At 42.7% G+C, this 52,665-nt stretch overlaps 1 protein-coding gene across 1 annotated transcript; it reads left to right on the top strand.

Annotated features, from left to right (window-relative positions):
- The first annotated feature begins 954 nt into the window (after positions 1 to 954).
- Positions 955 to 31,261, top strand: LOC109476194. The gene is given in 26 exon segments (XM_019777080.1): positions 955 to 1,091; positions 11,599 to 11,719; positions 12,477 to 12,642; positions 12,644 to 12,711; positions 17,701 to 17,835; positions 18,068 to 18,178; positions 19,180 to 19,491; positions 20,040 to 20,155; positions 20,319 to 21,487; positions 21,654 to 21,718; positions 21,809 to 22,093; positions 22,240 to 22,676; positions 22,796 to 22,924; positions 23,158 to 23,256; positions 23,259 to 23,419; positions 23,538 to 24,127; positions 24,216 to 24,299; positions 24,454 to 24,531; positions 25,148 to 25,300; positions 25,423 to 25,488; positions 25,589 to 25,759; positions 26,188 to 26,262; positions 26,423 to 27,363; positions 27,606 to 27,624; positions 28,059 to 28,337; positions 30,379 to 31,261. Coding segments are annotated over 26 exon segments (5,943 nt in total). The 5' UTR covers positions 955 to 1,013; the 3' UTR covers positions 30,414 to 31,261.
- The last annotated feature ends 21,404 nt before the right edge of the window (positions 31,262 to 52,665 follow it).

Here is a 52,665-nt window from a genome sequence, read left to right as displayed (position 1 = left end):
CAAGCGCGGCTCTTTATGCATGCAGTGACCCGGTCCGCCAGGCCGCTCATAACTAAACCAAGATCTAACTTGTGGCTCAAAGCAGACAGCTTCGTTTCTTTTGGCAGTCGAATGTTTTTATATAGGAAGTTGTCAGATTATTTCTGGCGTTTTTTGGTGATTTGTGTGGCTGCATATCTCTGGTTGTGTGTTGCAACTTGACAACATTTTGCCGATACGAAGTGTGATAAACAATGGAAACGGCTTGTGTTTTCAGAAAATTATTATTCTTTGCATTTGGCAGGTTTTTACCCAAAACGTTTTGCAAACAACTGACATCAAACGCTCAGTAAAACTCTCTTTTCCAGTGTCTTTTCCCTTCCCAAAAATTATGAAAGTGAAGCTCTCAGTTTACAATGACCAGCGAGCCTGATTGGTCGAGCGGCGGAGTAGCTTTTAAAAATAATGTGCACACCCCCACTGGGGCCTGGCTGGAGGGTGAAAAAAATGCACAATTTGGCGGTCAATTTGGCGCCCAAAATGTGGCCATAGTGACAAGACGAAAGAAAATTATAAAAATAGACCCAAAAGACTACCATATCAGATAGAGTTCGTAGTATTTCTAAATATGCCTCAGCTATCCTTCTGGACCACCTTAAAAGAGTGCCATTTAGCACTATACGCACAAACTTAAAGCTAGCTTAAAAGTAACATTTAAGCACGCGTAAAGATTGGCTTAAATTTGCTTAAAGAGTGCCAAAACGGAACCTTTAAGCATGCTTTAAGACTGCTTAAATACCTGATTTCGTGCAGTGTTGGTTACAAGGGAAGTCTGAAGGCATGTGATCTATCTATGAATGTGCATGTCCAATGTCAGCCTACTGCAATGACTAGAAGCTAGTGTTTCAGAAAGAATTGTAGAACCGCCCTCATACCAAACAAAACTCACTTTCACGTGTGCGTGTTTACAGGAAGTCTCCACACGTAAGAAAGGCTACGATCCTGTACTCGTCCGGTTCTATGAAGAAAGCGGAATGACCGAGGTGAAGAAGGATTGTCCGTTGATAGAAGAAGCAGCTAAGCAGAGCGGGAAAACTGTAGACCAAGTGAAGGTGTGTCTTTGTGATGACTGATTGATCCCTTGAACTTAATCAATTGTATCTTAATAAAGGCTAAACGTTGTGTGCTGATAGAGATGAGGAGCTTTAGCTGGAATTGTCAGAGGTCATCGTCGGTGTTGAGACACCATCGTCGGTGGTGAGACACCTTCCGAAAACGCTCCGGCAATTTCGTCCCCAACGCGCAAGTATTTGCTTGTTTTGGCTTTATTTTCATTTCTGTTGGTTGCCCCAAGCATGTTTTTGTTTACGGACTGCGATATAAAAAAAGATAGTGAAAATTGACGGAAAATTAGACATTAAATGTAGGCGCAATACAGCGGCGCTACCTGAGGGGTGTCTACAAGCGAACCCGACAAATATTACCGACAAACCCTGCATAGTTTCTGAGCATATGTTAAGTCATTAGTTATGAAACTAATGGTCAGCAGTTGGATGAGGACGCAGTTGGATGAGGACATGGTAGCAACGTGTAAATAAGCCACTGTTTCATGTGAAATTGCGACTAAACTGTACTGCTGTATTAATTTTGGCGCTAAACACACGACGATAATCGCATCAATGTAAACACCGGTATTCATATGATAATAAGGCGCCCATTTATACGCACCTGCGTCTGGGCCAGCAGTAACTAGACGATAATCTGATTACCATCATACTGTAAGTCGCATATTTTTGTACTCAACTCCTGACTGAGACAAGAGATTCCTGGAGTCCTCAATCAACATGTCTTTCTTAGAAAAAATGCTTCGCAGTCTTGTTGGGCGTCGGCGTAATTTTTTTCTGTAAGCGACGCGAGTAATATGCGGCCGCAAGGGACGATTTGCTGCCGAGGGAGTTTTTGCCGGGAAGACGCCCAACAATACTGTGAAGGAGGCTAGTAATGATGCAGCTATTGGCATTAATTACAATAGCTGTACTACCTAAAGCCAGTCGTGCTCAAGAATTAAGTCGAGTGGAGTCGGCGGACAGATGTCAGATCGCACCACATCGAACATCATCCCTTGCTCTGTGTGGCATCTATACCGTCAACAAAATTGCTACTTCCTCGTGCAACACTGATGACAGGAAAAGCAGGCCTACAAATCAACATCTGAAAAGTGTATCCACCCTCCTGGCAACACTGGCCCTGCTACTGTCTGGTGACATTCAGACGAACCCTGGACCCATAGACTTTAGCACGTAAAGACTGCAAGTAGGCCACATCAGTATTAACAGCTTACGTAACAAGGTTCAAGATTTCTAATATCCTGAACACGAACAATCTACACATCCTTGCTTTGTCTGAGACACACCTAGACAATACTGTGTATGATGGAACACTTAATGTCGGTGATTACACTTTATTACGCAAGGACCGAAATAACAAAGGTGGGGATGTTGCTATATTCATAAAAAAACAACATTCCGTTCAAAAGGCGAGTTGACCTGGAAACCTCAGACATTGAACTCATTTGAGCGGAGATACGCATCCCATACACAAAACCAATCTTAGTAGGATGTCTATACCGGCCTCCAAGTGCCAAAATAGATTACCTACACAAAACGATACAGGTAGTTGATATGGCGACTAAAACCGATCACGAACTTCTGATACTAGGCGACTTTATAATATAAATTATAATCTGGACAAACAAGACCTGCCCCCTAAGAGATAGACTAGAATCAGAGTGGACAGCTCTGAATCTTGAACAAATTGTAAAGCTAGCAACTAGAACAGTGAAGACATCCAGAGGTCAAATAAACTCCTCCTGTGTAGACCTGATTTTTTCTAACAGACCTGACAAATTCTCATGCACAAAGTCCGTTCCTATTGGATGTTCAGACCATAATCTCGTACATACAACACGTAATACAAAGGTACCGAAGGGACAACCGAAAATCCTACTGAAACGCACCTACAGAAGATTTAGCAAAGACGAATTCCTACAAGAAATTGAGTCCGTACCGTGGCACTTGGTGCAAAATGAAGACAACGTAGAAGATGCATTAGAATGCTTCATGACTCTTTTTGCACATCATGATATGTGACAAGCATGCTCCTGTCAGGAAATGTTCTGTGAGGGCGACACCCACCCAGTGGGTGGATGGCGAACTCCGTGAACTCATGACACAGCGAGATCATGCAAAGAGTGAAGCTCAGGCATCTGGATTGGAGTCGGACCACAAGATCTACACTAAACTAAGAAACTTAGTAGTAAATGAAAACAGAAGAAGAGGGTCTTCTACAGAGAACAAATTCAATCATGCAGCAGGTCTAAAGACAGTAAACAAATGTGGAATGTTGTGAACGGAATGTTAGGCAAAAACACTTCAAGTACACCAAACTTCATTGAAGTGGACAGACAAATATTGATGAAACCATCTGAAATAGCGGAGTATTTCAATGACTATTTCATTAAAAAAATTGAAACTCTCACAAACGATCAACATCCTGACATAGAAAAGTCAATAACACCTATTGTTGAAAACATCTTGGCCCTTAAGGACTGTTCCTTCAAATTCCATGACATAACAGTCGAGCAGGTACATAAATTGTTGCCTCCAGGTAATGCTACTGGCCATGACAACATAGATAACACATTGTTGAGACTTTGTGCTGACCACATTGCCAGTCCACTATGTTACATCTTTAACAGTTCCATCGGGCAAGGCATCTTTCCTTCACAATGGAAGATAGCCAAGGTCCTACCACTAATAAAGAACAAATCCGCTCCGCTAAACGGACCAAACAGCCTGTTACCGACAATTAGCAAGGTAATGGAGAGGGTGTGCCAAAAACAAATACAAACTTACCTGATCTCCAACAACATCATCTCTAAAAACCAACATGCGTATAAAAAATCACATTCCACAGCTAGTGCGCTCATAAAAATGTCGGACCACTTGTTGGGAGAGATAGACAATGGGAAATTGGTGGGTGTCGTCATGCTAGATTTTAGCGCGGCATTCGATGTCATAGACCATGGCATCTGTTTGGCTAAACTACAAAGCTACGGTTTCGAACAATCAGCTATTAAATGGATACGTAGCTACCTTGGAAACAATCCGTATTTGTGAACGGTAGTTTTTCATCTTACAGAGAAACCAAGTGCGGTGTGCCCCAGGGCAGCTGCCTTGGTCCACTATTATTTTCCATATTTGCAAACGACTTACCCACAATAACAGAGCATAGCACGGTAGTCATGTATGCAGATGACTCCACTCCGTCAGCATCGGCCCCTACTGTGGCACAGTTACAAAACGAGCTGCAGTCAGACTTGGAGCGAATTTGGAATTGGGTGTAAACAAATCAACTTGTACTTAACATAGGGAAAACAAAAGCAATATTAATCGGCACACACCAAAAACTAAAGCAGAGTCCTCAAATGGAACTGAGCATTGAAGGGACAAACATCACGCAAGTTGATCACCCCGAACTTCTAGGCTTCAATATTGACCAACAGCTGACATGGGCCTTGCATGTTGGTAAAACAAAGTTGAAAATGGCTGGAATTCTTGCGACAATAAGAAGATATGGAAAATACTTCACCTCAACCACTACTTTCATCTGCACCGCAAACACACCTAGATAAACTACAAGTGATCCAAAATATGCAGCTCGTTTAGCCACAAACGCCATACTTAATGACCTACACACCCAGTTAAACTGGCAAAATGTCAACCAAAGACTTTTCACCAATACTCTTTATGCATTCCACAAAATTATAACTAAAGAGCAACCTAAATGTATCTTCAAACACTTGCAGAAAATAGAAACCGCACTGCTAGCCCACCACACATAGAAACCGTACAAGACTTGCACAAAGAGGGGCGTTTACACTAGACAAAACTAAAGCTAAAATCAGAACATTTGTATATTGAAGCATAAAAGTATACAACAATCTACCATCCGATATGACATCTGGAAGCGAACGCACATTTAAAGACAATATCAAAGTATGGAGTAACAAGTACAACCACATGCGTCTCGACACATGGTGGTAATACACATGGTGTAAATAGGGACCTCTGACCTCTCCACTGTATTTTAAATATGTAATTTCTTCTTCTTCTTCTTCTTTGATACTCTCTAACCACCCCTACTGGGGTATCACTGAGAGGGGGGGGTGCGACGGACTATGGCTGCGCGGCCAGAAGCCCGGCCTTGAAGGCCTCCACTGTCTGGGCTTTTACAAGCTGGCCCGGTAACTTGTTCCACTCATTTATCGTTCTTGGAAAAAAAGAAAATCTAAAACAGTCTGTTTTGGCAGGTATTGCTTGATACTTGTATTCATGACTTCCTCTGGTACGCCTATGGGCAGGTTTGAGGTATTGTTCCATTTGAATATTAATATGTCCATGAGCAATTTTATATAAAGATATCAAGCGAGCGGTTCTCCTTCTGTCAACAAGTAACGGCCACTGGAGGCGCTTTAGCATGTCAGAAACACTGCTGGTATAGTCATAATCACTAGCAGCCATTCGCGCCGCCCTTCGTTGGACTCGCTCCAACGCCTGGGAACCACCGATGGTGTGGGGATCCCATACAGTCGCACAGTACTCCAGGTGTGGGCGTACAAGTGTTCTGTAGCATGTAGATTTGACACGAAGAGGACAGTGCGAAAGGTTACGGCGGATGACTGCCAGTATCCTATTAGCTCTACCAGTGACATAATTTATATGTGTGTCCCATTTCATATCCTGTGATAGTTGGACTCCAAGATATGGATGGGTTTTAACACTAGTAAGATTTTCTGAACATAATCGGTATTGTGTAATAATCGGGTTACGCTTACGAGTAATATGAAGTGTGTGGCACTTTGAGGGGTTGAAGGACATTTGCCATGTGTCCTGCCACCGGGTCAGTGCATCGAGATCTTTTTGTAGATCAAGAGCATCTAAGGGTTTTTCAATAACCCGGTACAACAGGCAGTCATCGGCAAACAAACGCACACTAGAGGTCACAACACTCGGAAGATCGTTGATATAAAGGAGAAACAAAAGCGGACCCAAAACAGTGCCTTGCGGTACTCCAGACACTACCTTGGCGGGCTTAGAGGCCACACCATCAAGGACAACTGATTGGGTTCTTTGAGTGAGAAAAGCTTGTAGCCATGTTAGTAATTTGCCAGAAATGCCATAGTGCTGGAGCTTATTCAGTAAGGTAGCTTTAATTGTTGTACATATAAGCAAGTAGGCCTACGGGTAGATTGTGTTAAGATTGCTATTGTTATACTGTTATTTAAGCTGATGTTGTTGTAAATACATGTTGTAATTGTAGCTATTAAGTTAACTTTGTAATTGATTATACCTGCACACTCCCTATTTGGGTATATCATTTACCTTATGCAGTATTTCCTATGCTTATCGCTAGGTGGCGCACGTGTACAAAGCTTTAATCGCAAAGCATCACGGGATATCATGACGTAATGACAATGTTCGCCGCCATTTTCCTTGTGCGTTCGCAGAGGGGTGCACGTTCGTTTCCCTACTCCTTATTTTTTCGGATTTTCTTTCGGCGTTAGGCCCAAAAAGAAGGATAAAACGAAGTCTTCTGCCCACGAGGGCGATTCAGGTAGCCTTTCGGAGGACCAGACGGGTCGTAACGGCAAGAGAAGCGGCCTGTTTCCCAACGCTAGTCAGGGAAAAATTCCTGGCCGTGGAAAATACAGGCGTGCCTGCACATGTCTCCGGACAGGAGGAAGAGGAGTCGGGTGAACGAAAAGTCCCCGCTCCTACAGCTGGAGGTTCGGAGGAAAAAGAGAAGAACTCCAACCTCATTCCGCCGCTTGGGAGCGAAATGCCCCTTCGGCGTTGGCACCGGGAACATCCGCCGCTTGGGAGCGAAATGCCCCTTCGGCGTTGGCACCGGGAACATCAGTCAAGGAAGGAGACGGCGCGGAGCTGCCGCCGCCCCGGCCTAAATTTCCTCCGGACTCGGAGGAGTTGGGCTCCCCGACCATGCCGAAGCTTGGTGGGGAAAAGTCTCCTCCACCCCCACCTCCATCAGAAACACCCTTCCCGCCTGGATTCGACGCTGCCTCTTTTCTTCAGTGGATCAGTTCCAGCTTGGGACTTCCTCAGGCGTCCAGTTCATCCCGTCAACCTCGGGACGTTGACGGGGCGGTAGCGTCGACCAGCCGAGCCGGTGTAGTCGGTTCCGGCGAGAGCATCCAGGTTCTGAAGTGGAAGAGTGTTCGGAGGAGGGAAAAATCACCTTTTCTGACTCTGACGAAGGTAACTCCTTGTCGTTTGATAGTCCCTACGATAATAACTTCAAATAAGTATTTGGAGGAACCGGTGGGCAAATCGGTCTTGAAGACATGTTTCATATCTTGTTTCATGTCCTTGCCACGCATTTCACGTCTATACTGAGTCATAGTAGAGGAAGCTGATCCCAAAAAACACCAAAGACGATTCTATCGCTTTGCAAACAGCATCGGGTTTAGAGGATGGTCCGAACCCTTAGTGAAGAGAGGAAGGAAAACTTTTCCCACTCCACCTAATGTTGAATTAGCACTTCGGGCGCCGATTCTAGACCCAGTAGTGGCTAATATGATCAAGCGTGATACCGTAAACACTGATAATAGTGATTGCCAGGATAAGATGCTCATGGCTGCTAACCTTTTAGTAGAGTTGTTGGCAGCAGTTAAACTCCGAGTTTGTGAGTAAGTCCTCGCTCAAAAATGTAGCGACCTGCTCGGGAACTTCAGATTCTTCCCCTTCTTAATTTGGAGACACCTTTTTGGAGAAGGTTAATTCAGCCGATTAGGCTAGACGCACTTTGAGTAAGGCTTATAAGTCAGCCCCTTCGAGCACTTCTAAGTCCAACCGTTCAAAGTTTAACTATAGCTACAACAAGTACTCCTCAAACTAAAAGGGTTACATTTTTCGTCCCTACAACAACAAACCTGTAATTCTACCCTAGCCATCTAGCGGTTTTGGTCAAAACTGCAGTGTTTTTGCCCAAGTCTCACTGAATCTCGCGAGATATCGGGAGATTTGAAGAAAACAAGATGGCCGACCTCGTGCCGAGCGCTACACATTTCTATGTTCAAGGCCACGAAAACGTCCAAAACTCGTAAAAATGGATTGAATACAAGGTCACAACAAAGAAGAAATGTTCTTCTCTCTATGTTTAATTTGTTGGAGCACTGATTCCTCATTGAAGGGAAGATTTTCGTGAGTTATTTTTTCTTCCATGTTGCCGAATTTTGAAAGGGGATTTTCCACGTTACGATCGCCATATACTAGCCCCTAAAAATCTATTCTCTGACTGTTTGGGCTGTATTTCATGGAGAAATTAGCGTTGTTTACATGAAAATAGGATTTTCAAATGCCAGCAGGGTGTCAACATTTTACCAAACACATTGATTTTGTGTAGCAAAGTGGACTATTGTTATTCAAATAGCGCCTTTTTACAACTTTTGTCAGACAATACCGATGGGCATAGTGACGCCGCTTGGCCCCCAAATCAGCAAAATTTCACGAATTAGCCAAGCTAACACAAGCAAAAGTACGAAGAGAAGACCCTACATTTGAAAACTTTATGACAGGCGCTGAAAATTTTATGAGAGGCGCAGCGCCCTTGTTTCATTGCTTGGGGAGACCCCTGGATTACTAGTAGTAGTTTTCCTAGACGACTTACCGATCATTGCAAGGTCGAGGGAACAATGCTTAGAGCACATTGCTATAGGCAGAGAGCTTCTAGAGCAACTCGGTTTGTTCTCAACCTGGAGAAGTCGCAGTTGGTACCGTCTCAGGTAGCGACTTTCCTAGGCCTTGTTCTCGATTCTCGTACTTTGACAATTTACCTAACCGAAGACAAGTTAGACAAGGTAGTGAGTTCTTGCCTATCACTTCTAGAACAGGAGGTGATAGGAATCAGACAGCTAGCCAGCGTGGTGGGGCTGTTAGAGTCCGCCAAGCAAGCCATTCTTCCAAGGCCCTTACTTTTCCGGGCTCTGCAACAGCTTCTCAATTTTCGGCATAAAGAAGCCGAGAGAATTTTGACTCTTTAGTCAGTCTAACCCCAGATGCAGCAAAATATCTACAGTGGTGGATCGGTCATGTGCGCGAAGTAAAGTCTTTGTTCCGTCAAACCTGACAATTTGCACGGATGCCTCACTGGAAGGATGGGGCGCGCATTGTTATGGTCAGGAGACAGGCGGGCGCTGGTCGCAAACAGAAGCGCGCCTGCACTGTGACCAACTGACTAGAATTGAAAGCGGCCTCCCTGGCGCTAAGAAGCTTTGTGAGCGCAGATACTCAGCATGATCTGCTAAGGCTGGACAACGCAACAGCCGTTGCATATGTGAATCACGTGGGGGAACAAGGTCGCCAGGTTTGGCAGCCTTGGCCCTGGAGATGTGGTCGTGGGCCCTGGAAAGAGGCCTGACGTTGTCTGCAACTCACGTTCCCGGATTGACAAACACCCTAGCGGACAGGTGTTCGCGGGTTTTTCTGGACAAGGTAGAGTGGCAACTGAACCGCTCAGTTTTTCCTGTCATTGAACATTGGACAGGCAATGCATTGACAGTAGATCTGTTTGCGTCTCGTATGAACGCTCAGCTGAAGGAGTATGTCTCTTGGCGCCCAGAACCAGAGGCCATGTCGGTGGATGGCCTAAACATTCACTGAGGCAACCTGGGGCTAGCGCATGCCTTTCCCCGCTTCAGCCTAGTGTTCAAGGTACTGAGGAAAGTCCAGTCAGACGTAGCAATAGTGATTTTGATACCTCCAAGTTTGGGAGTCTCAGGCTTGGTACCCCAAGGTGTTGAACATGTTGTTCGAGAGTCCGGTTCTCCTGCCACAGAGCTGGGATCTGCTGTTCCTGCCACACAACAGGAGACCCCATCCGCTGTTGCCAGATCTGATGCTTGCCGCGTGGCCAAGATCAGGCGACAGTTGCAGGGTCGGGGCCTTTCGGCAGGGGCTTCAGACCTCATCCTCTCGGCTTGGAGAGAAAGCACTTCTAGACAGTATCAGTCAGCATGGGCTCAGTGGGCCAGCTGGTGTGATAGAAGGAAGATTGATCCAGTTTGCGGCTCTATAGAGAGCGTAGTAGAATATCTTGAATGGATGTTCCGACAGAACTACTGCTATACATTGTATGTCAATTGGGGTGGCTCGTTCTGCGATCTCGTCTGTACACTTACCAGTAGACCATTGTAATGTGGGTAGTCACCCTCTAGTGTCCAAACTGATGAGAGGTCTGTTTCACAAACGTCCTCCTTGTCCAAGATATGTTTCAACATGGGACGTCAGTCGGGTCCTAGAGTACCTTCTGCATTGTTGCCAAGCTAATAGTCTTAGTTTGAAACAGCTGGTTCATAAGTTGGTAACACTAGCGGCATTGGTGTCAGCCGACAGGGGTCAGACTTTAGCGGCTCTTGACTTGAGATTCATGAAAAAAAAAAAAATGTAGAAACGGTGTTTTCTTGGACAATTCCTACCCTGCTGAAACTTCTAGACCAGGGAAACCTGCCAGAAAGTGTTTTTGGGCGGCCTTCCCGCAGGACAGGCGCTTGTGTGCCTTCACATACCTGAAAGAATATCTAAGGCTGACTTCTTCCCTTCGGAAAGGGAGGGGAGGGGGCAGAAGTTGTTCATATCGTTCAGCAGACCACACAGGCCAGTTGGTTCTGCGACCCTGGCCAGGTGGGTTAAGTCAGTGTTAGGCACGGCAGGTGTTGACACAGCAACTTTCTCAGCTCATTCCACTCGAGGAGCATCCACTTCAGCTGCTACAGCTGCTGGGGTGTCTCTACATAGCATCATGAATGCAGCGGACTGGTCACGAGAGTCTACCTTCCTGAAGTACTACAGGAGGGACAACAACCAACACACGTTTTGCCAGGCTGTGCTGTCCACGGCTCTGAAGTCTGCATAAGGTAAATGATATACCCAAATAGGGAGTGTGCAGGTATAATTGAGGATTAGGCAAATTGTACTTACCATGAAGGATAATCCCAATTATACCTCACACGAACTATTTGGGTATATCTTCCCACCCTTGCTGTTCTTCAGCTTCCAAGTAGCTGAAAATGCCCACCCATGGTGAACAGCACAGACTCTTTCTCGCACGTCGTCAAATGGCGGCGAACATTGTCATTACGTCATGATATCCCGTGATGCTTTGCGATTAAAGCTTTGTACACGTGCGCCACCTAGCGATAAGCATAGGAAATACTGCATAAGGTAAATGATATACCCAAATAGTTCGTGTGAGGTATAATTGGGATTATCCTTCATGGTAAGTACAATTTGCCTAATCCTCAATTATATTTCATCTTTTGAATGTAATGTTAAAGGACTCCAGGAAGACTAGGAAACAAACATTTTATTACTAATGGAGATTCCTAATAAACATAATTGTTGGTGTAACTCGTGCGTTATTTTCTGTAGCAAGAATATTGGCTTTATGAAATCGTACCCTGTGCCTCAAGTTAATTATGATTCATCTTTTCGTTTTATCATCCTGGTTAACAGTAACGTCATTTGTAATTATTTTTTTCAGAACTTCATTGTCAACTATCGTAGGTTTAAGGGCGGCAGTGAGCAGAGCCTCCCCACAGACGACATGGGGGCTGAGAACATCATGGGACATCGTGAAGACTTGGGGATGTCGACAAAAATGGGTAAGATATAACACTTAACTATTTTACTATCATGAAAGTTCATCTGTGTTGGTAGTTACATGTTTAAAGTTAAAACTTTTGGCCCATTACAAAAAAGTTCTCCCCCTAGAGCTTTCGACCAGTCACTCTGGTCTTTCTCAGTGACTTCTTTGAAGTGTGATGTCAACACTGGGTCAAAGGTATCTGGTAGACGATATCCGCCCCCGTCACGGGCAGAAACAAAAACAACAAAGGGCACAGCCAAGAAACAGACATCGGTGAAACAGAAAGGTCTCTGAAGGCCAGCTACCAATTAAGAACATACACAACACATCCACATAGAGTCACCCGGATACTTTGTTTCACTTGACACTGTAAGGATTTTGGACACTCAACAAGACTATATCCTGAGTGGGGGCGGAGCTATTTACATCAGGGCTCACCACCCTTCACTTAACCGCGACGGGGGCCAACATCGTCTACCAGATACCTTTGACCCAGTGTTGACGTCACACTTCAAAGAAGCCACGTGACAAGCCTCACTGGGTCGGTCTACTGAGGAGGACCAGAGTGACTGGTCGAAAGCTCTAGGTGAGAGAACTTGTTGTGTTGGATCTTAAGTTTTAACTTTAAACACACAACGATTTTAGATGTGAAATACTTGACTAAATAGGTCATTCTATCTATCTATCTGATTAGACATCGGCTTTACGTAAGTGCACGAGAAGCAAAGTGATATCATAAATGTCTGATAAAATATTGATATCTTCTCATCCAGGAGGCAGCAGTGTTCCACTCGAAATACAGCTGCGGGGTCCTGGAATGCAGCAGCTGTACTCTCAGGCCTGCCGCCAGGGGGCGCGACCGGTGCACAGCGTGCGCGGGCTCGTGGTTGGTCAGTTCAGATCCGGGAAGACGTGTGTCGTCAGGAGGCTGACGGGAGAATGAACCGATAACAGACGGCATCGAGATTTCACCCAGCGTGATGACCAAGACTTGGCGGAAGGCAAAAGGTCCGAAAAACATGTTAATATCTATCACTCTCGTGAAATTTAATCTTGCTTCTTAGAGAGTTTGGGCAGTGTTTGCTATTATATAACTATAGTTCCCCGATCTCATACCTTCGCCAAATAATGTTAATCTTTATGGTTGACAAATTATAGATTATTCCCCCTGATTGTGCAAATAGGATCCTCATTTTCATGAATTATATCATATTCTCATATATACTATATTCTCATAAAGTATGCAAATGAGGTCCTAATTTGAATACATTATGTATAATGATGTTCACCTTCAATGAACTTTCAAATACCATAAGTATGAAATTCCAGGCAGTTATCATTACAGAATTATAACATTTTCTCATTAATTATGCAAATTAAGTCTTTATTTACATAATCAATATCTGCCTGTGTTTATTTCGTTCTAAATTACCAATGTCACCAGCTTCATAGTCCAATGATGGAATGCATCTGATTTAAAGAATTTTCCCATAAAGTATACAAATTACATAATTATTAGAATCACCGCGTAAGCTACCTACATACCAAAAATCATGACGATCCGTCAACCGCTTCCTGAGTTATGCTCTTTTGAATATTTTCAAACAGATAGCCCTGCTAGGGGGGCCAAACTCACGTCACTTCTTCCCCAGCACAAGACCTACCTACCATCCAAATTTCGTCACCTAGCATGTTTAGATCATGACATATCAAAACCGGAAGTTCAGCTGCAGTACCATAAAAAGCCGCTAGGGTGTCCAAAATCTAATCCTTTTGAGGTCCAATTATGACCTACCCACCTACCAAGTATCAAAACTGTCCATTGAAGCCTTCTCAAGTTATCGTGTTTACAGACGGACGGACACACACACACACATATATGTACTGTATTACACGAACGCCTCTGAAAACATAACCTTCTTGGCGAAGGTAATTAAGGGTCAATGCCCCGCTCCGAGGTGTATATGGTGAGATAATCCCTTATCAGGCCACTGACTTGGTGTTTATCGCACCTTACCAGGGATTCTTTCACCATATACACCGAGGATAAGGTGGGGCATTAAGGTCATTATCCGTGGGGTCGTGTGGTGTAGCGGAGCCAAGAGGTCCCAGGTTCGAATCCTGACATGCCACCGATCATCATGTGCCCTTCGGAAAGGCACTTTACACGATTTCCCTCAAGTGAGAATGAGTATTTTCCTGTCCTGTATTTGTCCTTTGCGTTGGTGGCGGCATAAAATAAGTTGATATAACTTGAGTGTGCAGTCACCATGTCTAGTCATGAAATGTTGGAATATAAAAAAAGCCAATCCAACTGACACAGTTATTCAACAAAAGTCCTTTATAAAATTTCTCCATTGCCGAAAAAGCTCTCACATTCTATGTTACGTAAAACAATATGGCATGGACAGAAAAACATCATCTAGGCAATTATCTGCGATTTTTTACATTTGAACTGTTACATGTGTATATAGACTGGTTTATTTCGAAAGGAACATACATACAACATACATATAAGTTGCTAATTGCAGCCCGAAGGCTGAATTGGGCAGCTTTTACAATGAGATACACAGGTAGAATATATTTAACATGTACATAACTTAAACATAAGCATCAATATTGCACTAGATTATTGCACTTTTTATTGCTCTAGATTATTGCAGATTTTATGTTAAAATTACGGCGTTACAAGATCGGTTACAAATTACATGATATAGCTAAAAACGATTACAACAAACATAAGATAAAACACTATTACAACATATACAGCTATTATAAAAAAATAATCTACTGTAAGTCCAATGTGTTCAATATGTGCAACATTGAGGGAACCGGGCTACGTAGATATCTTTGTGTCCCTTTGGGTGGTTTGTATCGCCGTGTTTGCCTAAGCTGCATATTGTGTGGGTGGTTACTGTCTGCAGGTAGCCAAGGGGCGTGCCTAGACCTTGTAGCTGAAAGGGCAAAGGCCCGGCACAGGTTAAGTCTGCGCCCAGACAGACGTTGGAGGTCAAGAGTTAACAAGGCCGCGGAATACGAGTGATAGCTTCTACCCAGCATGATTCTGCATGCCCTTTTCTGGATTCTTTCTATGCTGTCAGATTGTTTTTTGTGATACCCGCATTCCAACAGGGCGTGGCATATTCGACTATTGGTCGAATATTCCCAGAATATACATTGACTAGGTCAGAACTTGGGAGGCCTGCTCGACGCAGCCTACTCAGTAAGTATAACCTTCTACTAGCCTTGGACACCATGGCGTCGACTTGGTCAGACCACTTTAGGTCAGAGCGTATGTGCAAGCCGAGTAGCTTTGCCTGAGTGACTATGCTAAGTGGCTGCCCTCCCAGAGTCAGGGGCTGCATTACTGGGAGGGTTCTCATAAAGCAAAAGTACATAGCTTTACATTTTTTGGGATTCAGTAACATGGAATTCTTTTCGGCCCAAGTGTCCAAGGAGTCAAGGTCAGTCTGAAGTTTAGTTGGGGTTGACACAGTTCTAACTTCTCCCAAATTCATGTCATCGACATACTTCCAGTGTGGATTATTAGTATTAGGTTTTGCGTCATTGATCATGGCGAGGAACACCAGTGGGCCCAGTAAAGTACCTTGGGCCACTCCACACGTTAATGTTTCCCAGCTCGAAGTAGAGTCATGATACCTAACACGCTGCCTTCTGTTTGACACAAAACTACAGAGCCAGGGGATCAGTGAGGGTCTTGTGCCCATGGATATAAGTTTGCTAATGGCAGTGGTGTGGCAGACTCTATCGAATGCTTTCGAAAAGTCAGTTAGTATTAATGTGCCAACAGTGCTTTTCCTCTCAGCTCCCTCATAGAAGAAATTTAGGAGGTCTATAAGACAATGAGTCGTTGAGCAACGCTTCATGTTACCAAACTGCTTTATGTCTACGTTTGGGAAGATGTCCGAAAAAATCCATGTGGTGATAAAACCCTCACAGATCTTGGCAAACTGTGCGGTCAGTGAGATTGGCCGGATCTTGTTCAAGTCCGCTGGGTATTCCTTAGGCACTAGGATTACTGTGGCATCACGCCATACTTCAGGGACCCTGCCCTCTCTCAATGAGGTGTTTAGTATATCAGTTAGGGGGGTGGAGAGTTCGTATGCGAACTCTTTGATTAATTTGGGTGGGATAAGGTCAGGGCCTGGGGCCTTAGATACTTTATTTAACACGTTGTAGTCGTTGGTACATGTCCCATGGGTTGATTTGGGGTGGGGGTAGGGCTGGTAAGTATGCAGGGAGTCTAGAATAGTCAAGTGGGGGAAGAGCTTGACAAATGGCTGCTAAGTGACTGTTTATTGCTTGAGCTGCTCCTGATGTATTAGTCGGTTCGAATCCAGGTACATGGATTGTTGAACTCGGTCTGGACCAGTTTGCCAAATGTCTGATCGTTTTGTGCCACTGTGCTGGTTTGGTTTTCTTAAGATGTTCTATGTGGTCAGCATAGTAGTTTTTCTTAGAGGTAGAAATAAGACGGGCAATCTTATTACGGAGGAACTTGTACAGGTGCCTATGGCCATATCACTTAGTGTCAAAATTATTTTTAGTCTTTCTCTGTTTAAATTTCATTTTTCTTTTTAATTATTTATTTTTTTTTTTATTGTTTTTGATTTGCACATAAAAAGTAAACAATAATATGGATAATGATGTACGGGGCATCACAATTAGCCTGTTGGTTTATCTAAGGGGTTACTTGATTTTCCTAGATTACTTTTTACAATATGTATTATCAAGGACATTGGTATTATCAATTTAGGACAAAAGAAAGTTACAATAATAAATCAAACTAGATACTCGTACATAAGAAAATAAGTTTGCTAGTTAATGATTAATTGGTAAAGTAAGACAATGAAATAACATCATAATAATGAGTAAAAAATGCGCTAGTTAAATCTAAAGTTATTATACATAATACAAAGTATAAACATAAATACCAAATAATAACAAATCAGATAATCATAACATAGGAAAGCAAGAAAAAAAAATCAAACAAGAATTCGGAGATCTCATACCTCCAATAAATATATGAGTTTTTCTAAATGTTTTTACACAGTACTTACACAACAGAACAGAACAAAATAACACAGGTTTTTGGTTTCAAACACACAGTAGCACCTTTGGCCTGGATATGGTCATGTAGGTTTTTCCCGAGGGAGAACCTCATCAATCAAAACCGGGCAGGCGCTGCCTTTACCTCGCACATCTGTTTTCCCTGCCACCCCGCACATCTGTTTTCCCGGAAGTTCTGCTGCAGTACCAAGATAAGCCATCAGGAGACCCATATGTGACCTTGACCTTTGGATTCCTAAGACCTACCAGCATACCAAATATCATCACAATCCATTAAGGCGTTCTGAAGTTATGCTGACTACAAATGTGCGGAAACACACACACACACACACACACACACACGCGCGCCAAAAACAATACCTCCATTTTTCATGGAGGTAATCAAGAAGTAGCAGATGGTTTCTCTATCAGGTCCTTTCTTAAATATAATTTGAACGTTGGAAGGGACTGACAATTCTGTTGTAGGTAAACTGTTCAAAATTGAGGGGCCTCTAAACATCATCGTGAACTGTTTCATATTTCTTTGTGTTGTTTTGTGAAATACATTATTCATAAAAAACTACAATACGTTTAATAGATAAATACTACAAGTCTTAACACTACTGTTAATACCCTGTTCCATGTATAATGGCACGGTCCAAAAAGTGGTCGGTTATTCTAATAACCGACCACTTTTGAGGTGACGGCCTGATTATCAATGGCAAATTGAGCCTTCTAATTGGTCGACGCCTTCTGGCTACGTATATGATAATACATGTCATGGAATAATATACACTCGTTATTGTAATATTTTAAACGTACTTGAAAACCACGTATTGAAGAAAATGGAACCCGTTGAAAAAAATGACAAACTGGCCTCAGCTGTAACAATGGACCAAAATGATGTATGGCGTCTTCTGCTTTCAGAGGAGCCAGACGAATTCAGGGAAACCATGGCAGAACGATTGGCAGAACAAAAAGAACGGAACAAACCGCGCACGCGGACATCGTCACAAACCCAAGGAGCAGTCGAGCAGCAGAGCTACAGAAAAAGTCCGACAGGTATCGAATATAACGTTTCCGTATCAATGGACATAATATATACAAAACACGAATCTTAATACAAACGGTCAGAAGAGAAACTGAAAGAACCATAAAGTATAACCTTTTACATACAGATGTAAAATTTACACACAGGACAAGAAACATGACTCCTCTTTTCACTTTCTACTCTAGCAACACATAGAGATGTAGTATCAATGATATCTCACTGATTCCATCTTGTCCCTGCAAGATGTTGGGAAGGCAGAAGACCAAAAAGGGAAGCGCATTCTGCGAACGCGCCGAAATGAACCGACAGAGGAGGTTACACAAAGTCAACAAACCCCAAAGCGGATGGATGAAAGTAAGAAACGTTAATTATATTTACCTACATATCTCAACCGGTTAGACACTATATATATTAAAAACGTAAGCCAGGAAAATGTCGCGCGAAAGACGTAATATTTTCAAGGTTGTCCTTTCATGTGGTTTTATGTCTTTGAGTCCTAATAATGTGCGCTAATGGCGGATTGAGGTATATTTTAAACAGCCAAAGACTACAAAGGAGGCTGAATCGATCAATCAATCAATCAATCAATCAATCAATCAATCAATCAATCAATCAATCAATCAATCAATCAATCAATCAATCAATCAATCAATCAATCAACTGGTTTATTTGTAGACATAAACAAGAACTTGTAGCCATTGGCTAAATTGTGAGTTGCTGTACAAACTCCAGGCTTAACAATTCAAAATTCAAAATCCATATCGTTACACACTAATAACCTAAAAATAGCTTCAAAATTAAAACAATCTATGACATAATTACATGTATATGAACTACTAACATTTACAGTATGTACATGGTAATAATAAGATTAGAGGAAAGACTATACAACCTAGTTGTGGGGTCGTGTGGCGTAGCGGCAGAGTGCGCGACTCGGAATTAAGAGTCCCGGGTTCGAGTCCTGACATGCCACCGATCTTGTGCCCTTGGGAAAGGCACTTTACACGACTTTCGTCACTTAGCTCAGGTGTAAATGAGTATTGTCCTGTCATGTATTTGTCCCCTGTGTTGGTGGCGGCATTAATATAAGTTGAAAAAACTTGAGTGTGTCGTCGCCACGTCTGGTGATTACATGTTGGAATAAAAAAAACCTAGTTAACCGCCATAACATAAATATGAAAAATTGTATGAGCAAATTACAAACCATCATTCAAATAAATGTCACATGTATATTTCCGCAGCACTTCACAAATAACTTGTGTGATATCAATGTCATTTGTAGTAGTGAAAGATACCAGAATTCAGCCTGTATGTTCTTACGATTTATGATAAGATCATTAAGTTTTTCGTTGCAGGGAGAGAAGGTGTAGCTGGGTTAAGACAAACTCAGCAGCAATTGCAAACACAAGACATACCAGATGAAGTCATAACAAAAGCCAAAGAGCGACTCCAAGGTGGCGTGGCCGAGGAGCAGCTTGGAACAGCCGAACACCCGCGTCTCTCCCTCTGGGACTTCGGCGGCCAGGCCACGTACTACGGCTCGCACCAGTGCTTCTTCACGTACCGCGGGATCTACATCCTGGTCATGTCACTGCTGCAGAAGCTGTCCGACCCTGTTCCTGATCTGGACTACAAGGCGGCAGCGGACAACCTCGTAACTGGAAGAGGTACGTACTCATTTTTAACTGTAAACCTACGTGGTGACAATGCAGTCGGGTTGAGTGGCAACATCCATGTGAGGACGGTCGACTTCAAAGCTTAAACCTGGTAATTGAAAAAAGAAATTAAATAATAATAATAATAATAATAACCTTTATTGTACATTCATGCCCTATCGGGCTAAGTACAGGTCAACAGATGAAATAGGTAATATACATGTTTGTGGTATAAACAGTTCTAAAACTACTCTAATACAGGGGTTCGGCTTCTTCTCGTTTCTTTGTGATGTTGAAAATATAATTTGAGATGGGTTTGTATAGTACAGAATGATCAAAGCGCATAAGAAAGATAAATTTTTCAATTTTAGGCAAGTGTTCGAAATATGGAAACGTAGTAGCAATATATCTAAAAAGATCATTTCTTTCATTACTATAAAAACTACAATCAATAACAAAGTTAATTAAATCACACAAACGTATGTAACGTTGAAAAGCTAAAATGATTAGGAAAAGATAATTTTGTACACAAAAGTGATAAGACGCTTCTACGTGTCCAGACTACTTGGACCACTGGCTGAACTCAGTCCGCACACACACCCTGGTGCACGGGCGGGAGCAGACAGGAGAGCCGCGTGTCGTTTTGGTCCTCACGCACAAGGACAGGGTCGATGAGGTATGTGGAATGTTTTCTTAAGTCTACGAATAGTCTTAGCTTGTATTTACCCTAAAACGTGTAGTTAATATCCTTGGCTGCAAGGTTCAGCATTGGGTTATTTTCTCAAATTGATGAACAGAACTTTGAGGTCCTTAAAATGAATTTGTGCTCTTGATTTCAGTCAGACATTGAGGAGTACAAGAAAGACATACGTGATCACATCAGTGGTAAGGCTGCCGGTAAACACGTCTTACCAAAGATATTTGTCATCGATAACTTTAACGAGGACAACAGCGACATTGACGAGCTCCGAGAATACCTCCGTGAGGTGGCGAAGGGTCTGTGGTTCATGGGCCAGGAGGTGCCGATGACTTGGCTTCATCTGAAGTCCAAACTGATGGACAAGAGGAGAGAGGACGACCCATTCTGCCGTTTCCAAGATGTCGTCGATCTGGCCCAGAGTGATGACATGGGCATCACGGACGACAGCCATGTTGCCGACATTTTGACCTTCCTACACGACCTTGGTGACATCATCTTCATCAACGAACCCGTTCTCAGTGATCACGTGGCCCTTCGACCCCAGGTGATGATTGATGTCTTCAAGACCATCATCACCGTTCCGGAGTACCAACAGGACAGGAGCACGGATGGGGAGGTTGCCGAGATGTGGAGGATGCTGGAGACGGAAGGCATCCTCAGTGACAGGCTGTTGACAATCATCTGGACCAGAGCAGATCAGAAGATGCAGAAACCCTTCCTACTGCGGCACAAGCCATTCCTGAAGCGACTGATGGAAAAGTACTACCTCCTCTGCAACGCCACGCCGATCGGTGGGTTTGATGACACAGCAGACGAGTCTGACAAAGAAGAGATCTACTTCGTACCATCTCTCCTGGCCACAAAGCCTAACGACAGCACCTTGTATCCTGAGCACATGAGCAGATACCAGCATCCTCTGTATGTCGTATTCGACAACATGTTCCTGCCAAGTGGCATGTTCTATCGTCTACAAGCCATTTGTGTGCGCAGGTTCGGTCTTGAAGAGTCCCACGTGTTCGCCGGCTGCGGTCGCTTCCCTACCGACGATGTAAAGCAACAATTCGTGGTAACCAAAGTGAAGCATTACATGAGGGTGGAGCTTCTGTCTGCTGAAGACCAGCCAGCGTTCACACAAGCCCTTCCCGTTAGAAAGTTCCTCAGCAGTTGTCTCTTCGAGATCAAGGAGAAGTGGATCCCGTCCATCCAGTATGACTGGTGCTCTGGGGAGGAGTCAGAAAAAGAAACAGGAACACCAGTATTCTACCCTCTGTCTGACATCGGGCAAGACACGGCAACGGGATCCAGTCGGTGAGGCCGGCTATATTTTCAATTCTTTTAGTTAATGAAACAATTTCATTTGCACAACACATCAAGCTTCTTGCACGTTTGTTTGATGGAAACACGCAATGTGTTCACTTGCCTTGTATGTCCCTGACATTGCACTGTCAGTAAGCCATGATATGTTTCATCTCAGTTTTCCAGAAGACTTCATCGATGTCTGGATACGTGGCAGAAGTGATACGACAACGTCCTGTCCAGGTAAAAACATTCAGATGTCTGATTTTGCCTAGGTCATATTGATAAGATAGTGTTTTAGTCGTTACTTATGAAAGTATGTTGCACATGCAGAGAACTCAGGTGGTTCCGGACCCGTGATGATAGAGCCCACGTTGAACCCAGCTGACATAAGTACAGTCCACACGATCGGCCCTGTCCTGGACTGTATGGAGACCTGCAGAGGGCTGAGTTTGGCGCAGTGTGATCGGATCAGACACGAGCTCACATCCGTCAGCAGGTTCAAAGAGCTGGTTGCCACCGTCAACAGGTCCGGAGACGTGTGCCGTCGCTTGCTGGGCGCATCCGTGGAAGCTTGTCTGCCTGAGAGAACATCTATGTTCCCCAGAGAAGAGAGAGGTACTTTACTGCAAAAACTTCTTCGAATTATTTTGCTGTAGTTCGGACCCGCCGAAGCCCCTGCCCACAGATAACGCTTTGTCTTGTTTGTCAGCTTTTTGCTAGATACTTTGATTTAAATATCGATGTCTCACATTTATTCCTAGGGGATGAAATTGTTCTCCTACACACCGGAGACTACAATGACAAGCTCATCCAGCCACTGTTGAAACAGGCAGTCCAATCGTCCAGCAGGTACGGTGTAACAGTGTCTGAAGACATCATCGAACCAGGAGAAATCATCACAGACAAACTCTTGCATCATCTTCTCCAACGGAACGTCAGGATGGTCGTTCCGATCATCACACCCCAGACTCTTCACAGCAAACACTGGTCCACGCTCGGGTACGAATTCTGTGTACAGAACAAGAACCTGGTCTTTCCGGTCTTTGCCTACCCTGAAGGAACCAGAGAGCGTTTGCTAGAGGTGCTCGGCAGGCGCTGTGCGGGGATGTTGGATATGGCAGCAACAGAAATACCAATGACTGAAGAACCACTGTCCAGAACCAAAATTGGTCTCGTTTCAGCAGATATCCTGAGGAAGGTGCGTTGTTACAATGCGATGTTCAGTACAATACTTTGTAATCAGATCTTCTCGTGGACCAAGACAGGCGAGTCGAATCTCTTTTCATCGTTGTAAATAATCCCAATTCCTTTCTATAGGTGTCGTCGTCAGGTGTCGTGCTGAACACGTACAGAATTACAGAAGAAGGTTGCCAGATTGAGGAGGATGGTGTCACTATCTTCTTTCCAAAAGGATGCGTCAAGACAGGGAGGTCCCTGTCCTTGGAGGTAAAGTCATATCTACTTTCTTTGCTTTGCAGCTTTTGTCACATGCCTTTCCTGCCAGCCTATGTGTAGCTTAGAGACAATTATGCAGCTTCTGTTTTTTGCTACGACATGTGTCCATATAGCCGGGTGATTCATGTTCTTCATTATTAATGAGCAGCCGTGAAACATGAACTTTCACCCAAAATCCACCAAGGATCTCTTTTGCCAAATAGACTTTTATTTTAATCTAACAGGTCGAAATGCTGTCCATTGATGACGCCTTAAAAAAGGCTTTCTCAGCGTTGACCCCGATAGTGACTCTACACCAGGAAAAGAAGGAAGCCTTCTTAGGGTGTTCTTAGAGCCCGTGAGCGTCACCCTGCCGTGGGCATGGAAGAAGAGAGACTGCGGCACAGATAAAACCGTCCTGATGAAAAGGAAATCATGGTCGCTGCTTAGGATAGAGTTTCAAGAGACAGAGGACGCCGTCACATTCACAACGAGACGCTTTTTCGGGTAATAAAGTTAGCTTAATAGAACAATTATTTCACACGTTTTAGGCAGCTAAGTATTTGCTGGTTTCTTATTTACATGGCGTCTTCAATATTTCTCTTCCTCTTGTTTAATTTTTCAGGATTGCCGGTGTCAAGGAAAGCGGCAAAGGCGGGGAAACTTTGACCTCCACTGTCCCAGGGAACCGGGAGGAGACAGCCCATCGGGAGGCGTCAGAGTCAAATGTTCCATCAACATCAACATCTCCAACCATGTCTCTGCCATTCCGGACATGTTGGAACAGGTACGCTGAAGACAAAGTGTACCTCATAGTAAACCCAAACCAGGCAACAACAGCCAACAACTGCATCCACCTCATGTGTGTTCACAAGAACGACGACCCCTACGACCTTTTCCAAGCTGACAATATGCGGCCACTCCCACCGTACAAACAACGCATCGTCATGGGCAGGGAAGAAAGGATAGACGCTAAGTTTAACGACAGGGAAGAAGTCATCGGAGACCCTCTTGATGTTTCAGATGGTATCAGCTTCTTCTTCCCACCAGCTGACTGCAACAGGTGGTCTGTTGGACTGATTCTGAACAAACCGAGAAAAAACAAAAAGGTGTACCAAGGGGTTGTCCATTTCACACTACATTCTAAGTCCGGAGCACAAATAACAGATCTCAAGCGCAGGATCCCCTCAGCAACAGTGTTTCTCCACTCCGAAGGTAGGTTATTGACCTATTGTTTTTCTATCCTTGTTTTTTGTGTCTTTTGCAAACTGTAAGCATTTTTCTTATTGTATGTCCCTTGCAGATGAGGGGAAGACAAGTCAGGTTCAGCAGAAGGAAGGCACTGTGGTCACCATGACCAAGGCGCCCCAGATACAACATAAAAAAGGTCAGATGTAACATGAAAAATTTGTACCATATTCTATATGCTTCTTCATCTTTGCCTGAGAATTATTATTCCATAGGACGGTAGCTAGACAAGAAAATGGAATCATATGGATAACATGACATGGCGTAAATTGCTTAACAATCCTAAATTACAGGTGGGAAGAGGAAAGCCAAAACGTGGCATGTTGGCGAGTCCAGCGACAGTGGCCCCCCGGTAAAGCGACCGAAGCAAGGTATGGACTGAGTCATGCTGTGAAAGAATTTGTTTCGGAAATATCACTCGTATTTTAACTGATTGCAGACCTTTAGTAACCCAATGTAGCCAACTACGATTTTTAAAAAGTTTTCAGCAGAGGAGATAAGTCCATGTAAAAAAAAATTATATTCTTGACGCAACAGTCGAGTTCCACCGATAGGACATTCAGCCAAAGACCAGGCATGCGCCTATCCAACTGTTGCCCATGCTGATGGTTTCAAAATTCTATTATCTAATGCCTTATTTGTCTCATGTGAATCCTGTTCTGATTTTAGAACGTCTGACTTCAGAATTTCTTCAAAGCACGTCTTAAAAATACTGACACATTTACACATTAGTGCACGTCGTTAGAAGACGATTTATGTTATATAAGATCAACGCAGTATAAATTCCAGCATGATGTCAAAAGTCAAGTGAACTGGGACTAAGTGTAAAAAAATGTAATGATGATATTCTTGTTGTAATAACTTCATTCAATTGTTATACACATATCAAAGTGAAATTGCCCTTCCTAAATCTGCTGTTGTGTACGTTGGTTATATTTGATACCTTTGATTCCTCTTAGTTCCCAAACTGTTTATATTTCGCTTTAGGCCTGACCCCAGAAGACATCCAAGTGGTGCACGTGGTGGGAGATTCCCCCGACGAGCTTCTGCCGGTTACAGAACTCACCCCCTCCCACGCGGTCACCAGGTTCAAGAAAGGCGGTCTGTTTAGGGTGGTTGCAAAGAGGGAGAAAGTACCAGGTGTTTTTCGCAGCAAAACAATTCAAGGGCTTTTGTAACATTTGTCTTTCTTTTAGAAGTATGTTTTTCTGCAATAGTCCAACGGCGTTACTTCGCCCTTTGTCGTGGTGTTTTTGTTTTAGAGTCGGCCAAATACAGCGGATCCACAGAGCTTCCAGGTGATGTGGGATCATCGAGTGGTGCGTCAGGTATGGTATATCTTCCTTTTCATTTTGTAACATTCAGAAACATTTCCATTTCGACCTGAGGAAAGTATTACGATCCAACTACTCGATTTTCGTTGATTAGATTCTGAGTCTGGAATGATAGAGAAGCTTGCTGACCAGCTAGATGAGGAAAACGTCCGACGACTGTTGCAAGTATGCCCTCTATCCAGGCAGCTAAAACAGGACATGCGAGATTCCCGACATCCACGTGACTTATTCAAGGCCATGATGAAACATGGGTACATGGAAGTGGGTAAGTGCTGCTGCTTCTGAAAAATGTCTTTATGATACGTTTAATTTGGTTTGAAATGAAAACGGGTCTATAACAGTTAAAATTACGAACCTGTCTGTACAAAATCATTGGCTAGATAAAGCTAAAATTATTAAGAAATAATACTGAATTCGTCTCATTGCATGGTTTTGTAACTTACACACTTCCTAGAGGAGAGCTACTGCTCAAATAGCTGGTTTAGGTTTAATAAGTGTGATTTCTATTGTCATAGACCTTCGGGATTTAATAGCAAAGGATTGTAAAATAGAATGGGGCTTTCAGTAGGCTTTCAAAACGTGAAATAAAAGTTAATAAGTGATAAGTTAGACTGTTTTATAACTTAACCAATCCTATAGGTTTAGCAACTTAAGCATTGTGACAAATATCCCATGTTTATTTTGCGGTTGTAGATGATCTCACAATGCTCCGAAAGGACATGATCACTGCTGGCATCAGCTGGACTGCTGTTGTTCAAAACATTCCGGGTGGGTTGAATTTTCGCTTTTCTAATACCTTATTATGAATACCTTATTAAAAAACGAAGCAAAGTATAATAATATGATCATATCTAGTCATAAAAAGAATACGTTCAAATTCATGCGATCTCTAAACTGATAAAAACTTTTATATGAATATATTTGTCAGGGGCCTATCTTCGTCAACCGATGATTGGAGAGGCTGACATTGGACCAGGAGGTGGAGCAGTTGAGATTCCACATTTCATCAAACTTGTGGTACCAGCTGGCGCTCTGCAACACGACACGGAGGTGACTGTCTCCACTGTGGACTTTCCAAGCATCCTGATCAGACGTACAGGTATCCACTGGAGCTCCGGCTACCCATGGTCCCGTGCTGCCGCTGCCTGCTCACCTGAGATGTTGGATAAAGTCTTGTTTTCTCCGGCCTTCCACGTCAACCTGCATGGTGCTAGGCTCACGGGAAAGGTGCCCGTGGAGGTACAGACGTGGCGCCCCCCTGGCACGGAGGATCACAAGTGCATCATTCTTCATCATGATGACATGACCGGATGGAAGGATATCAGTGCTGAAACTAACATCCGTGTTACTGAAGACCAACTCGTGATCGGTCTGACTCACTGCAGTACCATAGTGCCGATCTGGGTTCCCATTGTGCTCTTCAGCTCTGCAATTGCCGCAGCCACAGCAGCGTTTACGGCAGGGGGATACTTGGTCGCACAGATACTTGAACGCAGTAAGGAAGGCACATTGAAATGCTGGTTTTCAGCGTACATGAAGCCAACTAACAATCCTCAGGTACAGTTCCACGTTCTGTGCAAGGATGGTTGGCAGCAAGAACCAGTTTCGTACAGAACAGGTTTTGTTCACTGCGGTGACAATAGATCACACGTTTACCTCTTCAATGGTGATAACATTGATGTTCACGTCGAAGATGCTTTGGGCGAACATGAGAAAATCAAGAAGCTCACCGTGGATGCAGATGAATGCCGTTTGCCGTGGGGACAGCAAGCACAACTAACCGTGCCGAGGAAACAGTATCTCGTGGGAACCGTAACGGTCAAAAGAAACAAGGGAACCCAAGACGTCTGTAGCCTGACGTTTGAGCAGGTGAGACAAGTAATTATCTTGTGAAGTTGTGAAATGTTAAACTACTTTCTCAAGAAATAATGTATGTTTACCTGAAGAGATAATTTTTATTTGCCTTCGCAGAAGAAACACAGTGTGTAAATGTGCACACATCTATATCGATGCGTGCACATGTACGTATTTTATGAGTGTACCTAATGTTTTCAACAAAATACTTTTGTGTCAGTGGTCTTTATAACATTATACCATCTCTTCCATAACAGCCACACTCTTCAACGTCACGTGAGTAATATAAAAGTTTTACACATCTATTTGGTATTGATACATTTAAGTTGTTTACGTGTTTTCAATCCATGGTGTTTAATGGTGTCTGGCCCTTGCCACGTTATATGAATCGAAATCATCAACGCAGACATGTTTTGGTAGCATGTACAAAATATCTATAGACTATGACCGAATAAATTTCTACCAGTCAACACAGTATGCATTTTTCATAATTTCAAATTTCGCTCTAAAATATGCCAACTCTTTATCAGGAGCAATGCTGTAACTTATGCCTTTATATGTTTTCCCGTTATACTCGTTGGGAACTACAATCTATATTAACTTACGTCTACAATTTTTTTTGAAAATGGAGGCAATAACATTTCATGCCGGCTCTCCGCTAGTTGTAAATTTGCTCCATAGAATTGTATAAATTTTGGGTTTTGTTGCAGGAGATGTTGAGGAACCCTCTGCTGATGATCTGTACCTGCGGATCTCGCAGAATCTCAACAATGAGGAAGTTAGAGATCTCCGCAACTACTTGGGCAGTACAGAACTATTGCCAGCGAGAGATCTCCAACACATGGACCCACATCAGATGTGTATGAAGCTAGTGCAAAGAGGGAAGTTGTGGGAGGGGAACCCTACACTCTTGGAACGCCTCATGAGAATGATTGGCAGAAATGACTTTGCAGAAGAGGCGAGGGGCATTGCTGCAAAGGATGCGGAAGGTAAGAACATGTGTCGTTTCAATTGGATTCTTACAATAGTCGTATGTTTGGTACCACCGGTGCCAAAAAGTAGGTTAAAATGTATTCTCATTTTCAAATTTTAGCTGTAGAAATTGGAGCATCGTTTATACAGCATTCAGTGAGCGTCTATTCTCAAATAAATTTGAATAGCATAACACTTTTTCGTTCCTTTGATTTAAATCTAAAAGACTTGGAAATATATAGAAGTATTTAACTATTGCACCCTCACAATGATTTGTTCCAGAAAATTGTGTTTTCCCACTGTTGCTCGTGCTGATGCTTTCAACACGAAATGGGCCGGGGTTGATCTCAAGGAACTCCGTTTAATGCCAGACTTCTGCCCTAGTACAGGCCAACCGCTCTCCAGCCTGGGCCCCTGACTGACTCCCCCAACACCCACGCTATGCCTTATGGGCCTCCTCAAAACTATCCTATGTACCCCATCACATCTGCCCCTTTTTCTCTTGATTGAAATACTACTTTCAATCATAAAACTCTAACCCAGGTCCGGCGTACACATGCATTATCTTATACAAAACAGACGTACTGCCAGGTCTCGTGGGCACGCCTCCTGAAACTGTTCTTTTACGAACAAATCCCTGAGGCCCTCGTAGCTCTTGGACGATTCCGCTAACTCCACCCACCGCTCAAGGTGAGCTGGTGAGCCTCACGATAAACTGTTGCGGGCTTTCCCCCTCTTTTGCCTTGTTCTGCCGGAACTTGGCCCGAAAGCCTTCTTCCGTAATATTATATCTTTTTAGCAAGGCCGTTTTACCGCCGTGTAGCTCCGTGCCTCGTCCTCGGGGAGCCTTGAGTATACTTCGAGGGCTCTACCCGTCAACAGCGCACTTAAATGGGCGGCCCATTTGTCCTCGGCCCATTGGCTGGAGGCCGCAAATCTCTCGAACCTTAACAGGTACGCATCCAGGTCATCTTTTTCATCCACAAAGGCTGGCAGCCTCGGTGCCTTTGCCTTTGCCTGCCGCGCTGACGGCGGTCCCACAGCAGCCATCTCCACCTCCAACTTCTTCATTTCCAGCTGATGTTTTCTTTCTGCCTCCTTCTCTCGCTCTGCCGCTTCCCTCGCCTTCTCTCTCTCCTCGGATTCCAGCTTCAGCTTCTCCATCTCAATCTGTCGTTTCCTCTCCTTCTCTTCATTTTCCGCCTTTAGCCTTTCCGCTTCAAACTTCAGCTTCTCTATCTCTATCTGTCGCTCTTTGTCCTTCTCTTCAGCCTCTACCTTCAGCCTTTCGGCTTCTAACCTCAGATTCTCCAGCTCTCTCTTCCGCCCTTTCGTCTCTTACCCTGGCCTGTTGTTCTCCCACAAACCTCCGTAGATCCTCACCTGAGAGCCCTAGCTTCTCTCCGGCTTCGAGAAGATCCATTTTGCTCCCATCTTTTTTCTTTCTTCTGGTAACGCCTTACAACTTATTCCCTTGTTTTGGCCCACAGGCACGTCAGCATGCCCATCAAGGGTGGTTTCAGGTTTTCACAACAACAACCCGGCTGAGCCGCTCAGACTGCAAGTTATGAGTTCCAGATGTTACCCAGTTCTTGGTTCTACACAAACTGAGCCTATTTCAGAAACATAGTTCCCTATCGTGAGTCCTTCACCTACCGGAGTGTCACCTTCGGTGAAAGTGATCCCCACTTCTGACACCATGTGTCACAATGGGCCGGGGTTGATCTCAAGGAACTCCGTTTAATGACAGCCTTCTGCCCTAGTACAGGCCAACCGGACCTCTCTCTCTCCAGTCTGGACCCCGACTGACTCACCCAAGCACCCACGCTATGCCTTATGGGCCTCCTCAAAACTATCCTATGTACCCCATCACAGTTCCATTATCTGGGCCCGTATTTTTCTCAAGACTTAAATCCTGATTTGATTTGTATCGCGTCCAATTGTGATTTATGTGTTGCGACTTTTTCTTCTAAACACGTCTTAAAAACGCTGAGCCTACATAAGTGCACAATATGCTTTAAGAAATTCTTATTCCTTTCTCTTTTTTTTTACTTGTAGGTTCATCAGACACATCGGCGTCTTCAGATGACTAGTGCCCCCTGGTTTCCATCTCCCACAATTTCATTTGATGTGGGTCATTTGAAGAAGTACAGCTACTAGTTCTGTTAAATTTTCTTTTTAAAAATACTTGTGCGTCTTTTACGTGTGTCTGATATTATGATTTTTGTGAACGACCTTGATTGGTCGATCTTGATTGAACGACCATCTACAATGAACGATCTTGATTGGTCCTTCATTTTTCCAAAGAAAGGTTAGAAGTAGCACTTTCTTTATGTATGTGGTACAGTATGGTTGATCATTTGCTTGATTGCCGTGTATAGGTAAGCACTAAAGCAGTCTGATTCTGTTGATGGTATGTCGGTCCTTGGTGCCGACATAAATTAAGGAATTAGATTATGTAAATGAGTTACTCAAGAAAAAAGGTAGCTTCTGTTAGACCTTTTAGACCATAGGAGGTAAATATATTTGTGGATGTCAGGGCATTCATAGACTCGTACAAGACTTGTAAAAACTTCTGATGTCTTCTACATTCAGGATTTGGCGTGGAATGCATAAAAAAGAGTGACACGTCGAGATGTCAATTATGCAGTGGAAATGACATGTATCTCTAGAGAATTGTCTAATGCAGTTGTGACTGTGTAGTTTTTCTAGTTCCAAAATGTTAATAACATGGAAGGCAATATGATCATTATAGTCAACTGCTGACTTGTAATATATATTACATTTGTAGATGACGTCCGAACCGGAATATTGACAGCTCGGCCCTTGTAACAGCTCTCTGTAATATGGCATGGTATATAGCATTCTAGCATATCATAAGAGACGGGTGACTTGTGTTACTGTAACAGTGTGTGGGGGTGTTATAGGCGCTACCAACTGAGCCGGCTGATTTGTGTAGACCTTTTAGCCGAGTGGTTTGAACGTCGGGGTCTGAAGCTGGTGCCCGGGTTTGGCGTGGGTTCGATCCCCGGGGACAGGAGTGCCTTTCTATCTGTTTCTACTCACTCCTGTTTGTTTCAATACGTCTGTAAATGACGTCCGAATAGAAATATTAAGATTCTTATAGCGCGGTTTCATCCATGGCAAGAAAACGTCGATATCAGGTTCAGGTTCAGTTTGTTTAAAATCGACTGGCATGTCACACAATCATATGGTACATGAAATATATCGAATTTTCACAAACACTGCACGTATCATGGACTATCCAATAAGTTAAAATGACAGAGATATAATATTAAAATCTGGTCATTGATCATCAATTTACAGAATACATATAATACAGTCATAATAATTAAAAGAGCCATATTTACAGACTATTTATATAAAATCAATATACCACTATGTAGAATGCTGAGATAATATCTTCAAAGCCCGTGGTATAAACGACAGTTCATGACGTTTCGTTCTACTGAAAGTGGAGCGTGACTGTTTCCTTCGTCTTAAGTTATATGTGCTTTGAGGCACTACACGTACAAAGTCATTTTTGCCTTTATTAGAAAGTGTTGTTTTCTAACCTGACTGAGAACACTGTAGACCCCTGAAAAAGCTTTGTATGGCATAAAAAAATATATAGCATTCCAGTTAGTAAATAGTTTTAAAACGGATGGTTTTTGGAGACTACTAAATAGGAAGATGAGCATGTAACGAATACGGCGCCATTGAAAGGGGTTTCATAAAAGATATATAAAATTCGAGTGTAAAAAAAATAGGCTATGGGCAAGTTATAGAGTGTAAAATAAAACCCGAAAATATCGACAGAGCGTGCTGAAAACGTCAGTTGAATAGTCTTTCCTTTTTTGCAAAAACAATTATATTTCCGTGTTGTTTTCTATAACCGAGAACAACTTAGGCCCTTGAAAAAGCTTTCTGTAAAATGAGGGCCTGCATGGGGGGGGGGTAGTGATTACGAATTAAGCAAAATTTTCGCCGCCGACTACGAATTACGTTAACGTCTTATAACGACTTTACGCTTTGCGGCTAATGTACTATTACGAATTACGTTGATTTTTGGCGAGGCTGCCTACGGATTACGAAGTCTGAAAAGGCCTGATTACGCCTTTCGAAAAAGGGCTTGCAGGCCCTCTAAAAGGAATAGTAAATAGAATATTAGTATACTAGTATCTTTGTACGCAACGTGTGAGTTGTAATGCGTTTGTACATGACGTCTGCCGACAGTCGCAAGCATCAATGCCCTATAAACCTAATCACGTCAACATATTACGGTCGTTCTACAAGTAGATGCGAACTGCGAAGTGTGCCCGCTGCAGCCTGACGATGAATGGGGGCCTCCAAGGGGGGAGGTCCCGACAACGCTCTACGCTAAATTTTGAGAGCCGGCTACGTATTACGCTGAATTCCGGATGCCTCTCTACGCTCTACGCTAAATTCGAAAGATTCCGAACGCACTATGCAGAACTCAATCACCTAGCAACTGCATGTTTGCGTGAAAACCTTTTGATTTATCACATGTAGAGGTGCACTACAAAATCCAGGGGGCCAACAGATGTAGTCGACTCTCAGTTCCTTGACCTGGGTTAAGCCACTCCTATAATACCATAAATGGCCTTGTAGGCGTGACTACATACCGCTCAGGGGAGATGTTGATTGTCAGGGTGCCCCCGGGAGTGACCCGCGGCGTACAAGGAAATTCATTAACCATTGAATACTTCTGATTTTTGTTTTATGTGTCTTTCACTTGGGAGGGGGGCAGGGAAATTTTGAAACCTAATGGATCAAAAAATACATTTCATGACTATTTTACTTTATTGGCTTTAAGTTTTATGCTATACTGGTATGTAGCAACCTCTGGGATACATCCGTTACGTGTGTTATGGACCAAAAAACAAGATATCTCCTCCAAACTACTCACTAAACAGCAGAAGTCGTGTAGCCAGTACACCGGGCAGCCATTTTGTTCAAAACAAGTTCTATTTGCCATGCGTAGAAGACAGAAAGTCCCTTTTTACTAGCCCATTCCACCCATTTCGGTTGAATTGGTACAGTCCGTCTGCCAGTGGAGCACTGAGGGAGTACCGCTGTGGCCTTGGGGTCGGCAGGCAGGGCACGTCAAGTGTCACTGCAGCTGTAGGGCCGAAAACAGGCCGTGGATTTTGTAGTGACATAACTTGAATTAAAAGTAGGCGATCCGTGAATGGAGGTAACATAGCCGTAGCCAGGATTTTGAAGGGGGGGGGCTAACGAGCGCCGTAGGCGCGAGGCGAGCGCCGAAGGCGCGAGGTTCCTAGGGGGGTCCGGGGGCATGTTCCCCCGGGAAATTTTGAAAAATGAACCTTCTGAAATGGCATTTCCTGCGTTTCTAGTGGGTTTCAAAGAAAAAATCAGAGATAACTTTTTCAATGACAAAGTGAGCCGTTTTCCTACGACGGATTCCAGCCTTGCTGGTGACACGAATCAGTTCATCTTTTAAAGAAAAGTCTTGGACCTTTAGATAAAAAGTGGACCAAAAAGTGGACCTTTGAGCCTTGTGGGGTTGTCGTCCGAAGGTAGAAAAGGACGCAAACAATACAGCGTAATTTGTCAAAACGACTCAGCTGCCGATTGCTGACGGTCCCGCGTTACCCATCACCCGCACAATGCTGGGGACGACATTGCTCTTTTCGGGAGTGTCCTCCATTACCCTGGCCATTGATCAGCAATGATGTTCCCGCTAAGAAACGTCTTGAGGGCCCCTATTGGGCCTTACAAGTCATGTGGTTCTAAGACCTTCTACCCTCTTCATCTGTGGCTATCTGTGGCGTTTGGCCAATGGTCCTCCTGTACGTCACCGATGGTAAGGTCAATCTCGTACCCAGCGCACTGTGGGATCATTCCCATGTGTTGCCTTGTTCTTGTGTATGGCTCTGGGAACAAGCCTAGTGGATTGTTCGATTGTATAGAAGGGGGTAGAGCAAGAAAGACCTCGATTGCCGCGACAACCCGGCACTTGCGAGGCCTCGAGTTCCCGTTTGCGGCTTGGATTACGCTCTACGCACAATTAATCGATTACGCTTTACGGTTAATTCCCGGTTAATTCCCGGTTAATACGGCTAGTCCAGGTAGTAGACGCACCGACTAGAGGACAGTCAATACTGGACGTGATCATAACGGATCTCCAGCACTACTACCAAAAACCGGAAGTGATAAGCCCACTGGGGCTAAGTGACCATAATATGGTCCTCTGGAAGGCGAACAACCTTAAAATTGAAAATAGAACCAAAACCAAAACAGTGCGCCCCATGCGGGATTCAGATATTCGAGCTTTTGGCCAATGGATCTGTAGTTATGACTGGGAAGAAGTGTACGCTGAACAAACCTGTGAGAGCAAGACAGCCAAGTTCTATCAAACACTACAAAAGTATATCGAAACACATTTCCCTATCCGGAGAGTCAAGATGCACCCAACTGATAAACCGTGGGTAACACCTGAGCTTAAGTCACTCATTTTAAAACAACAAGAAGCCTTCTCACAAGGGAAAACCTACCTCTGGAAACAACTTAGAAATAAGATCAACAGGGAGGTTAAGAGAGCAAGGAAAAGCCACTACTTTAACCGTGTCGAAAAACTAAAGAAAGAGAACCCAGGGAAATGGTACCAGGAAATAAAGACTATACTCAACATGCAACAGAAAGAACTTTCCCTACACATCCCAGGCAATGAGACAGCGGATAACTCATTCATTGCCAACTACATCAACAGACAGTTCGCAGAAGTGGCACAGGGTCGCCCTAGACTAGACCCCACACAGCTACCAGCCTACCAACCGTGTGAGTCCTCACCACCAGAGATTCACCCCTGGGATGTCTACCACATTTTGCGTAAGCTGAAAGTGGGGAAAGCCCCAGGCCCAGACCAGCTTAGTACAAGAATCTTGAAGGAGTTTTCATACGAACTGAGTAAACCAATCGCAAACATTCTGAACACATCCTTGACCGAAGGATTTGTACCACAGGAGTGGAAAGATGCTGTAGTCGTACCATTACCAAAGACACAACCTCCCTCTGTGGAGAAACTACGCCCAGTGTCTCTCACTTCCCAGTTGGCGAAAGTAGCTGAGGCATTTGTTTGTAAATGGTTGTTGCAGGACATCACACCCAATCTTGATCCCCAACAATTTGGGGGTCTGAAGGGAAGATCCACCACTCACTATCTAGTCAGCCTAGCTGATCACCTAAGCAAAGAATCTGACAAACCCGGAAATATCTCAACCATGGTGATGACAGATTTCTCCAAGGCATTCGATCGAATTGACCATACCGTTGCCATCTGTAAACTGATCAAACTTGGAACAAGAACATGCATCATTCCTTGGATTTGTGATTTCATGTCAGCTCGTCGCCAACGTGTTCGCTACAGTGGAGAGCTCTCCGAGTGGGAGACATTGACATGTTCGGTCCCCCAAGGTACCCTACTTGGGCCTGTTATCTTCCTCGCGGTCTTTGATGACGCGGTCAGAGAAATTCCCACCAGAGTTTCAGAATGGAAGTTTGTAGATGATTTATCAATGGCTGAATCGAGACATTACCAACAACCGTCCGTAATGCAAGAGGAGCTGACGAAATTCAGCCAATGGTCAGAACAAAACTTCATGCTTCTCAATGCTGATAAGTGCAAAGTCATGACCTTCTGCTTTATGACTCGCCCACCCCCACCTATGGTCCTAACCATCAACGGGAAAGAACTGGAGATTGTGGCTGTCGCACGCCTGCTGGGGGTATTATTACAGTCTGATCTGAAATGGGAAGCTAATGTATCAGGGATGCTTTCAAAAGCAAACAGCCGTCTTTTTCTGTTAAGGCGATTGGGAAACTTCCATGTATCAGTGCAGGACTTACTTCTGGTCTATACGTCATTTGTCAGACCTGTGGTTGAATACTGTGTTCCTGTGTGGAATCCTGGACTCACGTGCAAACAGATCACAAGAGTGGAGCATGTTCAGAAGAGAGCTCTGCGCACAATCCTTAAAGGACAATACAGCTCCTACGACGCAGCCCTGCAGTTGACAGGACTCAAGTCATTGAAGGACAGAAGAGAGGACCTATGTCTTAAATTTGCTACAAAACTGAACCCTGATTTCCTACCTCCTAAGGTGGGTGAACTCTCAGGAAGACACACAAAGGAACTCTGAAAAGCTAAAAACTACTAAGTACAGAACCAACAGATATAAGAACTCTCCAATACCATACCTGGTGCGCATATTGAACAATTCCTCCAAATAATGTGTATCATATTTCTAGGGTGGTTAGCCTGTCCTCTAGTGTCATTTACTTTGTATATTTTTGTGTAAGTATTTAATATATGTTTGTAATTGTTAGTTTTAATGTTAAAATTGTATGTTATTTTTAAGTATGTCAATGTATAATGATATGGATTTTATTGAGTAACTAGTAATTTTAGTGTGTTATGCCAGATATGTCAAAAATCAAAATTGTACAGCAAGGCACAATTTAGCTGATGGCTACAAGGTTTTGTTTTTACAAATAAACCATTTGATTGATTGATTGATTGATTGATAGCTACAACGCATTACGTAGAATGAAAACAGCGAATTACGCTCTACGCAAAATGCGCCAATTACGCTCTACGTTGAATTAGAGGGTCCGTCTACGCTCTACGTAGAATTAAAACGGCCGATTACGCTCTACGGAAAAGGGCTTGGGGGCCCCCCATGAATCCTTCCCCCACCGCGCGAGTTTCCGGGATAACCGTCGATGCTCGCACCATGTAGGTAATTATTGTACTTACTTTTACATGGAAACAAAAGCATAGCGTGCAGCAAAAACATTGAGCGAGTTATGGTAGAAAATTATGTCGAACCGAAACAACATATCCGTGTGTCCACTGTTGATAAATTCTCGACTTTTTTTTACCCTTCCTACTGCCGTTCGAAGGTATCGTGGAATCTCAAAACGCCTCTACATGTACAAAATACACTCCTGTTGTGCAGTTTGGGGGATGTGGAAGTCTCTGTTTGCTAGACAAGGTTTTTGAGGAGTCTGAGATCAGAACCAGCGCAAATCTTTCTTCAACGTAAAGCATGCACAATTTTAACCGCATCAAAACGTAAACAACTTGCATGGTCCCGTTTGTAACATGCCCGTAACCCTCCTAGGAAACTTGCGCTTGCTGGATTGGCGACCCGCACAGTAAAATGGATATCCCTAACTTACTGGGGGCCCGCAAGCCCTTTTCCGTTGAGCGTAATCGGTCGTTTTACGTAATTTATCGTAAAACGTAATCGATCATGGCCTTTTTCTTCCTTCATTGAAGGTAAGAAATGCTCAAACTTTTACTTCAGTTGGAGTACACGAGTACTCTTCTTCTCTTCTTTTTATGAAATGTTTCATTCTCTGGATTGTGATTTTTAAAATATATATTCAGGGAGGATCGATGTGAAATATGTATGGTTTGCTCGCAAATGTTGTGTAGAACGACGTTCTCTAAAACCCCCAAACAAGCCTCTTAGCTTTTGCTAAGCTCTACCAAATACCCCCTCCAGACAGATCGTATCCATTCGCCGCCATAAAGTAGTGCGAGGCAAACAGGATATCGATTGTTGTATGAAATATGCCAAATATGTTGTTAATTGGACAGTTAACACATACTGGTATGGAAAGTCTTCGTCTTGGTGCCGTAGACTCTATTTTTGCACTTAATTTGTCATCATGTGACCCTCCAGATGTCGGAGCGGATGGATATTATTTGGATCCTGCGATCGCCCGCAGACTGTAGCGTCAGTGCAGGGCGACCATTGTGAGGTAGGGATCGACGTTCGCTTCTCTGGGAATTTCTTCTCGAAAACATGCAGTTGTGGCGTAGAATAGCTGTTTCAGAGCGTGTTTAGGTTTGTAGTTGTTGCTGGCGAGGGCTGTTCTTTTCGTAAAGGTCACTTTCGGCGTTCAAATCAAGGGATAATTCGTGGCGTGGTAAACACATTTTTCGATAAAAAAATTCTCGCTATTCGCTTGAAAAGTATCCTTTGTTTGTGAATACTCTTTGTCCTGCTGGACAATGTGGCTGAGATGTATTTGTGGATATGTGTGATATTTTTAGTGCGTCCACACGCCAGTTTCGGTTGCATTTGGTTCGGTTCTGTGTGTTTACTGAACAAATAAACTATTAAGAGAATCAGACCGTGGGCATAAACAACGTACCCGTGAAGTACAGCTTGGCCGTTTTGGTGCACAGATGACTCACTACATACATCAGAATAGCGTGAAGATTGATTGGAGTCAGCTCTGGACAGCGTGTTTTTTTTCTTCTTTTTTTTTGTATTATTGCGTGCTTCTATCGTTATAATGAGGTTGAAAACACATGCGGGGGTATCCGGAAATAAATAAAAATCCGTAACTGTTCCAGTAGTAGAGTTTGAATTTTCTTACGAGTTCTCAACTTCAGTTTGGAGGAGGTTTTAGATGCAAGAACTTATGTGTACATCTCGCTACCAAGCATATGGTTAAGTACTATTGTTGCATTGTTTGATATCATGTTGATGTACTTTTATTATAAATGTGTGTTGGTAAATGGAGATTTTTATTTATTTTTTGTTGTACAGGTCAGCCGAGAGAGAATTGTGACAAGACGGACGTGTTCACCTGGAACATGGGTCTGGTGATACCTGAAGTCTTCATCAGGATAAACATGTCAGCATCCCAACCAGAAACACCGGAAAACACAATCAGTCCTTGATAATAGCAATATTAGCTTTTGGACGACTCTTGCTGTTTATTAAGGGGGCAAAATAGCAAACACTAATTGGAAATAGCAAAACATCCAGCTTATTCAGAGTGTGTAGTTAGGTGTTCTTTGGAAGCTCTCAAGCCTCTTGGAAACCCAGACCTCGGGGACTGTGCCTCTGGCTCAGTGGGGGCTTGCTCAGCTTAGATGGGTTTGTTGGATGTTAATGCCTCAAATCAACTTATCATGTTCGCTCTTGTCCCTTATTGTTTAATATATAGATGTGACAGGCACATTATGAATGACAGATGTGAGTTAGAGGAAAATTATGCTCTGTTTAAATACATTTGACAGATAATCTCGAGCTGTCAGAGCCATTCGGCATTATCTACTCGAACTTTGCAACTATGTCCTCCATCTCCTGAAGGCTGGCTGTATTTGTGGCCGGCCTTCAGCTCATTCTTACTGCCTTTATGTGGTAGCATGTAGGTGGTCACAGGATCAAATGGAACAGTAACCATCCTGCTGTTTCTAGAAAGTGCAGATTCACAAACATGTATTGCCAGAGTGGCTAGTTCATTTCACATGAACTGATATGAAACGGCTGTCCAAGAAAAACCTTGTTTATATCCTAACTTGACTGGTTGTGCCCAACAAATGTGACAGGTGTACATTTAGTAGAGAAATTTACTTTATTTTGGACTTGAAGAGATTCGTGCGTATATGTGTATATGTGAAGGTTACAATCTGTTAGGTATGAAGCCGGTGTAGTTGCCGTGCGGATCAGGCAAAGTGTCCCTTATCTTCCACACACACCGGCCATACTGCCACAAAACAAACTTCCTATAACCAGCGTGCCTATGCGTGGATATGTTTGACTTGGCGAGAGGTCTTCTGTAGAAACGTTCCCGTTTCTCTGGCAAATAGTTAAGTCACTCAGATTAATGGATGGATGGATTGAATGAAGGAATGGATGTAGGGATAGGTTTATGGATGGCTAAGATACTACTAGTATTACTAGGCAGAGACGTACCTGTACATAGACCTGGTCTGACATAAAACACGACTTCACCGGGTCTTTCCTGCTTGTCGTGCGTGACAGCACGTACTTCATGTACCTCTCGAAAGTATTGTCAAGAAAGACAATACACGGAAACTTCCTCTCCGTGAAGACTGAACGTTGCGTGTACCTTAGCCTGCAGTGACAAAAGTGTATGTGTCTATCACGGGACTCGATAGCCTGTATTGTGTCACACAGCTGGAATAGTGTGGTCGCTGAAGGCAGCATTCCGCGGAGATTGAACTTCACCAACATAGAACAAAAGTAGAGGGTCATGATCATGTGCAACAGAGAGAGTGGGGTATGTTCGAAAAATTACAATTCCACAATGAATCAATTATACTCCGAAACTGAAAATATACAGAAACTGCAATGACCAGGAATCCTGTTCGGCGGAACATTATTTGTAAGCCAGCAGAATACCTCCATATGCCTAGGTAAACAGAGCATAGTAAACATAAGTACTAAACAAATAGTGTAACAGTGTAAATCATTTTAGAGTTCGACGCTGTCAATTTTAAATTATACACACGAAGTAAATGAGACGGATGATTTTCTAGAGAGACATATGCTCCTGTACCTTTTGATAATACTTGAGACTATAGCTAGCTTAAAGGTTTACGTACTACGCCACCCACCTTACCCAGACAATAAGTTTTGTCACACAGATTCGTCAACAGTCATACCCAGCTAACCCCCTCCCCCTGTACTGTCTAGAACTAATCTATCTAATGACGCTCCCAGCAAATGCCTTAATGTCGACAGCAGTCAAACCTTTCTGCACTAAGTATGAGTGTTCCCGAACCATATGGTCGAAGTTTGTCATTCCCGCCATATTTGGACCCAGGCTGAAGTAACGTCTGCGGGAAAGACGTCTTCTTGAGACCCCGCTGGGTCCTCTTTTCTGATGATTCGTTGGTCGGTAATCCTCCTGACATTTTAACCATGATCTTTGACAAGGCACCTCCACATCCTTCGGTACCCAGAATGTTTGTTGGGTCCTTGAAGCTCTTCCCGAATCGCCACACGCACTGCATCATCTGGGTCAGCGCCACCATATAATATTATTCTAATATCGATGCATTGACTTGGCTATTGTACGATGTGAGAACTCAGTAATATGCGGAGATTTATTTTCAAAAATGTATTTTTTTTTTACCAAAGTAATGTGTTTAACAAATGTCTATCCTAATAAATACTTATTAGGTATTTGTAGCTATTTGTCCATAATGTTTTACCAGTGCAATTCAGTTCGCGGAGAGGGTTGTTGGAAAAGGTTTCCTTTACATTTCTTAATTGCTACATTGCCACAGCCTCTGTCATCCCTTCAGATCACCTCTTGTCAGGCAGACCTCGCCAGCCAACACGCTTGCCAGTGGCCCATACGTCAGTTTTACCCTGAACAGAAGGCAACAGTCTTAATTCTTGGAGAAGTGGCTCAACATTGATTTTAAGTAACATTTTGTTCGACAACAAATGCTGTTTAACATTATGCTGCAGCAGTAATGTTATTAGATATGAATAAATTATGTTTGCATTGAAAACATTAAACAGCATTGATGAGGCGTTTTGTTTTACTTGGAATAGAACAATTTTATGTAACAATGTCTATCTGAACAATGTTTTTGTACAAGATTTATTATTATTTTTATTTCAACTTATAAAGGATGAAATCTAATTGAAGTTACTCAACTCACCAGAACCTCCACCATCTTGTTTTTCCACTTATCAGTGGACACGGCAGCATGAAAGCACCTCTGTGAGAGAAATGCCAGGAAATGATCTGTTTTGACTGGGTGTAGACGTGTTCTGTACATTTGTTGTTGTTGTACAGGTTTTCCTGGTCCTGCCTCAGCTGCGTGGGCTCTAGCTTGATCAATTCTCCACTTTGATAGCCCAGGGATAGACTCCGCCACAGGTCACACTCCTGTCCTGGAGCAGTGACGCTCATTGTTGTTTTTATTACTTCTCTTGTTTTTTTGTTTGTTTTTTTATTTATTTCATCTTAAACACCTTGGTGACCTCTTGAACAGTACATTGTTGACTTCCAAGAGGTTTCAGGAAACTCTGTCTCTCTGTCCAAATTTTTATCAGTGGATCCAAGCCTTCCTTATACGCATTGAGGAGATGCGTTGCATCCTCTTCAAACATTACTACTCTGGTAGCAAAGTTCACAAGGTCACCCCCATTCTCGCCATTAAAGGGGTTTGTCCTTATCCCTCATTTAACATTGCTTTCATCTTTTTGACGTCTTCACCATCCTTCTTCACTGCTGGCCGTGGCTTCCTAGTGGGTGGCAATGAGGTCCGAATCTCGCAAACCGCACATTTCTTTCAACGAAGTTGTCACTGCTGCTCGATCGTGAACTGTCGGGAACCATCTTTCCGGTGCTCCTGTTTTGTGGCTTATGTCAATGATACCACTGCAAGACTTTGAATCTTGATTTATATACTGCTCCAAAGCCATGTCGGTGATGGTGGAGCGTTTAGCGAGGAAACCGTGTTGAGTAGGAGTCAAGCATTTTCCAGTATCCCTTAATTAAAATAATACTATACTTTTATAACGATCTATTTGAACATATCAAATATCGTTTTTTTCTTGTCTGTGCAGTGATCATGTACCAGGCATCTTTTACTGATTGTGATTTTACTCTTCAGGTACCCTTTCCGTCCCTCCCATGTCTTCAGGAATATCTAGCATATGACGGGGTTCACTGTCACACCTATGAATTGATCTTTTGATGTCACCCTTCCTTCTCCAAAAGTCGTCCCCTTGATTTGAGGAGGAATCTTTATGGTTTGGCCCAAAAGGGGGCACCATGTATTGGCATCTCAAGCTAACAGGCGGTCCCGTATGTACATTGTGTTATCTACATAGCTGTGGACTAAAGGCCTTGTGATAGTGGTTAAGGGCTGAAATGGGTTAATCATGTTTGGCATGTCATCATAAGTCACTTCAACTTTCCACAGTCTCCTCGTCTTTGCTACCTTGCCCATACCATCTAATGTCTGCAGCTTCACATTTACCGACCAAAATGAAATACTGTATTCTTCCATTGTCCACCACTTTGTAGACTATGACTGAGGTGATGCTCCGAGACCGCGGTCTATCTTCCTGCTCCTGACACCTTAACTCATAAAGTCTGTTAGTTATTGTGTGGCGTGCGGAAGCTGCAAAGTATTTGACGACAATTTTGTCTTAACATGATACATGATTGATTCCAGACACATTTTTGACATGTCATCTAAAACTAGTGGCGGAGAATCAACCCCCTTGAGATGTATCGTCTGTCGTCTTGCATAGTGTAGTATGGCATCTGTCAAGAGGTCCAGCCGATGAGACGGTGTCATCTCTTTCGTTGTCCTGAAGAAGGGCCTGAGGTACTTTGAGCTGTACGTGTTGATAAATGATGTTGCCATTTCTTCAAAGGTGTTGCTGTTCTTTTCTTGCAACGTGCGTAGAATGGAATAGATATCTTCCCTCAGTTAAACGTCTATTGGTAGATCTTGTCTAAGTCGTTTCTGCCAGGCCCTATGAAGATGCCATGTGCACAAGTGCCTATAGCGTCCTTGTTAAACACAGCTTTCATTGCATTTGCCCCACCTTTGTCGTCATCTGACATATATTCTCCTTAATTGCTTTAAAGAAGTAGTACAGAGTCTTCTCATTTACATAATTTGAAATGAAATGGCCAGCTGCATATCCCTTTTTAGATTCATCCGGTCATGCATGATGTTTCTCTGTTCCCTTGTTTGTAGTCCAAGCATAAAGAGGTCTTCATATGGCAAGTCATCTATTTCAGGAACTCCAGCTATAACACTGTGGCCTTGTGGCTTGTACACTAATACCGGATCATAATCTTCTTCCTGTCGTTTTCTTACTAATAGATATAAAGACTTTTAGTCTAGTATGTAAAAGTAGTAATTTGTTAAGTCATGTAGATATAAAGTCTTCCCTCCATGAAGGAGGTTGGTGTTGTTAGGGTTCTGTTTTATGTTATCGGATGTGTTCATTGTTATAGGTATGTTCAGGAGAAGATCAGGAATGGTTAAAACATGACAGCTGGGTTTAAATTTATTTGGACGTTATATGGCAACGAAGAAGGTGGGAGTTGTTTTCTGTTGGTCCTGTATGCCCAAATGATTCTCAGAAGATGATGAAAGTTGACACAATGGCCTTGATGAATGAATCGCATAAATTATGTTAATGTAGATGACAAGTAAATCATTGGCCCTGTCGCAACGTCTGTAATTAGTGGGCGAATATTCCAACAACGATGTTTTAATTGTGGTCCGCTACATTGTTGCTGAGTTTCCGACTAAATAAACTTTTAAAGTACCTTTTTGCCGAAATATACGCCCTTGGCTGCGAAGAGAGAGAGTATCCGGCCCACGGCCATATTTACTTACCGGAAGATGTACTATTTCACTACATCGCTAGATGTCGCTGTCGCTGTTGCTCTTGGAAGCCCCCGGATGTAATGGTGGGTATGTTTGGGGGTGATAGTGATTACGGATTACGCAAAATTTTCGCCGCCGATTACGAATTAAGTAAAATTCTCAGAGCTGTTAAAACTTTATGCATTAAGGCTAATATAATATTACGAATATCGCTAGTAGTAGATAGGTCCTGTTGTGTATAGATATGTGTATTCAAATTATGGCTTTGTACCTAACTTAGCGGTAATGTTTGTACAATAAGGGTCTTCATACATTCATCCATAAATAGACTTAAAGTGCTCAATATCCTGGGAGGTACATTTCTAATTACTCGTACATTTCTAATTACTAGTACATTTATTTCAGCAGCAGATGACATTGTGTAGTTGTCCAGGTCTGTGCTGCTGTAGTTAATTTGTAGTCAGATTTGATCAAGTAAACAACTAGCGGACCGTGTCACAGTGTACATGTTATTACTCATAAATCCCTGGGAATAGGACATTACATTTCATACTGTTTCATACATGATCACATCCTTGACAGATACCAAGGGCATAGTGACACTATGTACTAGAAGTGTGCATGAAAGTGGTAAATGTTACATGCTGAGAAATGTACAACCAAGATTGAATGCTGAATTTGGGAAACAATTGGTTTGTTGGATAGTAATGCTTATATTGCTGACTGGGGTTTGTCATGGCACATATACTTCAATATTGTAGAGTCTTGACATATCGGATACATAGTATTATATTGTATACTTTACCATGAATGGATTCAGGTCTAATATGTTTGTAGGCTCGTTGTTGAGTATCTGAAAAAGAGACAGGTAGATTAATTTAATACTTGTCAAGTAATGTATTTTTCATGTGTGTGGCGCAACTGAAGCAATCATTACAGGTTAATTAAAATTTGAATGTTTTGCCTATGTGACAGCTACTTGAGGATGAGTTAACCCTGTATAATCACTGCAATTTTGTCAGTTGGAAGCAGTGTATCCGCCAGAGGGCCGTCCACCCGTCATATGACGGCTCGGGTCGCTTTGGATGGCCTGTACTGGAACAGATGCCGTCGTCTTAAAATTAGATAATTTATTTCCTTTTGCCGAGACTTGGAGAAATCAGGGAAAATTCATTTTTTTGTTTTGTGGCTGTAAACGGGGACGCCGTCCAGACTGGAAAGACACACGTTGTTTGTTTTGCTATTGTTATAATGCTGAAGAAGAATTGCTGTCGGCCCCTTTCTCATAAGTTTTCTCATTAAAACCTGTTTTTCAAATGTATCCACAAACATTTTGCTTTAAAATGAAATCATTTCGTATGTTTTGTTTTTGACGGGCGAGTTACATGGATGTCCATGCCGCAGTTAACTATTTACGCAGCGGTTATTGTGGACAGTTTCAACTTGTACCCTTGTGTAAACAAATGCCCCGCCCCTTCAGTTAATTTTAGCGACGTGTTCCCTAAGTTGAATTAATTTTCGCGACCGTGCCCTTTTTAACTGTACGGCCTCTCAACCGAGTCAAGCGGATACACTTGTTGGAAGATTTATATCCTGTGTTTATATGTTCGGCGATTTGTAATGATCCCACTTTACGCTCGTCTACAGTGATGCCAAGATGCTACAGCGTTAATATCTTAGTGTGTTCCAAGTTGAAGGAAATAATGTTAATGGAATTGACAGCGGTAGTTCTGTTCTGTTATGGATTCGCGCATCGGCCTGATCTGTTCCGGCCACGCAGGAGAAATGAGTTGCTCCCCTAGTGAGGTACCGGGATGATACGTTATACAGCTGATTTGAGCTGGGCCAAATCAATTCAATTATTTGTCCTCTTTTTTATCTCGGCCGCCTGAAGCGGCCGAGGTATTGTGCTCCAAAATATGTACGTTCGATCGTGTTTTCGACCGTGAAAAAAACCCAATGAAACCAATTACTCTGCATGTATACTTTACTTTGTGGTGTCGACCTACCGGATGATAGTGTCGTTATTCTGATACAACGAAGTTGCTAAAAAAGAGGAAATGCTGTTTACCACAAAACCATTGTTTTATATCATAGTATGCATTTAATGTTCTAGAATTTCGCTAATAGCTGCTGTAATTGGACCAATAAATCAATGACATAAATTATGTACATTAACCTTCCATATTTGCTTCAGTCGCAAGATGTCGCTTTTGATTGGTGAATAAATCACTGTGACGCAAGTAAATATTCACTTGAAATGAGAAATTACCGCCCAACAAAACGGACCATTAGATTCCCAGTGCTGTATTACTCTTTTGTTCTTGTGGTCAACTTGTTTTCTTTGCTTGAATCGCGTAAAAGACCAAGGAAAATACAATGAAATCGGCAATCGCCGAGCCGCGCCCCGATCTGCCGCCGCCATCTTGGATTTTTTTGGAAAGCTGCAATTTGGCCCAAACCGCTAGAGGGGGCGAATTAAAATGTTTAATATATTCGGTGTGAAGTTTTAGTAGCTCTAGCAGTAGAGGAGAAGTTTGATAATGCATAGAACGGATAAAATAGAATAAAATTAAATGAAATAAAATAAAACAGAATAAAAAATAAAATGAAAATAAATAAAAAATAAATAAAAATAAAAAAATGAAATAAAATGAAAATTATTGTAGTGGTTACATATACTTAACGTTATATTGTATTTAGCAATGATCATTTTTCACTAATTCCATTGAAGCAAATGATAATGGAAGCCAACTTATTACCCTGTTTGGTGTTACAGGTATGAACATACTAGGTAATACATTCTTTCCTCTCTAGCAGTTACACAAATCTATGTGGACATCCTCCAAGAACACAAAACTACATGGCCAGCGGCCGAGATAAACTTTTTTCAAAAGTCTTGTTTCATTCAAATCTGACTCGTGTAGTTCGTTCGTAAATTTTTATGAAGTCCAATCTGGTAAGTCCACCAGTAGTAAGCCTTTAGGGTGGCGTGATTTGGTAGGCTGCGGAGAGTACAGAGAAATGGAAGAAGTGACCACGACTAGCGAGGAAAATAGACGTCCATCAAGGACAACAATTCAAGAACATCATATTTTTTCAAGGTAACTGAGGAACAGCGGAATATACGCCGGGGAAGCTATGAGTAACTTTTTAAAAGGTGCGATGCTCAATGGGGCTTCTAACTAACAGAGATAAGCTATGCAAAGGGACCTTTACAATGACAGAACCATCTAACTGTCTTTGGGAAACTTTGCTAAGATCAGAATAAACGGTGACTATGACAAACATAAGTTGCTCTTTCGTGTTTACAATGAAGAAACCATCTAATCTGATTGTGGTTGGCTAGGGTGAGAATATACCTCTGATTATGACAAACCCATTTAGTACTCGCGATCTACCACGGGCGATGAAACAATATGTAAGCTAGTGGCTGTGACGATGTCGTCGGTTTTGCGAATAGGGGGGAGACGGGGTTTTGAGCCGTTAACGAGGCCGGTCAGATTTGTCGGAACCGAGATGCCCGATCTGTTTTCGTTGCGTGAAATAAGACGCTAGGTAACGTTACGTAGATATGGTGTAAACTGAGGTTAGCTGCCCGTTTTTCTCGGACCGTAAATAGTTCACCTTTGAGCGTGTGTGTGTGTGTGTGTGTGTGTGTGTATGTGTGTGTGTGTGTGTGGTGGGGGATTTTGTCGAAGGTGTCAAGTATATCACAACGCTTTTAGTACAAAAATTCAGAAAATGATAAGTATAAGTTTATGAAGTATATAATTGGAATATATTCATTGTACTTACCTTCTGTAGGGTCTCGATGGTGCTGGTGGCCTGTTTTAGTGTGTCAAGCTGGGTCAATTTTCTCAGGTGGGGAGGCTTTGGGTGGCAAAGCAACGCCCGTAGTTTGCTAAATCCTTCAGTAATGTCGCTACCCTGCATTATACGCGTGTTCCTTCTTCCCCTCTAATGTGAAGACTGCTCAACTTTTCTGAGATCCTGTGTATTTGTTTGTGTGTTGGACATAAATCTTGGAGCCACTCCCCTCTCTGGGAAAACATGGCACTCCTGTATGTTTGGAACCACATTGTGGAATCTGTTCTCAGGACTCTGTAACTGTTTGATAACTGACCGCAATTATGTATACATACAAAAGAGACAATTCGCAGTACATGTTTGGGACTGTATCATCTCTTTACTCAGTGTCCAACCAACCTGATAAAATATACTATTCGCTGAGTACTTCCACACGTTTGGGACTGTATCGTCTCTTAACTCAGTGTCTAACCAACCTGATAAAATATACTATTCGCTGAGTAGTTCCACACGTTTGGGACTGTATCGTCTCTTTACTCAGTGTCTAACCAACCTGATAAAATATACTATTCGCTGAGTACTTCCACACGTTTGGGACTGTATCGTCTCTTTACTCAGTGTCTAACCAACCTAATAAAAGATACTACTAGTATTCGCATTACTTCTGTACGTTTGGGACATTCAATCATGCTCAACAATGTTTGGGAATCTCCCAATATATGTTTTTGTCCCTTGTTCTGAGTTGACTTGCATTAGGACACATTTTCGCCTGATAGCACTCATAGGAGTGACTATGCAAGTGTAGGATTCTGTGACTTCAATCACAAAGCTCTCTAACTCCAGAGCCAAAGCACCTTTCACATCTTGATTTGAAACTTCATCAATGTTGATGAGAGGTGCCTCTATGGGGTGAAAGCATCTCAGGACCGCTAAGTTCTCAGAGTTGACACTACAGAACAACATGACTTCTGCATACTGGACGCTATTCTGTTCCACGAACTCTACGGTCCTGTTGTTGCTAACAGTTTCCCTTGCATACCCCCTAGAGTAGACGTTCTGTCCTGCTAAGTTAGCTCTATAGAACACCTCACATTTTGCTTCACCTACTCTTTCCCGAATCGCCCTTTGGATCTCATCACCCATGTCCAGTTTGTCCGGGCGAAAGTCCTTAAGCGGGCCAATCCGATACACACCAGGTGTAAGTTCAGTCATGTTGCACCTAGCAGGGATTAGAAAAAAATTGTTAGAAGATTGAGCATTGTACAATTTTTGGGGTCAGTCATGCATATGAACTGCAAAGTGCAGTTGTTAATAATATTGCTACTCAAAAAAAGGTTATATTCCCATTTAAGGCTATATTGTTTATTCTTGTTGGTGGTTGGTTCTGTCATAGCTAAATGCTATAGGAAAATTTCTATCCCATCAAAACCATACAACTATGACACTTAATGATAAGAGCTTTGATTGTTTTCATTCTTATTGCAACTTGTTTCATTATCCAAGTCAAGTCATATCACCAGAAGGACAATCATATACACAACATGCAGCCTGCTACCCCACAGCTAAAATCACAGGATTGTCAAATTCCTGCAGGTAAAGAAATACCATCTACCCCAATTGCATCCAAGAACATGCATTGTTGACTAATACTAAAAAGTTAATCTTGTAATGTCAGTGTTCAAACAAACCAACTGTTCAACAAACAAACAAACAAACAAAAGACAAACCTTCTTCCAGTCATGCTTAGCCTTCGTGCCAAGCAGACAGCCCTTGTGGACTCCCTTTCTGGATCCAAGGCACTGACCAGCCGTTGGAGGTTATCTGCCGTCAACATCGAGCATGTGATCTGAGGGCAGTGATTTATTTTGTCAAAAAGGGGTTGAATTCTATTGTTACAAAATCTATTTGACTCGATGGAAAGGTGTTAATTAGCAACTGGATTAGATTTTGCAAATGGATTATTCATGTGGCCATTAACTTGACTGAAATTCATCTGAGACACAAATGAAACATTTGAGTTTTCAAAATTTGTCCAAAATCACACATAACATTCAATGCTGTTGCAATAAAATGGTGTAGAACTGTATTAGAATAGGTAGAATACTAGTAGTTAAAATTACATGTTTAACATTTTTTGTGGGATGAGTACAGTGTATGTCAAACACTAAATCTTTTTTCATGCTAAAATATAGATGCTAATATTCAACCCGGTGTCTTACACCATGAGATGGCATGCCAGATATTTAATGCATAAAAACAAACAAACCTGTTCAACGACGAAGCGCGTTCCATGTACCATCCTTTTGATGTGGCCGTTCATCGTCTCAAATCCAAAGCAACTGTAGGTCCACAAGGGTCCGTACAGTGCTGTGTTGTGGGCCAGATGCCTCAAGAGGTGTGTGTTCATGGTCTGTGCCGATTTACCTGTAATGACAAATAGTTTACAGCACTGTGAATCATCATTCAATGATTGAGAAGTCAAATATTTCATTCAAGAAAATTGACTATGGTCGCTACAAGTTTGTGTACAATCATTTTGTGTCATTTCGATAGAACAAAAAGTTCTGTTTAATAACCAATATCAATGATATATGGTTGCCCTCAGCGAGACAGGAGACTCCAGTAGTAATTATTACTCATTTAGTAGATTTAAAACTTTCATACTTAAAGACCACATATGCAATTCTGAGATTCAATCACACAATATGTGCATTTAAAGAGACCATATGAAATAAATAATGTCATCAGTAATCAAGCTTTAAACTAACCATAGAGTCCTTCGAAGGCTTTGCAGAAGGCATCAAGTCTGACTCCCGCATTCTGCAGCTGATCAGCAGTGATGTTGTCGCTGACCAGCGTGCTTACTCCAGATGAGACCAACAGTACAAGGTGCGCATAGTACTCAGTAGGCAGCACATCCCTCAGCACTGGCAGCAGGTAATGTAAGAGCAGTGCTCGTAGCTCACTCGCTGTGTAAACAGGAAGAAAAATTTCATAAGTTGTGCTCATATAGTAACAACTGTGGTAGTAATTTTCGAGTACAACTTAAGATGCAACCAACGCCCTGAAATAGATTTATCACTTAGATGATATCACACAGTTCTAGAGTCACGTGCAGTGCATGATGCAATTTTGAATATACAATTACCAAATACCATAGAATAGATCAGCTTGACAAGACCAGCTAACATATGGAATGGACAAAATTATACCTTTAAAGTGGTGCCTGTCTGCGAGACTTCTTGGGGCGTGGGATATGTTGTCTGGCACTTTAATGTTGCAAAGCTGCTCGCTGATCCAAAGTATCTGTCGGAGCAATTTTTGGATCAGCATTAGACATCATTGTAATATCGTGTTCACACTTCATCAGGCTCAACTTGAGCCTTGAAAATGGAGAACACACATTTGAGGGAAATAAGGCGTTGCTATTTTACCGCATAAGTGCAGATATTATATACAATGCAATTTTATTAGTAATACTTAAATTGAAACACAAATATCACCTTGTCTCCAATGTAGAATGGTTTCTTGGCATTCTTCAGTGACAGCAATAAGTCCAGCAGGTACTTCAGCACCCCTAGCAGCACACCGTGCATCCAGTCGCAGGGGAATCCCTGGCCCATGTCAAACGGCACATGACTGTAGAGGACACTAGCTCCCTTGACACCTTTGAACTAGAATAACAGGCCATTATCAGACATTTATCAGTTTGTTGTGATTCAATGTACCATTCATAACAAACTTTCTATATCACCGAGAAGCAATTTTTATTATCACTAATCGATATCTATGACATTGTTTATGCTTGATATTGAAGTGAAAGTCATTTATATATCAACAATAAAAGGACAAAACAGTCTTGCAGTAGCATGCAATGCAAAATTATAATTTCTGCACTGTTGACGTATTGGATGTGCACCAACAGAATTCTGTAGGATTATGTGCAATAAGAATGCATCCACTCACTGGTTTCAGTGTATTCTTAACCTCCTCCAGATGTTCCTCATATGTGGCGTTGGTCCTCAACACTGGGGTTTCAGTATATGGCCACACCCTGTGCGGACCCTTGACACTCTCCCCTGGATGTAGGCAACTGTTACAGCCGAACTCACCTACCAAGACAAATAAGGAAATGGGAAAATATTAATACGTCAATTTTCCATAGCTGCCACCTGGGAATTATGATTAGTTTAAAAACATAACTTGATCACATTACAACAGATCAATCCCCAATTTTGTGTTTCATACATATTTTTTTACTAATGCAAGGTACGTGTAATTAATAGAATACAATTTGTCTCCAAACGAATAGTCGCAATCAAGGAGGGCCTGCATGGGGG

The sequence above is a fragment of the Branchiostoma belcheri genome, unplaced genomic scaffold (genome assembly GCF_001625305.1).
Source record: "Branchiostoma belcheri isolate BF01 breed outbred unplaced genomic scaffold, Haploidv18h27 scaffold365, whole genome shotgun sequence".
In the NCBI taxonomy this organism is placed as follows: domain Eukaryota; kingdom Metazoa; phylum Chordata; class Leptocardii; order Amphioxiformes; family Branchiostomatidae; genus Branchiostoma; species Branchiostoma belcheri.
Note: the sequence above shows the minus strand (reverse complement) of the source record. Positions and strands in the feature narration are given on the sequence as shown.